Consider the following 69,707-nt stretch of genomic DNA (forward strand, 5'->3'; position numbering starts at 1 on the left):
GAATCAGAAGCTTTTCACTGTCATCTTCTTGCTATTTTCTCTTCAATCATTAACATTTTTTGCATATCACGCAACCTTCCTGCTATTTTCTCATGAAACAACTTTGTCCTCCAAAGCTTCACCAGTTTTTTACCATCTGCGCAGTTTCGACAAGCATGCACTTATACGATGGAGGAAGAGAAGACTTTGCAAGATGATCTGTTACAAGCAGTTCGATCACGGAAGAATTATTTTCCAACAACGGAAACAATAAGTCAAAGAAAAGAGTTGGTCTGTTGATCGTTTGCTTCGGAAGCCTTTTCCCGATAAGAAGATTTTTACATGAAATTGAATCTCGAGAAACCTACGACCATTTTCTAAACTGATTTAGACAAAACGAGAATATAATGATATTCGTGATTTCGAAAGCTGGTGGAGATTTAGATCCCTCTTATAAGAATTTGGCTTGACCGACTATCTAATGATCTGCTTAGCATTGAGAAGGAAGGAGGCTCGCTTTCCTTGTCTCCATGATCCAATAACCATATAAAGCCAGGAAGTAGGCTGATCAAGGTATAGAGCATGGTTAATGAGCTAGCCAGGGGCCAGACTAAGCCAGTGATCCTGCCAAAGCCCAAGCTAGCACAGGCAGAAAATTTCATGATACAATCAGTTTTGTCGCCAGAAATCTAGACCAAGATGGCACGGTAACTCGGGGCGGGAGGTGGGCAGGTGCTTAAGGGGCCGTTTGGTATTAGTAATACATTGTTACTATCTTAATTGCTTCAAAAAATAAGAAACACTTTCTCAAGTGTCGCATGAATCTGACCAATTTTTTGGGTCAGATGCATGAGACAATAACATACTGTTGCGGTTCCCAAACAACTCCTAAAAGCCACATGTAAGTCCAGTTCATTGGTGAGCAAATGTATCAATTTCCAAGACATACGTATCCAGCTAGCATTAAATATTTCGTGAAGGCACCATTGCAGATGTTCGCACCATGTACACAGAGGATTAAATTAACCTGCCGGTCCAAAACCAGATGGGTTCGGATCTTTGCCAGAAAATCTGTCACCAGATGTATCGTTGTCGGTTTGGGTTGGCAACTGATTTTACCTATTGCCTTATTTCCATCCGGAGCAGAACGTGGAATCGTGGACCTAGATGGAGTCCTTTTTGTGCTTGCTTGGTTTGCCCAATTCCCTTGGGGGGGCGTTTGGTACACCCAGAATCATGGAATTTTAGAATCAAAATGTTTTATTTTTTGATAAATTGAAATTTATTAAACAAATGACGTCTTTTCTTTCTGAAATTGAGAAACTAAAACCTGAAATTTTGATTCAGTTCTAGTTTGAGGAGGAATTATGGTTATGGAATTCCCATTCTTGAATTTTGTGGAGTATTTCGAGTCGGAGTCACCCAGCACGGAGATCATTAAGCATGACTTGTGAAGATCATGGTCAGATTCTCTGATTAAGTTAAGCTTGTGATTATTAGTTTTCTTCTTTCATCTGTTTTGATAGTGGAGAATTTGGCGCAAGAATGCCAGGTCTCGTAATTGGGTGCTTGGTAGGCCCAGGTCTATGTTTCGCTACACTTGAAGCTCTTAGATTTACTTGAGCAGAACAAGTTTCAGGACCCTTCTAAGTTTTCAGGATCATGTGTTGGATGCAAGTGGACTGACTGCCTATATCAGAAGTTGGTTTCATGGCCAAGTTGAAAAGATCATGTAAATCACGACACCATATTATATGTTGTCCTACTTCCTAAGAGATCGACCAAAGATCTTATAATCATTAATATGATCCTACAACATCAAACATAAACTACTTATATATGTATCTAGTTGCTCAAAACAAAGGCTCTATTTTTCATTGGGATGTTGAGGGGGCCCCATCCTTTTGGATGTAGTATAGATTTTGAATGAAGTAAACACGATGATCCAAGTTTGTGCTTTGTTTAGATCTTATCTAGATCTCCTTCAACTGAAAATTGCTCTGCACTGAATGTAATGATTTTGCGTTGTTAGGTTCCAAAATTTCATGAAACACAGTGGATCTATCTCTGCAAGTGTGTGTAGAAACTAATTGCATGCATTTTGCAACCAAAATCTAATTTGATTTGGGTCGATTTGATGATTTATTTCGAAACCCACATGGGCAATTTTGTTCCCCATCTTAATCTAAATCGAGTACAATGCAAAATCTTAGAAGATCCACCTGATGGTATTTAAATTAAGATATACATATTTTACTGGAGTATGCGTGTGCACTATCTAGGTAGTCCAGACTCAATAGGGTAGGCTTTATTCATTTAGATACAAATTAAACCAGACTGCCTGAATCAAATTTGATCAGACGGAATCTAATAATTAACCTGCATTTTCATCCAGTGCAATCTTGCCTGCATTGGCTTGCCATAGATTAATCTGGGCCCATTCCAATAATGTTAAATTTGTTTCACAAAAGCAACCTAAAACTTCTTTTCACGAGATCTGCTGTGAATTTGATTGGTCATTTAGCACCGGAAATAAAGTGTTTTGTTGATAAGTATGCCATTAATTAACCGCGAAAAAAATATACTTCATTGCGAATAATTAACATATTTTATTGCTGGTAAAAAGGAAGTCTATCCTCTTGGCTAAGAGCCTACCATACCATCTTTGTGTGCTTGAAAGGTCAAGAGTTCAATACCCAGGGCGTAGTGCTAAACTGGCATAATCTTTAACTTCAAACTTGTCTGTTGAAAGGATGTGAATAGTTGAACTCTGTCGACCTGTGTCTACGCCACAAAACCTAACTGCGACCATTCGAAGTAATTAACATTTTTTCTAGTAGTTTGTTCATCAAAGAGTAGAACAATTGAACAGGTGTTAGGGAAGTCCCCGATTCCGGTCGCCGAGAAGTTGGTATGGTTTGCATCGAGAAAGTCGATGCACGTTACTGTCAAGTGGACCAAAATCCAGCACCATTTCAAAAGGAAAACACTATTTCATGACAGTAACGTTTTTATTACTTCTAATACACGCTTTCGAATTGGCTGACCAGAAAACTTTGTGTTGTTTCCTTGAGAGGAACTCTCTTGGCACCAAGTTCCAAAGATTGATAGCTTAAGCACTCAATAAGAGCAGACCGTGGACTTGCTTTGTCTTCATTGAAGAACAGGGGACGTCCTAACCAACTCATAGAATGCTAAAGAAGACCAAGCACTGCCACTATTAATTACAGACCTTCCGTGGGCTGTACTACTTAAATTCATCCTTTGAAGAGCAGAGTTCTCACTACCTGCAACTGGCCGGGTGAAAATAAATTTCTTCAAAAGTTGGCCGGTGAGTCTCATCGTGTATTTAAGAGAGTGCAGAATGACTTGCATCCCATGGCTGGCGGATGCTGACCTTGAAGAAAAACTGGCTCTTCCAACCGTTCCTTTTCAGGGGACGGAACTGGCTGTTGACGTTTCGACCTCTGCCTGTTTTCCAAACTCCATATGGCGGATGTCTACATCACGGTCATTTGCTACAATCTCGAGCAAATGACCAAATATAAAAAAGGCAACTCTCGAGCAACAGGGCCAAACGTTAACAGTTAGCAAAACTAAACGTTAACAGTTAGCAAAACTGTCAGATAATAAATGGCCCAAGGTTAAGAACGAAGGAGAGCATTATTGATCAAAATATATCAAAAAAGGAATATATAAAAAAATGTTTTTACTGTTTACCTTCAAATTTTGATTACCTTTCTTTTTTTTTTTCCCCTGAGAACTGTGTTTGTTTACGTCTAACCAGACCACCTCGATCGTAAAGATTCCTCTTTTCTGTAACTTTTCTTTGGTCTTTACTTATCAGTAGTCAGAGACCCTTCTTTCTTTTCTCTGTTCTTTCAAAAAGACATGGACAGACCCATCAGTCCTCTGCATTCAATGAGCTGCCTGCCTTGCGGACCTCGTGTCTCGAGGACCACCAGTGACTGACTCTTTCTTTTTCTTTCCCTCACTTATTTTCTTCCCCAAAACAGAATTAATGGGATATATTTGATCGTAAAGTATACTTCAATGTGTTTATACTCTTAATCAAAATCCAATTTAAAGCCTGAGTTTAAATTGATTAAGATTCAACAATGGTATAACTATGATGATGTATAGAATGTCGGACACGTTATACAGTTTTTTTTTTTTTTTTGAGAAACAAAGAATAGAACATGATAATAATGTGAGCTGAATCCGGAACACACGGATCCGCTCCTTTCGTACCATGCTTCGGAATGAGGGTCGCACGCTAGGGAGTCGTTCCGGAGTACCAGACAGACCTGACAGCGGCAGTGTTTGCGGAGGCAGACGTGGTTGGTATTTTCAGATTCGCGTGACCAAACCATGATCGTGTCCACGGTGGGATTGGGTCTTTTAGTCAGGAACACCAAACACACGACTCGATGGCTTTGTTGTCGGGGACTTCCCATCTCTGATCAAGTTGCAGACGCTGTGAAAGCACGATCTCTATATATTATTAAACTACCAATGATTTTGATCATAAATCACTGTATAACTGCCTGTTTGAGCTATGTCCTTAAGACTTTTGCGCCGTTCTGGAAGACGAACCTTGTCTCAAGCTGAGATGAAGGAGTGTTGATAATGCAATTGTTTATCAGGCCACTAGTGTCAGCAATATGTTTTGGTTCCCAATATTATAAAACATTCTATCAGTGGCAAAGGAATATGAAAGGTGCTAATTCTTTTTCCTGTTTACTTGTTGCACATGTTGGCATTAAATTAATCAAGAAAACATGAAATCATGAAGTTTGTTCTAAACAAACTGCAGTTAGTTGTTGGCATGTTCCTTTAATAATGCAAATGCAAAAATTGTGCTGCATCTGTTCAAGAATTATTCCTCTCTCTTCCCATCGAGTTTCAGTTTTCTAGATCCACCATGAGCACTTAAACTTGTTTGCCTTGGACTCTACCGGTAGGACGTCTACAATTAGTTAAGATATAGAGGTTTGGCAATATTAGCGTTTCTGGATGCACCCAATTTCCAGCCTGATTCAGTTTCTAATGCAATTAAATGAACCAAGCTCATGAAGTTTACATCCCATCCATTTGATCATTATCTGGAAGCTATGGATCGATCAGGACATCAGAATGCTAACCTGATGAATGTTGGACGAACGTCTCTTCGTATTTCCATTTCTTTCGAACCATGAACTCGTTGCTTGGCAACTGGTCTTCATTTACATTAATAAAATTAAACCGTAGAAACTGTGCTCATCAAAGGGCATGCTTCCTTTTTATATCCCTCAACTTTCTTTTTTACACATCTTTCTTTTCTCAGAGTAGGTAACGGATCGCTGGGTAACGTTCCTGCAGTCATGCTCCATGCCATCGTCCTGCATCATTTATTATAAAATGCTTCTTTAAATCAAGAAACGACGGTCTACATCGAGCATTAATGTGCGGGAGAATTTGCTTTCTACTTTTGCATAAATTTCACCTCGATACCAAAATTTTATTTTCGATTTGTATATCCCCCCAAGCTTTTCTCCTTTTCAAATTACATGCCTAAACTTTTTCTCATTTCTAAATGACCACTTAGCCACATAAACTTTTATGTAAACGATCAAATTTATGTATTAAGAAGCATTTCTAAATACGGATCATGGTTTCTAAAACCTCTTCGACTCCCATAGTGGCAGCTCTTATTTGTCACTGATTTTACATGAAACGCGTGGAAGCCGGAGATTTTTGACCCTTGGACGACTTATCTCGATGGGTTTATTATAAACAGGTCGTGGGCGGACGAGCTTTTCTTGTCTTCAATTCTTCCTTCTTTTTTTATCGTTATCGCAGAAGGAAACGATCTCGGACCATTGTTTCCGCTTGCATTACGTATGCGATCAGCGAGTCTCACCTCCCTCCCTCCCCATTTTCAACTTTTTAAGAAAGACAGCAAAAAGTGTTCAAAAAAAGAGAAAAGATGCAAAATCCACACGTAATAAATTCTTCCTTCCCTTGCCTGGACTGGAATCCCCGCCATCCCTCTCTCTCCGCAACTTCCCGTCCCTTCTCCTCTTGAACAGCCCTTTGGTGCTCCGTCCATGTCTGCCTGCTGCTGCAACCCGACGAAGCCATGACACTACGCTAGAGCCATCGCCGGTCGACGCTAGAGATGCAGCGGTGGAAGGTGGCCCTCCTAATAGCCGTCCCCACGTGGACTTTCCTCGCCGTTTTCGCCCTCTTCCTCCGATTGTGCCTCTGCAAGCGCAGGAGGGACCGGAACGTCGCCGACGAGCCGGCGCCTGCGACGCTGGACCATCTCGGCCCCCGGTGGAGGCCCTTCGATTGGACCGACCACCCGCCGCTGGTCTCGGCCGCCGTCGAGAACGGATGGGCGGGCTTCGCCTTCACCGTCGTCTCCGACTCGGTTGCCAGGAGAGGGGCCGAGACGGGTTGGGAGATCGGACCCGGGTCGAAGGACCTGATGCAGAGAGTTAACTTTAACCCTGGGGTCAAGGACGGAGTTAGGTTACTGGTTTCCCTTCGGACGGTTTTGCCGCTGCCGGGCCCGGCTCTGGGCCCCCTCTCCTTCCCCCGGGAGGCTTATTGGGAGGTCACTGTCCTATCTCGCCGGAAAACGGAAGGTCGCCGGAGGGACGCGCCGATCGACGGGGAGAGGACGGGGCTTATGTACGAGGCAGGCGTGAAGAGCCGTTCGGACAACGGAGAGCGCATCGCGAAGCGGATGAACAGTCGCAGGCCTGGCGGGGATGACGATGACGACGGCGACGTGGTTTGGCTGGGCATGGCTGTAGGAAGCGCCCAGGGCTTCGGGTTTCCCGGCGGAATTGCTGGTTCGGTTGGGTTCAGTACCGCCGGCGCGGTCTACCTCGACGGTAACGTGCTTCTGTTGGTCTCAGGCTTTGACTTCGCATGCCCTAAATGGCGTCTTCATCTTTTGCCCCTTTTTTTTTTCCCTTCTATTTTGCAAACAAAGTTCACAAACCCTTGCTTTAGCAATTAAGGGACATGCGTGGCTAATCAACAAAAATGTCAGAAGCTGAGACAACCAACACCTTTACGAGCCCCTCATAAAAAGACTTGACTTGGTTGAATATGAGTTCCAGTTCGGTTAGTACAGTGATGCAGTTTGCAGATTGATAAATCCCTATCCACCACCCAGCTATTTGTTTGAGAGAAAAAGAAAATTGATTCCTACATGTTCATATCTTAATATAGACAAGCTGGGTTCTTGTGGAGACTAATTGTTTGTTTCAACTCCCAAGGTATGCATTAGAGTATTAAATTTAAGACATCGTTCAAGTTGGACGTCTTGACTCTAGCTTTTGTTGGTAATTGATGATGGGTTTCTTGAATAACTTCATAGGCTAAGAGTTGAGGCAATTAGTTAAATGGCAATTATGGGCTGGTGGGTGAGAAAGAAGCGCTTGGCTACTTGCAACTAGCCATATAGATATATGCAACTATGGGATGTTGAGCAAGTGAAATGTTGGAGGATGTTACCTAAGTTGTTAAAAAGACTTTTCTTTCAACTCAGGTTTTTGGAATCTTTGGCTTTCAACAAACTGGCCTCAAACTGGTTTGAGGAGAACCCAGTTTTGACGAAACTAGTTTTTGTAATAGGAAGTGGAAAACGTGATCCCTTCCATGTTATTCATAAAAATTGGATTTTAGTATGCCACCCAAACAAAGAAATCGTGTTTTTACAAAATTGGTTGGATGAGAGTGTCATCCAATTAATTTTTATGAGATGAGGATTTTATGTTAGATGTGAAATAAACTTGTTTTAGTTTCTCATCATTTTTATACGTGCGTGCGCTAGACATTCTCTGTGAAAATGATGGAGATTTTGGTAAAACGAAACAGATAGCTTTCTGGGTTGTGCAGGATAAGTGCTGCCTACGTCGCATTTTGTTGCAGGATCCACCAAAAATTCTGAATGGGTGTTGGCCGGGTTGGCGTGGTTGCCTCCTAGTGTGGTGGAGGTGAGCAGCCATTCTTGGTCATGTTTTTTCTTCGAAGCGTGTGCCCCGTATTAAAAGAGATTCCCTATATTTCAGTCTCATGTAGATCCAGATGGGGCCTTGGTTGGTAGCTATTTGTACAATTAGAGATGCCGTTTTCTTCTTCCTTTTTTAAGTTTGGTTAGTAGTTTAACCTTGGCTTGCGCTTCGAAGCAGGGAAATGGTAGAAAATGAAAAGCGGAGTTGAGAAAGAAAAGGTTCTTCTTCTGTGAGGGAGAGGCTATATATTTATGTCTGAAATGTGAAAAACCATCATGTGAAAGCTTGGCTTTGTATTTTGTTGTTCTGCCTACCTTCTCCAGTTGATGAAGTAGTATATGTCAAGTAAGCAAAAAACAATGTGATTGCAGAATGTCACATCTCTTTCATGAAATTCTCCAGGCTCTAATGAAACAAGGGGTGTGAGGCAGTAGTATTATTTGACGTATGGGTGCGGTAGGGTCGGGCTCTAGGTATGAGTTTTTTTTTTTTTTTTTTTTTTTGCTTTTCTTGGCGGCACAAGGTCCCATCACCTTTGTTTTCGATCCATCCCATTCACTCTATCCCCTCCTAATCTTGTTCAAATTAACTAATTAAGACCTGATTCTTGAAATATCTGACCTATCCCAGTCGGGCTGGTTTATCTCTCTTGCTAACAAACAACTCATTGAAGCTGGAAAGTTGGGGCGGGATGTATTCTCATCCCGGCTGCGTTTCAAAAGTGGATGAACTATGAAGTATGGAATGTTATAGAATCCCATTTTTAATATTCATTCTCGGTATAACTTTGTTGGTGTGCGCAGGAAAATTGTGCTGCGAGGATCGTGGGGAGAAGGTTTACCCGGATACATGCAAGAAACCCGTATGGGGAGAGCCGAACTCTGTGGTGGGCTGCGGGTTCGACCCGTCTCGGAGGCAGGTGTTCTTCACGGTAGACTCGGTTTTGATGAGAAACATCAATTGCGAATCGGACGTCTTCAGCAGCCCCCTCTACCCAACCATCGCCGCGAACTTCAACGCATCGCTCCTCGTCAATCTCGGTCAGAGTCCGTTCAAGTACGGGCCTGCCAATTCTAATAGGACGGCCGACCCGTGTTTCTACAGGCCCGGGGGAGGCGCTGCCGCCGGTTCTCAGGCTTCATCCATCGCGAGGGTCTCGCCGAACCCGGGGATCGAGGACAGCGGGGAACTCTTCTCGATGGGGCGAATCGACTCGGAGTGGATGATGATGAGCGGTAGGTTGAGGCGGGACGGGGAATCGGTCGGGTTTGGATCGGAGTGGGACGAATCGGAGTTGTTCGAGATAGTCCTGGATGGATACAGGAGGGATTGACGAGATTCGGCGTGGGGATCGACAAAAGGTCACGAATCCACCGGCCTCAGGGCAGGGAGGAGAGCTACCACGAACCACATCCGAGAAAGCAGGCTCCTTTCTCCACTTTTTCTAGGAAGCGGGGAGATCAATCTGAAGAAATTTTTTGCCCAAGTACACTGTAAAAGGGCAGGAACTTGAGAATGTTTCAGAGCCTGAGAAGAGACGCTTTTGTTTTGACCTGCCGGGAGATGAGAGGGGGGAAGAGAGGACCAAATTTTGACTCTGCCTCCACCACCCATCATGTGCGGGTGATCCAGGGCAGTTTGGTCATTTGAGGGCCCAGTAGCAAAATTCAAAGGAAGATGCAGGGCAACGTGTAGATAAACTCCTGACTTAAACAAGCCATATATGATATATCACTTGTGGAAATGAGAGGGAGTAATGTGCCTGATTCTGACGTGGGCATGACTAGCGGATGGTGATATTAAACGTACGTGTAGATTCTGGCATACACCAGCATCATCCCTAATGCTGCATCTTTTTGCTCCTCGTTGCGTGGCTGCAGAGCATTTCTTTCTTTATTATGTCATCAAGCTCTTCTTTGGCATGCCAATTGCCACTAGAGGACGACTCACCTCATTTGCCTCAAGCCTCTCTCCTCTCTGTCACACACTCACAAGGTTGATACTTCACCTGTGAATTCTTTCTGAATTCTTTCACCTTTCAAGACCCACGCAAATAAGCGATTACAATGGCAAAAAGTGTTGCAAGACATGAGGTTCAACATTCAAGTTGCACACGCGTGAGACAGAGAGAGGAACGCGACCCCCTTCCTGCAAGGCTTTTCTCTTTTTCTTTTTTGCTTTCCTTCCCCTGTTTGTCCATTTAAGCTGCAGGTAAGATTACCTACCATTCTGGCGTTGCGGCAAAGAACAGACAAGGCGTGTCAAACCTCAGACGCCTTTATCTCCGGACCACCTTTTTAGACAAAACCGAGACTTCCGACAAGGCGTGCAGAAAATTCAAAAGTGAAAAAAGAAACGGCACTATAAAGGTCGGCAAACAAGTGGAAACGACCCGTCTCCCTTTCTCAGCACCCTCCTGGGGTTAATAAGAGTACCAGAGCATTCCTGCACTCATAAGGAATCATTTCCACCGTTTACAGCGGCGCCTGGTGATAAAGACAAAGAGAACCAATACATGCCCGATACAGCATAGATATGATTCCAAGCCTTTCGTGCCCGGGAAAACAATAAAGTTCCTAAACCACCCGCAAGGAAAAAACCAAAATCTGTACAACCAAAGTCTCCAGACATGGAATTATGAATAAAACTGATGACGACAATCCAAGATTTTAGGATGCAATAGACAATCTCATGCAAGTATACAACAGAAAAGTGTTGTTAATAACTACTAAAACATTAACTTGCTGACGGTAAGGTATATGTGAAAGTTCATATCCTTTGTCTTTTTGGCAGGCCCATTCTGCTTTTCGCATATCTGCGGCTGGATTAAGGGACAACTCCGATTGTAGAAATATGAATACTTTAAAAAGCACGAAAATTTTGAAGTCCAAACAAAGAGAAATCTCATCTCAGCTTCACTTTCAAAGGATACTCCAATCGGATGCCCTCACCGTCTGAAGAGTACAGGACTGTGCCCTGCAGGCTCATAGCCTGACTTGAACAAGCAGTATCCTGTAGTAAATGGATCAAAAAAGAAGACTTGTCATTTCTGGGAATAACTTTAGCATCATATCTATCTAAACATGCATGAATTCACACATCTATCTATCTCTCCCTCTCTCTGCTGTGAGAGGATTGTGGATGGTCATGCGACCTACTTCCAATCGGGTTTCAAATCCAAGATCAGAGTTAAAATATTGTATCTCTAGCAATGTCACCGCTATATATTTTAAGGAAAGGCTTTCATCCGCATTACATGGGGAATCCACTTAATCCAGCATGCTCCACTTCCAGTGTAAAATTTTGTAACATTCTGGGGAAATAGTTCCCCTTGTTTGGAATGAGTTGCTAAAAACATTGAAAAGTGTTTTACCATAACGGAGTATTAAAAGTGAACAGCACCTGACACTCAACTATTCTCAAAATACAAAGACAGCGACCTCTAACAGTAAGCACCACTAACATTATTCAAGTGAACATCAATGTGCTCCAGTGACCATTTAGCTTACAAGCATGAAAGTCATGAAGTTCTTTCTTTTATCCATAAAATGCGTTTATGGTGGCAAGTGATACAAAGCACTACGAGAATGATAATAAAGTCAGACCACTTGGAAAAACACTACCACTTTAACTTGTTAATGTACACAAATGGCACAGATACAGGATTTTTCTTTTTCTTAATTATAAATCTGAAATATCGGGACATATAGAGTAACATCTTAAAGAATGATTGCTACGTGACATAAATTTCATACTAGAAGCAGGAATGATGAACCAACACAAGTCCTTTTGTGCAGTGAAAAGGACAAAGAGTTAGTGGACACACATAATGCACGGCAGGCACTATGTGGATCCTCTACTTGCATATGCACAAGGACAAGTACATTGTCGACCACTCTTTTCAACTTCTCAGCTTCCATATACCAAAAAGGAATCAAGGACGCACAATGAATAATTTTTTTTTCTTAATATTTTATATGATATCCAAAACCTTTTCAGTTGTCACCATATGACCGATCTCGTAAGATAACTTACGCAGATCCGTAATATTGAAATACCTGAAAGTCAACAAAAGCAACAGGGAGCCCACTCTTTCTTTGTATCTTCAACTTCAGAAATCCTGGAAACCTAAACAATCATAAGACAGAGGGTTACCGCTGTAGCTAAAAAAGGTAGGAGATGAGGAATAAACCATTAATTAGCTATGGCTAACCTCATAAATAATTGAGTCAGCTCCTCTTCAGTACAAGCTGGCCCCAGATTTGCAACAAAGAGGGTTGGGCAAGGGGGGTTATCAGCAGGTGCGTCAGGCACCGCAGATGGTATCTGCCACCAAAAGGATAAAATCTTAGCAAGTCCTGTATGGTGAAAGTGACGTGTTGGCTTTCACATATAACTCTAATAGCTCCATCAGAAAAAAAAAATATGGAAGGCAAGATATAGATATGAATTTCCAACATTATGAACTAGAAGATGAATAATACAAAATGTGTGTGTGCACAGAGGACTGAACCAGGGGTGGTTTTTTGAAAAATTATATTTCAGCGCCCCCAACAAAAAGTTCCTAGCTTCACCCCCAAGCGCACAAAGAGAGAGAGAGATGTTGGCTCGTCTAACTATGTCACATCCATTTGGTTCATCATTAAGTCAAACCTGGCATAGCTGAATTGAACAGTAAAAGTTACTCTCCCCAGAGTTTCATGCAATGGAACAGCTCCTAGATTTCTAGTACAGACAAACTATCCCCTTTTACGTCATGCACACCTGAAAGATGGATAATGGAAAAACAGCACAAAAGAAAGTGCATGTCGTTTAACTTACTGATGATTTTAGACCAACTGCAGACTGATTATCTCCACCCATACTGTTAACACCACCATGGTAAAGGAAGTTAGGTAAACCCTGAATAAATAGGAACAACTAAAAGCTAGCAGCATTCTACTTAGCAAAGCTGATCAGTAAAGATATACTAGGTTCTGCTGCAAAACAGTCCAGAACAAAATTTAGCAAAGAAAGTTACTTTTACTCCTCAGACTCAGTCAATAAAGTCACGAAAATACTGGTGCTTTTAAGAAGTGTGCATGACCTCTGTGCAGAAGGATAACCATTCATGATGTTGTGACCTGATGTGTCCAACCCAGCATTAATGCCGCCAATGCCTGTTAGCGTGCAATAGTGCAAACATGTGCAACATGAGCAGTTTGGGGAAAGCAGCTATGACACAATTCAATTTTTACAGGTTAGCATGGCCTCTAAAATTAGCCACCAGGTAGAAAAAGTTACATAAGCATGAACAAAGCCAGATGGCAGAATCCAAGCCCATTTGACTTCCAGCATCAAGTTGCATATGAAGCAAGATAACCTCATACTGTTTGGTGATAAACATGGTGAAATGGATTTCAGCATTTTGAACAGGATAACTTACCAGGTTCAGAACTTCTTGAGATTGCGGCAGCTCCTTTTACTCTCTTGTCCATAGGAGGACCCCCACTATCTGAAATTAGGAAACAAATTTTGTAACGAAATACTTGATTCACCTTATGGTATAAGCTATCACTTACAAGATGCTTCCCTCCATGTATCATACATGACATGTATATGCCACTTAAAATAACTACTTATGTATCCTCTATTAAACATCACTCTTACCAGTCCTCAAGCGCTTGGTTCTTGAATTGGATCTAGCCAGATCAATGTGCAGAGTTGATCCCTTATCAAGGTCAAACTCCATGCCCTATAGGAGGTAAAAATTTTGAAAAGGGAAACATATTATTCATAAAGAAAAGGAAGACCTATACAGAGATAGCTTATTCAGATTTGTTGGACCTCCAACAATAGTTCAAATATGCATACTTATACATGAGAGAGAGAGAGAGAGAGATATGATCTACTTATCAATTTATTTGATAAAATCATAATAAATCAAAACGTTTCACACAAACTAATGGACTGACAGTATAAATGATCAAGGAGCAATTTGACCCATTTTGGTTTCCTAGATAGGCCAACCAGAGTGTTGATGTCCCAGGTTAGCAAGAGCAGAGATCAGGAATCGCCTGTTAAAGACTAGGATAGAGGCCAAAATGTCAGCTAGTTCCACCGGACAAACTAGGCCACAGGCTTATACCATCTTTCGGAGGAAAAACAGGCTAGGCCTGCTGATATGTGAGGCTGTGTATCCAAAGGGAGGCCCAGACAGCAGGTAGCCTTCCAGCAATCTAAATAAATAGAGACCAGTAAATCCACCTGACTTTTCAGGAAATGACTAGTGTTCTCTTAACTGTTTGTGTTCTTATTGAAACTCACACAACATTTTGAGCTTCATACGAAACAGCAACTCCAATGTTGTTATGTAATTACCATATTTCATAATATTCTTATAACTAAACCAATAAGCAGCATGATATTTCAAAATAAGGAAGGTACAACTGAACGACTAAATAAACTTCAAGAATTCTAAAAACCTCCCAAAACTGAACTTCTAAAATCCCACAATAGACAAGCAGAATTCAGCAGAAAGGAAGAAGAAGAAAAACAAAATTAAAATCATAAATGCATCCACAAGTTAGAACAATCAGTCATCAGAAAGCACGACATAATAAATGAAAAGTTGAATAAGGAACTTTGTCTTAATGAACTTACATTAAGAGCGTGCATGGCTGAGATGGCAGACTGCTGATCAGAGAAGACAGCAAATGCAAAGGCCTAATTCAGACAACACTGGAACCAGTAAGGATAGGGCCTTTTCATCAAGCAAAGTGCTTCTCATAAAATAAACTTCAATATTAATGCAATAAAAAACAATTTCAATGAAAAAATGATGCTCAAGATGGCACCTTCCATTTTCCTTGTCTTCAATTCTAGGCATAAAACTTCCTATAAATAATTTCCAATGACTAATGGTAACAACAAGCAAGAACAGCAATGATGATAAAGATGATAATAATCTGTTCTGGAAATACATACATGTATACACACAGACACACAATCAATCATGCCTCCCGCTTTCATCTTACCTCCAGTCCCTACTGGCTGTCGAGCACTATGCTTATTATTTTTCACAAATCCACCAGGACAGAAAGATGGAGAATGTTGAAATTTATAGGATTGAAAAAGAAAATCATGAAATTCAAAGTTTATGAGAGGATGCTTGTTTACTGTTCCACAGGATTCCAGGAACTGGACATCCATTTACCCATGCCTGCAGAGCCGGATCGATAAACGCAGCCTCGAGGTCGATCATGTTTGTTTAATGTGGAATGGACACTCTTCCTGAGGTGGAGTTTATGTTCTGCATTGTTTGGAGAGTGTCCGTTACTTGAGATGTGGGATGTGCACATCTCGCATCCTATATTTTGCACAGCTTGGGAGGCATATTTGGGAGTCGTAATTTGAGTATGCTATTAATATTGCCATCATCATCACCATCTAGCCAAAATAAAAAGCAGGCAAAGCAGCTAGAAGTGCTTGCTTTGCATCTTCTGTTACCAGCCAAGTATCAGATTTCAGCAATTCAGTATTCTGAACTGAAGAGCCGAAAGGCCAGGGCAATTAAAAGCTCCGGCACGCTTGTTCCGATTTATTCATTGTGCATTTTCCATCATTTTATTTTTCAGGCTTCTCAAGCTTTTTCGATTTTGAAGACAATGTCTTCACGTTGAAGCTATTCTTTTATTTTGTTGTGGAACTGACAATTCTATTTGGGCACCAACAAAACTTTTGAATATATTCTTATTTATTATTATGAATATATTATGGCAAAATTATAGTTGCTATATGTGATGTTTGTGTTGTTCCCAAACACATGAACGCAAATTGCACTATTCTTTGAAACAGATTCTGATTCGAGTATTTAAAATGGCCTTTAAAAATATCAGTTTTAGGCTTTTAGCTACATCTAAGCATGCAATGCTCACATTAATAATACTTCTTTTGTGTCTGTGCCTCTAAGAAAATATAAAGAATGGAAAGAAGAAGTAATGAAAAAGCATGTTGACAGTAAAGATGCACAGAGTCACAGGCAACACTCAGTACAAATTACTATGAAAAAGAATAAAAGTAATTGAAGAATATCACGCTATTATCATGCAACCATGCAACTGTATTTCTTATTGAAATCTCCTTTCTCATCATTTAACTTAGCATCTGCGGCCAGTGGGACTTAGTATGCCTTCTTTTGGCTGCCAATTCAAGCCATTGATATAACTGACTATTGGTCTTGCAAAAGCATTGAGAAGTGCTTCCATAATTCCATTAACACAGCGGAATTCCATGCACCACATTGAGAACCACAATATAACATGTATTAACCAGGAGACAACTAAGACCAATCTCCCGTTACTGTATAGTTGTTCTCTGTAATTAAATTTCTTCACTTTAAATGTAATCATTTCTTCTAATCTAAGGAAGCATGAAGCTAGAATGATACACATAGGATACCCATCGTGTCCATTAAAAACACTTTTAAACCAAGGAAGCATGAAGCTAGAATGATACACATAGGGTACTCATCGTGACGGTCCATAAGATGGCTTGGTGGCTGCAAATGATAGATGAGTGTGTCTGTGTCTCTGTGTGGCATTTAAGAAACAACCAACCTTTCCTGTGCTTGCCTAGAAATTATCTTAAATCTAGTACAGCATAGGTAGTGGCAACGTAGATAGTGGTTTGAGCCTGGAAATTCTGCCTGCAAGTAAACTATAACAACCTTGTTCCATTCTTCACTCCATGTTAAGATTATTTAAAGAATGAGAAAATTTGCTTGATGGAGTGAAGTGTCACAGCACTTCAAAATAATATTCTGTGGATATTTTGGATTTTCTGGTATAACCCTAGGACCTTGAAAGATGTTCAAATATTTCTTTTTCTGCCTTAAATGCTTATCGATAACCTTTCAAACTATCTTGAGGAGCTGAATATCTTGTTGAGGAATACCAAAGGAAATTCAATATGTGCATTTCTGCGAAAGTTGATCAACCTACAATAGAGACGGATGAACAGGCAAAGAGTAAAACTTTCGTAATGAGGTATTAATTTAGCAGAGTAATGAGAATGGATGTAAACTCAGATGCTAGATATGTTAACGAAGAAAATTTTCTGGAAATTGGAAACGAGACATGAAGAGGGTTTGCCTTAAATATTGCACTTCGATTATCTATTTGACGTCCAACGCCGTTGAGTTTATGCTGGTAATATTCAGACTCAAAATCGAATTCTTATAACATTATTTCCCTATCTCAGGCTCTGATACTCTCTGAAATTAAAGGGTCGCTATACTCCTTTAGGTTCACGAAACCCCATCGCTCCACCCCCTCCCGAGAAGAAGCGACCAGAAGAAACCCTAGAGAGAAAGAGAAAAGAGTGAAGTGATACCTGAGAGGATTGGCCCGAATGCTTGATTTGATAGGTTTGAAAGCCATGGAGGTCGCGGAAGAGATTGAAGATCTCACGTGGCTTGACGTCTCCCGGTAGACCGGCGATGAAGAGTGTCCTGAGCTCATCGGCATAGCCCTGCATGGGTGGGAAAGACGGCGGGTAAGCCGCGTGAACGCCGGGCATTGCTGCTGCCGCTGGTGGCGGTGGTGGCTGCGCTTGCGGTTGTGGTTGGTGGAGGAGAAGGTGATGGTGCTGGGGATGGTGGTGAAGGTGGTGTAAGGAAGTTGGTGGCTGGGGAAGATATGGGTAATGAGGATTCTGAATGTTGGTCGTCGTCGTTGTCCCTCCGTAACCAGAAGCCATGGCGTCCATTTCCCTCTCCCTCTCTCTCTCGCGCTTTCTCGATGTGCAAAACAGGGAAACAGGGACCCCGTTCGGTGGAGATGGAGGGATCGGAGGGGTGGGCTCACTGGTCGGGTTCTTTTACTTGGGTTAGGTTGGGTCTTATACAACGACTTGGACCTGCGGTGTACTTTTTACGATCCAAATTCTGTGAGAACCCCTGACTACCTGTTTGGAATGACTTCGAGGAGGAAACCATATTCAGCTGTTTCGGTTGCCGGATAGAAAAACTCAGGAAGAATTAGAGTTGGGGAACAAGTATCTTGGCAACTTATTTGCAGAGGTAAGCCATCTCGGCCCTCAACATTCTTTCCCGTGCACCATGGTGCTCTTACATTGACGTTTGATGGCTTTGAATTTTGATTTAGAATTAAAATTCTAAAAACAAAATTCCATCTCAAATTGGAAATGACGCAAACTTCTTTGTTTGATGACATAGTACTCATTTCATAAACATGAAGTTTTTTTTAATTTCATCTAGCAAATCAATGTGTCCTATGTAGGGACCACAGAGAGACTATTAATCATCTCATTTTTTCATGTAAAACTACGAAAAGATCCATGGAATTGTTCTTACTGAAATTCGCAAAAATATGGAAGTATAAAAGGTTTACATATCATAAGGCATCAAGCAATAGCGGATCCAAAAAAAATTTCTAGAGGGGCACTGGTTTTCATACCTGGAGGGGAACACCATGTGTATAACACTGTCTTAATGTTCCTATCGCCGAGCATCCCCAAGGTGATCAACTGATACAAATGTTGGTCTGCTGAAAGTATGGTTCACGACTGCCATGCAAAATTGTGTGAAGTTTGGTACTAATCTTAGTTCTATCATGGTCCCCTAATGGCTTGTTGCACTTGGATAATTTTAGCTGCCTGGAAATTTTGAACATAAATATCTTGTTCTCTAGACATGTTTGAAGCATTTAGCTTGTTTGCATTTAAGCTGTCGTATTTTACTTTATTTGCCAAGTACCCCTCCATCCGATATAAAACTCATATGGCAGTTTCGTTCTAGTTACGTTTGTTTCTTCTTATTTTCTATCTAATAAAAGCTGTGAAAAATGTCCGATATGCATCTTCCATAAGGAGGTGGAATATGATGCGGATGCTTGCTTGTGCCGGCAATTTGTAAACGTCGTAAATTCCTCCGTTCCAGGCATAAATATCGCAAGATAGTATTGAAGTAAAAGTGCAGATACATATTACAGGTAGTAAGTAAATATCGCAGCTTTTTATTTAGTTAGGGCTCTAATAAAAGAAAACGACCCAAGGCAGTCGAGGCTCAAATGGTAGAAGTACAAAAAAGCAAGAAGCACCATAATTAAGTATCAATGGCTTCTGTGCAGTTTGCCTTTCTTTCTTTTCCTTTTTAAATGCTTGCACCAATACAAATGGCACGACACTTGTTAAAGAATCCGGACTCCTGCAGAGAACATGTGAGACCAAGAATATGCATTACCTAAGGTAATTGTGAGCGATATCCAGTAAATAAGAATTAAGTGCTTCCTCTCCTTCCAGGTTGATTAAACTTGCAGTGGTTGGACAGGGAGGGAAGCTTTGGAGATGGAAGAGGAGTCACCACCACCGGCTTCTTCAGTTCAAGTGGAAATGGCAGAAACCATGGTGATTATCAGAATCGATCATGCATAACGATGAGACCATCATGAAAGGCAGACCGCGACCGCTAGTTTTAAGCAATATGATGTGATGCCGTACCGTTCACCAATTTAATGTGCAGTTGTATGGATGTAAAATGCGGCAGCAAAATGTAGATGAAGAAATTGTAAGATGAATCTTCCTTTCATATAATTTATCTAACGAAACATGAAAGGGAAAGCAATCCTAACGCATAACAGTTAAAAACTTAAAACTAGGAACAAATAAGTGAAGATCGTTATCTTACTTAGGCAACTGCTTCGTTTTAAACATCATTTGCGGGGTTAGGATTTGATGCTTTCGTAGTTGTTTGGTTTTTTTTTTTTCTTTTAAGAAAATTGTCTTCCATTTATCTTACTATTCGTGCTTGCGTTCAACTGATGGGCTTCTTTTGCAGGATTGGGCCGTTGGGTGGTTTTGACAAAATTCCGATTCTCAGCTGGAGAATAAACTGCTCAGTTTTTTTTTTTTTTTTGTACTTATTGAAGCGTTTATAGAATTGGAAGCATTGTTCGAAAGACAGAACCTTATTATGATTTAAGATTTCTTGTGTGCAGCTAACTTTTTGTGATTCTCTCTCTTTCTTTCCCCCTCTCTGTCTTGCAGCATTTCTCTTATTTCTCTTATGGTGCTGCTGTTTTGTATATTTGTTTTGCTTTTGCACCTTGTTCTTGTATTTGAGAGACTTCTTATTCCCAAATTTAGTTATATATTCCCATTTTATAGTCTCTCTCTCACGTGTGCATGCACATACATGTGTCAAACATGAGGCAACAAAGATTAATAATTAGATGAACTGCACTGTAGATAAAGGTGACTCCACATTGCAAAATCCTTTACATGATTGTGAAAGTTCTGAAAGGATTCTGGTCTAAGTTTCTTTCCGTGACTAAAGACCCACGAAAACTAATCTTGTCTTTTCAAAGCCAATAGAATAAAAGAGCATATAATAACGCAGTTTTGCCTAGTGATTTATGGAACTGTCTTAGTTGCCTATGATTGTTTTGTTGATCATGGTCAGAGAAGAATGGCAAGCATATTTTTTTATTGGTCTAACATCTGTTATCGACATCACTCCCTATCCGAATGAACACGCCAATTTGTATGAAGGGTTAATGGCAAATTATTGGTTTCAGACATTACATCGGCTCTTTGCGGGTATGGTACAAGGTCGATGCACGTTTATATACAGGTCGATACACGCTGTGGATTCAGACTCAAACTCTGGCTTGGTTGGCTAAAACTCAATCTCAGTCTCACTAGTAAAAGCCAGTAATTACATGCAAGCTGTTTCGGATTTAATCAGATATATAGTTCGGTTTAAACTTAGTTATAGATGTAAAAGTGCATGGATTAATAGCTATCAACTGGGTTCTATTTTCCTAAACAAATCGGTTAATCTGAGATGTACCTCAGCCGGTTAACTGATAAGTCGTCTCCTCCGGTTTGCAGGAAAACGGACTTGAAGAAGCAAAAGGTAAAAAGGAGTTTCGAGAATCAGGGTACGAACGGCATATTGGGCCATATTTGGTCACAGGACGATTCGGTTCCCAGTTTCTAATAAATGGTCCGATTAATGGACACCGGCAAATGGTGAGGAGAAGGGGCGGAGAGAGGGGAACGTGCCAGAAGAAGCATCGACTCGATCGCGTCGCATTTGGGAGAAGTTACCCAAGAGAGGGAGTGATATGGAGATGGATCCTTCTGCCTCTTCTTCTTTTCCATATGTTCAGAACGGGGAAGCACCGGACTTGATGGGCTTGCTGGCGCTGGCTCGCGAATTCGTCCAGCAAGGGCAGCCTTCTCATGCTCTTCAAGCGGTACGCTGCGTATACACTTCAAGAACCTGCCTACAATCTCTGCAATTAGTTGCTAGATTTTCTTGTATTCTTAGTAGTGTATAAACCGAGATGACGTTTTCTTTTCTTTTGTTTGTTTGTTTCTTTCTTTCTTTTGTTCTCTCTCTCTCTCTCTCTCTCTCTCTCTCTCTTTGGGTGATCCATTAAACATCATTGTCTGTCTGGATGGTGATAGCAAGTTTTTATGATATAAATTGGTATGGAAGGTGAAACAGTATTGTAGAAAGCAATATTGACGATCTGAAAATCGCGCCTCTTTGGCTTGTGGAGGTTGCGGGTTGAGTTTTGGTAATCTGGTTGTTGAAAACTGAACCTTTCGGGCGAGAGAGGCTGGAACTACGGAGTCGGTAACGGTTGCTTTGAGAAGGCTGTGATACCCAGAAAGTGATAGAACATATTCTCTTGGGCAGTGTGTTACCTCCGACTTCTCTGTTTAGCAGGACGATTATGAGGACACATTTTAGAGCATTTTGTGAGAAACCATGTTTGGTGATTTAGCAAGGACTCAAAGAAGATGTGGTGTTCAACTCGACACCGTTTTCCATCTCTTGCGAAGGTGTTAAATATACAGCCGCTCGTCTGTAAAGCCAATGGAACATGTTGCAAAGAACTTGATGTACTTTCTTCGTGGAGAAGGCAAATGAACTGTTAGAAGAAAGGGAAGAAATAATAGTTTTTGCTGTTTTCCTGAATCATTATCTTCTTACCATTAAGGCCGACAAAACCCCAAGGGAACAAGTCATCTATATTCTATAGTATTCTTATATGAAAAGCAAAGCAATAGAAGATATCATAATGCAGTCAATCATGAGGTTCAACTAGTGCCATAAGGTAGTGGACAACAATAGGGCTAACGGATAGTTTGCCAGCTTTGATTAGGAGGTTCAATGACCTTTTTTTAATCTACACAGGCCCGTGCAAATGGGTCGAGAAGCGATGCTTATTTCTGCCTCTTTTAATGCCGCTTGGACCATTTGATTAGTAGATTCGAGCAGCTCTTACTGGGACCAACAAAATGCTGAGGATTGTGAAGTTTCCTTCTATAAGAGTAGGAAAATTTTCCGTCATTGGCACGACAAATTTCAAGGACCGCCAAGATGCTGATACCCTTTCTCAAACATTTTACAAAGGGACCAATGAAATTAAATACTGTCGCTCCTGAACTTGCTAGTTGTGATTTTGCAAGAATATGCTTTCTGATCACATTGAAATTTGGGGGGAAAAAAAAAGACATCGCTTCCTGATGGCTCATTTTCACAACTTGTCTGGGCCACTAATGTGAAAAAGAGGAATTAGTTCATGGCCAAGTGAGTGGTAACATAAGAAGTTTTAGCATAATTTTTTTCCAATCTAGAGGTTTGTTCTTAGCATATAGTCTGGAGACTGGACATATGTAGCATTGGGATTGAGGCATCAGAACAGAGATTCTTTGTCAAAAATTAACAATGTCCTGATGTTTGTCCAGGTTAATGACATCCACAAGTTGAGTGTGCTTTTGAGATACTGTGGAACTCCAGCTTGTCCAAGTCAGGAAGGGTGTAAGCAGCAAATTCAGAGCTCTGCTTAATGTAATTAATATTCTGCAAAATCATCCGTATATGTTCAGAAAAGAACATTAAGCTAAAAATATGGAATGGAATATGCTCTTCAGATATCTTTCAAGTTTGAGCTGATCAAATATTCTAGATGACCACAAACAGAAAACCTGGGATCAGGCCTTCTGTAAAACCATGAACCTATATTGAAAAATATTCATTGGGATGAGCCACTGATTTCTCTAAAACAGAACCTTGGTTGCAGAGATTTTTAATGAAGTAACTGAACAAGAGAGAGACAAGAAATCCTCCGCATTTGCTGTTGATGCAAGGCTGCTGGAATTTTATGGGACTGTGTCTGACCTATTTTAAGGTTTTGTCATTTTATCCTAGAGGATAATTTGTATTATAACTTCCAATGCAAGAGATGAATTAGGGAGGTAATATTTGGAATTTCGGACCCAGATAGATATCGGCATTCAGGAGATGCCTCATTCAAGTTTTGTGAAGCATTAGTTAATGCAGGTTAGAAATGACGAGTGGTAAAAGACTCAAGTAGTGGTAGGACAGGTAGAGACATACAAGTTGATTTGAAGTATGTATCCCAACTAAGGTACTCCAGTAATCTTCTTTTCATTTTTCTCCAAACTGGGTTTCTCGTATTTGGTGCATGTTTCGAGTGTCAAAAGAGCACTCGTGTACTTTCGTTGGTAGTTGGCATTCTCTAGACGGGAATCCATTACCTCTTGTATAGAAGGCAGTGATTGAAGCTTCTATAAATTTTTAAAGATAAGGGAAGCTTCTATATTGATTATTTTAAAGTTCCATGCTGACATTTGTTCATGATCACACCCGAAGTTTCCTTCTTTTTGTGAGGGTAAACTGTTCAATATGGAAATCTATTTCATTCAATATTTGTTACAAAGTTGTAATTTTGAATTCATGACTAATGTTGTATTATAATGTGTTCTAAACATGGTTGAATTCAATAAATAGTTCCTTCAGATAGATTTTTGATGTTGCTATCTTCTGTAAGACCACTAATATTGTGTTGTCTATTTATTTGCTATTCATGTTATAACATTATCAAGGGAGGTTCAACCTGCACATCTTATTTGTTATTTTTGTTATGCTAAGTTTTTCAAAACCATCCTGTTAGATATTTTATGCAATTTGCAAAATGCTGCAATTATCCTGGGAAATACTCTTCCTAAGGAGCTGAAGTTCATAGCTAACAAACAAGTAATTAGGAAGCACTCTCTTGGACATGGTATTGGCCGTAGGCCCTCTTCATTGTGCCTTGTTAAGATTTAACTCAAGAAACCATGTGTAATTTTATTATGAAACCTTTCTGATTTAGCATTCGTAAAGAGACATCCATTTGATCCATGAGAAGCTTCACCAAGTTCCAATCTTATCTTTTTGCCAATTCTCCCTTGCACATCGGAAATGATAATGGCCGGACAGCTGGTAGAGCATATTTTCTTAGTATCACTTTTCTCTTTCTTGCGTTAGCACCCATTTTTTTTAACTGCTTTCAACAATTAGTTCTAATTATAGGACAAGTAATTCTCCCACAACCATACGAAAATTAGCTTGCAATGCCGTCATTCATGTATGATATTCTTGCAAAATAGCCATCATAGGTTGTCCTCTATTGTTCACTAACCTTGAAATGCTTGGAACAGGTCGTTATGGCAGTGAAGTCCAGTGGTGGAGATGCTGCTGTTTCACAGACACTGGACAGAGCCCGTGAATTATATCGAAAGAAGATGCAGGTGAACGTTGTGGCAGATGAACTCGCTTCCTTGTTTGCTGAATGTGTGATTTCTGAAGCACAACCAATGCACCCTGCACCATTGCCGTTTGATACTGGAGGCCAAATGCTCACTCCAGATGCTGAAGGGAACTCAATCCTTGAAAAAACTGGAAGAAAACAGATAATGTTGGACGCCTTTGCAGATGGCAGCAGCTTTATTTGTCTGCAGTGCGGAGGCCTGGTTAGCAATCTGCGTAAAGACGAGCATTTCGCGTATTGGTGCTGTGCAATTTGATAGCAGATTTTGTGCTTGTCGCCTATGTGCTGTCCTCTGGTTTGTTACATGGTACTAGGTGTCAGTCCCGAGGTGTATCAGGTATACTGGAGTCTTGTGATGGAGTCGTATTCTGTATCTTATAAGCGCATAAGATGTTAGTATGATGATAAGATGTTAGTATGATGACGGGATGATTGTGGGATCATGAAATCAGTTCAACCATCATGAAAAGCAATAATGAACGTTAGCTTTTCATCTCCAACGAACATGGAGATTTTTATGTCAGTTATCTCTGTGAATCCCATGCTCTTAACTTGGAATCCATCTTAGTTACAGGTTGTATCGTGCTCTATCGTTCATCTGTTTATGCAGGCGTCCAGTGTTACTGTCTTAGATCCACATGGACTCAGACGGCGGTGAGGTTCGTAACCATGCGGCTTGCGCCGGAGAGTTACTCAGGGGAATAGCACCACCTGTTTTAGGCACGTGCTTTTGCTAAAAGAAAAATCCTTTTTTTCTATCTTAAAAATGTGGAAGTATTTAGATAACATGCTATTGCACTTTGATTATAACGAAAGTTACTAGATTATGTCAAGACGTTAGAAGCGACGATTACAATCTGTCGATAACATGGTTACCAACTTACCTTTTGGCCGCATAAGATTAATATATATTTTTTCCTGACCACCTTTTGTTTGACGGATCGCGCATATTACCAAGTGTCAGCAACGTCTTTTTTCACGAACTGATGTTTTTTAAAAGGTTTTTGTTGGAGACTAACAACCACTTTAGAAAGGATAGGACGTCTGGTATGAAGCAACGGAACCCTAAAGAGAAAGGGAAAATGTGAATAACAGCTAGCAGCATGAATTTAACAAATTGGTGCCATCCAAGTATTACGAGCAGGTTGGCCCATTGCATAAATCACGTACTTACTGGTTCCCTGAACCATATACATAGCTTATAATTCCGTATGATATACTCAGGCTTATAATTCCATATGATATACTCAGGCCTAGAGAAACTTAGGACGTTCACTTCCTCGGGGTTTGGACTTGGGGCTTGATTCAACACTGCCAGGTGGAAAGTCGATAACCCTGTACACCGTACACGGAGACATTTTGTTTCATGAAGATCGACAGATCCAACGCAGCGATTACCAGCAAGAGAGAGAGATGCCCACTTGAATTTTTGTCAAAAAAAAAAATTGCAAGATTTTCTGGATTTCTGTTTTTGTTGAATGGTAGAGAATAAGCAGATGTACGCTATAGAAACAAATGAAACTCCATGTGGCATTCACCAGATGGAGCATTTGACACCTCTAATACAATTATAGAATCCGAACAATGGGGCTTCCCCTCGTAACAAGGATTGCACCAGCCGGATAATGAATGACCAAAAAGAATGAACTTAGCCTGGAAGAATGAAACCTGAAGATCCAAACACCTACGCAAGCTTTTTGGCTCTCCCTTGAGAAACAGAATTATCTTCCTTCTTAGAAGTTGAGCATTCGGGTTTCTTTGCCCAAGCAGGAGCACGATCTGGTTCATAACGGTAATCATAGAATAACTCCTCCCCACCGCATATTCGCTCCTTGGCAAATATTCCCACTCTATGATCGCCTGCCACCATAATAACCTAGACATTTGAAGGAGGGACATTAATCACGAGCAACAAAAATGTGTGCGCCCGTGTGTGTGCGTGTGGGAGAGAGAGAGGAGAGCGAGTGAAACCTTTGCATAACAATTTGGATCTGGTGAGTGGTTAGCAAATTTTAACTTGTCACCTTTTCTGTAAGCATCCAGAACAAACTGTAGAATAATAACAAAAGTATAAAAAGTGAGACATGCTAAACTGAACCAACTTCCGGTCATAACCTTAGAAAAGTGTTAAAAGAAAAGGGGTTGCAAGCATGCTAGAGAGAGAGAAAGAGAGAAAAAGAGGTAGTACTTGATCATTTAGGTTGAAAAGGAATGATGAATTTTCCCTGTCGTATATCTTCCCACGCTTATCTGCTTCTCGGTGCGAAATCAATTCACCAGTATATTCCCCTAGATACTCATGTTTATTTACACTATTCTGGACAACCAATGAAGATTTAGCTCTATGCAACAAGATGAGGACGAAAAATGCACTTGGACAAAGACTACCTTCAAGAATGCACCCCAACCAGAAATATCTGATGGTCCAAGTAAAACCTGCAGACAGCACAGAATGCCAAATTGTATCCCGTAGTCAAAATCTAAAAATGCGAGTGGCACCGTAAGACGGACACCCCCACCACGCCCTCAAAACAGACGCGAATATTTTAATAACAAACTCATGGAGAAAGTCCTTTAGGATGTACAACAGCTTCGAGCCTAGGGAAGGCATTCACTCCTTGCAACCAATAACAGTTCAAACAGATTATGGTGATAGCAATCAACAGTTAACTTTTAACAACATTTGAAATTTTCATTCATGAATCCATTAAATTCAATTACAATCAGTTAAATTCATGTACAGATATAATGTGTCTGCCAAGGATATCATATCTGACAGTTCTGACCTCTCTTTCTCCGATACACATTTTTACTGTTAGTTTTGGTGAAAATATAAATTGTTAAACATTTATATAGGGATACTAGAGGATAGTTAGATAAGTTTCTCCAGTTAAATTCTTTTAGAAGGTGAAGAAAGATAAGAAGGTAAAAGCTTTTGTTTCAGTTCCAAGATTATTTCGGATGTGGGAGGGAGAATCTTTCCTGGAATGAACTACTGACAAAGGTATAATAGTTCGAAAAACCAAGATAATAAAGAAATCCTCTACACATACCCTTTGTTGCTGTTTGAGAAGCAGCTTCATGTTTCTGCATTCATAATTATCACCTCTCTGGGGAGGACCTCCAAGCATGCCATCACCACAACTGGCAGAAGCAAAACAAATATCACCACAAATTGCAGAGAGTTAGCTCCAGTACTAAAAATACTAAAAACAGCGGCAGATAAACCACAAAAGAAATTGTTAAAGTCTTCGAACCAATCAAACTGGAAACTACCTAGTGTCCCAGGCAATCTAATCAGAGAGAGAGAGACTAAGTGCCTATGTGTTCCCACATATAAGAGCCACCTATTCTAGTAGGACTCTTCACCTTGTGACAATAACTCATGGTTCTGGATCCATGAAGGTTATGTTCTTTGTCACCTTACATTTAGCAAAACATAGAATACCCAAAAGTCAAGAAGCGTGACCAACTCATTTCTGAGTCCAAACTTAAGGAACCAACTAACATTCGATGCTGGGAGAAAAAACAAGGGATTTTTGAGAGTCTTGAGACAGAAGATATTGAGATGGTAAATGCACATGAGTTCTGAACATTTTTTGAGATGAATAGTTATGATTTATGAATGGCCCCACAAAATAAGAAAATACAAAGTATTTAACTAGGAGATCAGTAATTAACAAATAAAGCTATCCCATGCAAAATAGCGGCTAATAACAGAAAATAAAGAGCAATAAAGAAACAGATCTCATATGAACTAATCAAATATATATATTACCCAACCCAACAATTCCTGCAAACGTCTGGATCACACTCCCGATCAGCAGCAAAGCATGGGCATTGGCGACTTCGACATTGGCTTTTTGCACAATGGCAACCTCTAAACCGGTTCTTGCAACTTTTTGGGCATCTAGAAAATGAAAGCAGTAATTTATCATTTCCAACATGAAACAGAGCATAAGCTACATTCATAAGGATGAGGGAGACAGCGCGAGGAAAAAAATTCACTACTAAATTCTAGGGAACTATTAACTGTTGCTTATTGAAGAATGGAAAAAGGGGGGAATTGATTTCAACGGAACATCTAACATCATGACAGCCTATATGATGATATACACGAGAAGAAAAATTTCTGCTACATCTCATCTACAGAAACAAGAGAAGGGAGAATATAAAAAAAAAATGAATTAGGAACTCAAATATCTCAGTTGAAGTGTCAACTATGAAGTAAATAATTTGATTGCACAAAAATAAACCTAGAATTTGTAATGTCTTAAAAAAAAGAAGAAACTTGTATGGGCTAAAGTTTAAGTGTCAAACTTGGATATGGATATCAACACCGCATGTTATTAACCACAAAGAGAAGTGTTGCAAAACTAACGAGAGAAATAGCCAATAATTCAATCAATAGAAGATCCAAAACATGAGACTAATTCAGCCAGCAGAACAGACCAGTGCAACAAAGAGGCAAAACCACAAGCTTAAGATCTACAATATACAGGAACTAACCCACAGTATTTTTCACAGCATGTTCCATTCCGAAGGCAGCTGCACTGCTTCCCACAGGCAGATTGACAGCTACATGGGGTATACTGCCTGCAAGGCTGGTCCTTTCTGTCAGTCATTCTTTTTCTTATTGAATGCAAACCAGCAGATTTCCAGGTGTACTTCAACCGGCGCACTCTGCCTCTTCTCCGCAGGAACCTCGACCTCCTCTGTGAATCAGTTCCCTAAAATATGCACCTTCTCATTTACATAAATGTACCAGATGCATATAAAGTAGACAAAAGAACACGTGGTTCTGACCATGGTATCGCTGCAGTCATCCTTGCCGTTGGCATCCGACAAAGAATTAGCACCATCTCCTGTTCTACATAAATGTTTATTTTGATTCCACATGATGTACTGAGCAACCTCCGCACATGTCTTGAGGCCATTCAAAACATTTCTAGCAATTAAACAGCTGTTCCAAGATTGAATATCTAAGTCAAGCCAACAGATCACATTCTCAAAGATAAATTACTCAAGTGTAGCAATCAAATAGACAAGAAAACTTAAAGAATATACAAGTGCTGAACATAAACAAAAAATGGACACTTATCCAGCAACCATCCAAGCGTCCAATTTGTTCAAGAAAGGATTGTTGGCAGTGGATTCTGTGATGTCATAGGAGGGTTTTGGGTGACGGCACAATGCTGCAACCATAGAGGAACATTCTGTCCGCTCACAGTGTGGCAACAATGAGGCAAGGGATACACCCCCCTCCCCAAATTTAGGTGAATCATGCAGTTGGAGAGAATGCGCAACAAGGGGCAAACATTAGCAGGGAAAATGAGGCCATGTGGCAAGTGGTCATTGCTAACAAGCAGCTGCATGGAGGAGATGGCTGCCTTTCATGCATGCAAAGGAGGTTAGTGAATGGGATGGCACAACAGGCCTTAACGAGTGAGAAGGTGCAGGAAATGGCTGTAGGTGATGGCTTTCTCTCGCATAATAAGAGCTCAATTTAGAAGGCCGTTTCCTGAACCCATTGGACAGGTGGTTGAGTTGGAAGGTCACACTCCATACTCATCAATGGCTCGGTTGGTGGTCGACTTGACTGACCATAGTTGCAGCACTCAAAAGGAAAACCAAAACACATCATCGTACATGCAGGAGCAAGCCACTGCTTGTGGACTGTGGTGGTAGAAGGGCACAATATGGTTGATGAAGCCATCATCTCAGATATACAGCCCAAGGAGGTCAATCATAGAAGGAGATTATTTGTCCTAAGACAGACCTACAAGCAAATAACAAGGGCATTTGACTTCACGGTAGACGTTGCACTGGGGGAAAATCTGGCCAAGATAAGTTTGACTGTGCTTGCACGTCAACTATTCAAAGAACCTATAGCACGAGGTTCCAACCTAAGATTCACTTCAGTTAGGAAAGGGATTTTCCTGATCAGGGTCTGACTAGAAGCAGAGGTCGCCTACATAATGAGTCTGAGCAGATAAAACGTTGTAAGTTGCTTATTGGTTGCTAACCAGTGGTATCCTAGAATGCCACTGAAAGTAGAAATCTCCAGCCCCCAATAGATTCAGGAATAACAAGGTATCTACAAACCTCACCGCCCTCAATAGAGCTAAATTTGTGGAGGCTGATTCCTTTATGAAGGATTGCTCAAGCTAGAATTCGTATAAAGTCAAAATTGAAGTACCATTAGATTTCCTCCTAATTGTTCGAGTGGAGCTAGAGCTAGAGGATGGGCAGGTGTTAGAACATGGTCTCAAAGCCACTGCTTCCAATATCCTTTGTACCTTGTGAGGATAAAGGTCAAAGAAAGGAAGGGAAATCTCAACTTGATGAAATGCAAAGGATACAAGCAAATGATCTTCAAGCAAAGAATCATGAATAGATTGGTGCCATTGGCATGGCCTTTACCTATCTTCCTACATCATGAAGATCTCTGACACATTCCCACTAGCATGGTGGATGTACATGGTTGCTGGTCACTCCTGCTGGTGGTCCCTCCCCTCAACAGGGGTTGAGAAAGGTTTTTGTTCTAGTTTATTTTTGGTGGGTCTGTTCTGGAATCCCTTGGCATTCTATTTGCAATGGTCCTATCCTAGTGTGGGATCCATTGCTCGTTCACATATTATAACATTTCTAATAATAAAAGCCAGGAGTCTATCCCCTAGCAGGCAGATATAGATATGACAAGTAGCAGCAAAAGCACAGGAAGAATCAGCGCAACACATAACAGGAACTTTGAATAATTTAAAGATAGAAAAAGGAAATGAATGATACAACTCACCTGTTCTTCCCAAATATTTCTACACCTTTAGCAAATAGGCTTTTCTCAATAGTCTTCCACACTTTATCTTCATAGGCTTCATGTTTACCAACTGTTTTAGCACAAGGATTACCTTTCCGCGACATGTTGTCACTACATGTAACCGCATGCTCTTTATCTATTTCATTCTGTGTTCTATTAACAACTTTAGAGTCAAGTAGTTTCTCGCCATCTAACATAGGTAATGTATTGCTTCTCAACTTTCTAAGATTTGCAGGTTTTTCCACCTTTCTTGGTGAATCAGGTGTGGTGTCACTGTTCTCCTTGCGTGATGTGGACCTAAGCTTCATATCTCTTGGCCATAAAACACCACTCACAACTGAGTCAGAATCAGAAGCCATCAATTTCTTTTGTCTCTTACGTAAGCAAATTAATGCCTTTTCAGCAGCCCGTTTGTTGCTTTTCTTATTAATAGTAGATTTTGCAGATTGTGCAATTTTTGAAGGTGACATTGCTTTACAAATTGAGCTGTCCTTCCGGGACCTTGTTTCTGATACACTGCTTTCAGATACAAGATTTGCAGTTGAAGAAGCACTTTCTGTCTGCTGAGATTTTGACCTTCTTCCACTAGATGAACCAGCCAATGCCCCCTTTTTTCTGGAGCTCATTTGACCTCCCGTACTGGTGGATGAAGGAGGTAATTGCTCTTCAAGTGCATCACGAGCAGGAGAACTGGCAGTTGCAGTACTTTCTGATTTCATTTCCTGATATGAACATCAAATACAAGATAGAGTAAATGACTTTGGAAGAAGACATAAGCTACATATTCTGTAGCCAGATTTCAAACAAAACAAATAGCACAAGCACAGCAATACATATGATAACATACCAAGAGATAGCAGTGGGTGCCACAAGGTGTTCCTGCATCATCAACTGGAACGCTCCATGGTAGCTGTTTCTCTGACTGAGGCGAAGAGTACAGCTAAGCAGTTTAGCATTGCACCAATAATATGTGAGTAAATAACTATAATGCTATTCACTAACCGGTAGGACAAGGTCTTGAGAACATCCGTGTAATCTGCAATCAAAAACCTGCCAGACATTGAGGAAACAACTGTTGCAGCGAAAGGTATGTGCAATCAAATACTTCCAAAGACTGAAAACATACTAATTTTGGTTCTGCAGAAACCAACAGAACTGGTCATACCAGGCAACGGCGACAGAAAAGGTTATCAAAAGAATCTAAAGCAGCTTCAAGATCTTTTTCAGCAAAGGACTCCTCGTGCCAAATTTCTGCATCTGTTTCTTCCTTTCCTGGTGATAACTTAATCCTCTCCTCATTCAAAAGGCTTTCATACCTTTCCTGCACGAAAAGTTTAATTCTGTATCATACCTCAGTAATGCCAGATCAGAACAAATAGGGAACAGCGAAAGAGGAATGCCATATACCAACATTGACAGCATCCAAAAAGAAAAAAGACAACAGTTTAAAACATTTGATGGCACTCCTACTGCTTTCATGCACATGCTGACACCAAAACAACAGAAAAACATGACGGAGGGAGAGAGAGGGAGAACCTTAATCTCAGAAGGCTTCCTTCCAAGCTGTTGGGCAAGTGATTCCAGCACGAGATCAGATAACCCAACTTCTTGAATAGTCATTCTGCGAGAACATTGAGAAAGATTATTTAGGGGCTGCCATCAAGTATTATGATAAATCTCTGATACAAGAAACACATTTGATATGCAAAATGGCAGTATGTCATTGCCAGTGTAAAACAACTGAAACAACGAAATTAAATCAAATTCACTATATCTAACATGCTATTAAGAACTGCAGGCAAATTTCTAAAAGAACATCGTGCTCTAACACAAGCAGCTTCATTGCAGTAAGCTAACCAGCCTAAATGGTGGACCCTTCAATGTACTGAATACAGAAGAAAATATGGTTGACTTATACCTATACCTACATATGTTCATCCATAGATTTACACTTTACTGCTTCCGCTACTTGCTTTCAGCACGCAGATAATCTTTTTTACATTTGTATAAGACTATAAGCTATTAAAGGACATCATGGGCACATCCTCAAACTTAGATTTGCAACCTCAAAGAAAGAAAAAAGTTCAGGTTTTCATCCAAAAAACTTAAGACCCTAAGAGTATTTTTGGGCATAAAAACTGTTCAATAAAAAAAACATGCAGAATGCCTGTGTGTGTGTGTGTGTGTGTGTGTGTGTGTGTGTGTGTGTGTGACAGTCCATTGTCACAAAAAACGTATATGGGTATTATACGGTGATGAATTTATTGGGTATAATACGGCACAGTTGTATATCTCAGGAATAAAAGTTATAAAACGGGAAAATCTCGGCAAATTTTTTAAAAATTTAAAACATTTAATAAATCCTAAAAATTATAAAAAATACAAAATACAAAAAAAACGCATATAATACGTGTTTTTTTTCACGTTTTTTATTTTCTGGTGTTTTTTAAAAAAGACGAGTTTTTTTCACGTTTAATACGGCTGACTCTGTTTTGGCGTATTATACGCGTCTTTTTCCAATAAGATGCATTTTTTCTGATGGTGATCTAAAGGTGAAAATAGGTGCCACTGAATCTGCTGAACTCAGCCTTGTGTTGGATTTATTTTGTTAGGCAGAGTGCACTTACTGATACAATGGACTTTTGTTTGTGATCCTTTCTCAATTCAGTGCTTGCCTTTTTCATGGCCTTACTGTTAATTGTGGACAAGGATTGCAATACAGCAGTGATACCCTGCTCTAGGAGTGATTCTGCTTCATAATGTTGTCATGCTCATAAAGGTTTCCACTTATAGGACAAAACTTTGTATTAGGAGAATGATCCTCCCATCATCACCGTATAATACCCATATACGTTTTTTGTGACAATGCTTTAGATAATATTCAGTGCCTGCCTAATTCATGCAGAAAACTTGTTTGCTTCAAATGAAGCTTATTGCTGATTTTTTTCTGGAGTCATAGTGAAAAAATTTGTTCCAAAAGAGAGAGAGAGAGAGCTGACAAATTTCTAAATTCTAAACATTTAAAAAGTACAATGACTCATAAAGAAAATAATGCAATTACGGGGACCGGTTGAATGGCTCAAATTTGAGATTGAGGAACCAGAAATGAAATCCTAGGGTATCAGATCCAACTGTCCATAATTAACTTTTAAGCTGACCACCTCCCATCTTTGTCTTATTAGAAGTGCGGGTCTCCAATCTAAGCTATACCTAAGCCCTGAAATCCATTTGCACCAGTGAGTGTTGTCTCGCTGATGCCACATGGAAGCCTCAAACATGAGATGCAATATTATCATATGCAACATAAGTAGCAATAGTAAAATGATTGACAAAGAGAAGCAGCTTAAGCTAAAAAAAACACTTGAGAACATAAAGGAGAGAAGCTGATTGCACAATGCCATTTAAAAAAAAAAATGCTATGAAGAAGAGTGCATCTCTGCAGACATGGATTGGAGATCAAGTGGCAGTTCACACAATACAACTGACCCATCTGGACGATGACTTCCCAAAATAAGTTCAAAAAGCAAAGCAAACAATTAATCCTTCAAACAGAATATGCAAGTTTATGATTTCCCAAATCAAGAATATGCAGAATAGAACAACCAACTAGAACAAAGAATGGTCAATTCGAAATCATCTCAACGAAGTATGGCACAAAAATTTGTAATCCCCAGAACAATATCAGGGTCAAATTTTCCATTATATTTCACAAATTTTAATAGGTTCATGGATTTTACCAACCGAAGAACATAATCTTCACAACCACGAAATTCTCTCTTCTCCTCTTCTTCTTCCACAACATCATCTTCACTGTCACTGCAGATAAGGGCTTCTCCACCATTTTGATCATAATAAATCCGCCTCCTTCCAACAACAGATTGATCCTCAGTCATCCGTTGATTCCTGAACACATTGTCATCAGAGAACGGCAGGCACAAAGAAATTTAAAGAATCAGAAAAATGAGAAGACAAACCATGAAATCAGCAGTGAAGAAAGGAAAGAAATTCACATTTTAGACAACGCAAAAGCAGCAAGTTGCAATAATGTCACAAGTTTCTTCCAATGTGATGCTATCATATCTAGAACACCCATCCCAAATGAATCACATTGAGATAAAACGTAGAATTTAGCAATACACAAATAAACAATAGTTAGTAGGTTCAGTTACTTGTGGATATGTATCACTAGGCAGGCAACTAATGCTGCATGAATGGAGATGAATGATAAGCTATTACAACAACATACATATGGTAGGATTACATTGAGGGCCTGAGGCTAGCCGTGAACTGTAGGATCAAGATGAGATTCCTTTTAACCATAAGTTAAGAGATTGGTAATTAACCAAGATTGAGTGCCATTAGGAAGAAGTGCATACACCAGTATGAGCTAAGGGAAAATGAAGGATTTGGTAAAGAGGCAAATCAAGGAGATACGAAAACTCAGTTCAGACTTTTTGTCTCAGACTAGACCTTGTCCATACTAAAATTGACAGTTTTTTGAATATATAATTTTCTTATGATAGCACATATAGTCATATACAAGAGACTATTAACTTTTATGGACCTTAAAGCCCAGTCATTGATCACTTACATAAAACAACATACTAGAAGCCAAGAAGCTAAGAGATTAGCATTTATTAAGTCATATTCGCCTGCGCATTGCAGAATGTCCACTCAAAACTAGCAGTTTGGGTACAAAATCTAGGATGAAAGAATATGATGTTTGCACATGCCACATGAAGAAACATCAAACCAGGTGCAGTTTTTGAAGTTTTGAATGTCAAAATTGACAAAATTTTCTTGCATTTAAATGGTAAACAGTAAACTATTAAGAAGTCAAAATGAGAACAGGTTCAGGCACAAGCGAGCAACAACAATCCAAGTTTGTTTCATCCAAAAAGAAAATGATTGAACAATTTTTCAGTAAGCAGCTAGAATCCCACTGACTGGTATTACATCAAGAACATGACCAAGAAGAGCGACCTTAGAGCAAATCTATCTATAACATATTAAAAAAATAAATTCATAAAACTTAAAATCCAAAAAACATATGATTTACAACAGATGAATCCACGTGCATTACTTGATAGAATATCAAACCACAATACCTATCTAAAAAAATCCATGTAGTGTAAGGAGGCAATTTTTGCACTTCTGGCAACTTGACAGGGCGCACGGTACTTCGTCCTCCAAGGTTATTTGCCAAAGCAGTTGTTGTGGAAGCATTTGATACATCCTCAAGACAGCAAATATTTTGTTTTCCACATCCAGTATGATCAAGGCTGCTTGATGTACAAGATGCATCTTCCCGATTCTTCGCTAACAAGTCAACTGGTTTACCACCACTAATTTTTGTAGAAGACCTCATCATTGACAAATTATATAAATGATCTGTAAAGCTTCCTAGTTTTTTGTTGTTCTCTTCAATTTTGTGCTGAAGAAACGCATTTATCAGTAGAGCTCTAAAATCAAACTGTGAAAACTTTACAAAGTACTGAGTCAGGAAATAAACATGAAAACTTAAATACCTTTACAGCCATGACACGGTCAGCTGCAACTTGCATTTTCAGGGATTCAATAACCGATAAGATCTTATCAATAGCTGCAATGTCTTGTGAACCATCAATCTGAAAGTGATAAGTAATAGGCTGATTAAACTCACTGACACAAATATATACATGCATGCTTGTGGTTGCACAAACACAATGAGTACATGCATCTCTGCACTTGCACACCCAATAAAAAGGCAAAATTTCTAATCAAGAATCCAATAATTTGTTCAGCAGAAAGAAAGCAAAAGCCACGGTCCCAATAAAGAAAAAAACACAACAATTTTGACTTGTGCTTCCAGAAAGGATTTGAAATTTAAACCAGACAAAGTGACACGTGCCCTGGTATCTAGAGAATCAAAAAATATTTGAAATTCATAGATTTGATGTGGATCTGACTTGGCATGCTTTTGCTAATGTGGAAAAAGATCTCCAGCAGAATCCACTGTTGCTGACATATATAATTAAACTGCATCACCTGGCATGCAGCTACAAGATAACACTGCCACCACTAATCAAAATTTCTTTTTCAAGTGATTTTGTTCACAAAAGCTTTCCTTTGAAGGATGAAAGATTTTTTCAGAATAAGTGAAAAAAAACAACCACAAAATCATGAAACTTTCTCTTGGAAGGTATAGCATTTAAAACATTCTGCGGAGCTAAAAGATAAAGGACTCTTGTTCTCAATAGTCCAACCAAATGAAATTTTTATAAACAATTGATTATTGAGCAATGCAGAAATTGAATGCCAACAGTCTGATTATTTCCAATGGCTTGGTTTTCCTACAGAAAAGGGAAAATTGGTGTATGGGTATAGAAGTGTAGATATTTGCAATAATCAACATGTAAAAGAAAAAGTTAGAGAAGACACCATAGAATAGAACAGCCTGATTACAATAAAGTCATAGCTATGTAAATATCAGCAACCTATAAAAAGCATAGCACCACACGGTAGCATTATGTTTTAAATAGAATGACAGCACATGAAAGATATTTCATTTAAATTGAACTATGTCATTCTAAAATGTAGTGAATCAGTTAATGGTTTCAAACGTTCAAAGCCAACAGTAAGTACTTTCAAATTTCTACCAATAATCTTATTCTTATGATAATCTGAAACAAATCCAATATATATAAGAAAATGGACTAAAATTTTGGATAGGCGCATTTTACGGTTGGCTAACCTCAAAAAAACGACAAGTCAGCATAGCATGGAATAGTGCAGTCTCAATTAAAGTACAAACATCACCATCTTACTTCAAGCCACGTTCTGTCTAAGCATCCTCTCCTGCCTACCGCCTTACTCACCCCCATTTTCTCTTTTTCTTTTTCTTTTTCTTTTTCTTTTTCTTTTCTTTCTTCCCCTTGCTTACTGGACCTGAAGAAAAGTGGCGCCGGGCTTTTTCACTTAATGCTTTCTTCGAGTTTGATGTCAAGTAGGCAGTATTTGCCACTCAAATCCATTTTGGCATTGCGCTTAAGGTTTGGGTCCTGTTTTGAAATTGAGAACCATCGTACTCACGGTATAGAAGGATCAATAAACGGCAGTGTTACGCCCCTAGAATTTAAGTTTCGGTTTCTTTAATATGTTCAAGAAATAGCATATCCAGCTGCATCAACGAACGGATATTGGAACGCATTTCGTTGCTTCTGAAATGCTAGAACGCGATCGTCCGAAGGAGTGAAGGGCGTTATATAGAATAAACTGGAAATAAGAAGCGATAGCATCATTTAGAGCATAAGACATCGCATGCACACCGTGCAAGCACAGAACCTCAAGTGATTGTTCTAGGATAACGAACAATATTCCTCGAAAATGTAGTCCAGAAAAATTATGCGGCTCTTGGCGTCCAACCAATTACCCACTCGGATACAACAACTAATGCAGCAGTGCATCCACTCGGAAATGCGCAAAAAGAAAGCAAGCGCAACCTTCAAAAGTTAGAAGCCTCACTAGCATATTAAGAACCGCCACGAATCAATCGTAGGATCAAGACCCACGTTATCAGAAAATGACAGCAAAGTCAACGATAATGATATTTTCCAGTGGAAAGCCACTGGGGCTTCAAAGACGCTTCGATGAATCGTGCACCCACATAAAATGTCAGTCCACTAATCCGCTTGGACATCTTCAACCCCGTGAAAAGATAAAATAACGATTAGAACAATCAAACGTGAAACGTAACGAGAAATTTACAGAATTCCCCCCCGTTAAAAACGGGAGAGAGGAGGACAAATCTCAAAGCGGCCCATGATGCAAAAGAACGGACACACAGCAGCCAAAAGCAAAACATGACACTCCGAAGAAGAAATAATATGGCAACCTGCGCATCCTTGGCGTCGAGTTTGGTTGGAACCCTCGATCCGGAGGCCGAGCTCGTGGATTTTGACGTCATACCGGCAGCTAGGACGGTAAGAATAAGCGGAACAGCAAATGCGAGAGGAAATAATGGCGGGGAGACGGCCGTTTCCCGACGATGGATTCGCTGGAACCCTAGCTCGCCTCCGCCGTGACCCGACGACGGAGACCCAAAAAGGAGAAAAGAATGAAAGGGGATTAAATTGGTGGGAAGCCAATCTTTTGAAATCGTCACTCCCCGTTATCGGCTGGAGCCCTGGGTCCACCATTTATACCCGGTCTTTTCCCGTTCCCATTGGCTCTGTGGGCCCCACCGGCCGCCCTCTTCTACCCTTCTTTTTACTTTTGCATTATTTATAATTAGCGTGACTTGGCGAGCTTGAATATTAATATTTTCTGTAGAGTGGGCGGGGTGGTGGTTTGGTGAGAGAATAAAAAAAACAGGAGAACGTATGTTTATACTCGAAATATATGAGTTGAAAAAATAAATATTAATATCTTGCGAAAATTGATTTGCTCACTGAATTTTCATATTGTGTGCATATATGTCAATATCTTGCTAATTTCACGTCCATCTAATATATTAAATTTATAAACATCATCTAGAAAAATGGCTGAACGGACCATGGGGGCAAAGGCCGCTATTTTACATAACTATAAAAGCTATTTATTTATTTTAATTTCGTTGACGCTTACCAGCCAACCCGACCTTACTACTGCAACCTGCCGATGGACCGTCCTTCAAATTTATCGCACTGGGATGGACCGTCGATGGCACGGTAGCCTGCGTGTCGGCCATGGCTTGACCAAATGGATTGATGATGGTCCCCGGTGGCGTCGCATTCACGTTACCTCCGGTCCCGCTCCCGCCCTCATCGCCGGCCAACCGTGGCCGGTGATCTAATGCACGTGCTCCGCCTGATCAATAGATTTCCACCGGAATTTCGAACGCCGGAGGTTGCATCCCATAAATTTTGATTGAAAACTCTAAAGGTATGGATTAATGTTATAGATATCACTTGGCATAAGAGTGTCTGTATCATATTTGCCTATGAACAACTTAATGCGAATGTTATAAAATTGTTAATAAATTAATGACTTAACGCAAGGCAACAGGAAAAGGATAGCCGCGCTTTCGGGCCGTAATCATGAATTGATTGAGCCACATGGGCCGTGAGTTCGCTTTTGTTTGCGAACTTGTCCTATTAGAGCTCGTTGGATTGGCCCAACGCTTCGTCAGATGGCTGGACCCACAGAGGCGGTACAGCGTCATGCGTGTCAATTCCCAGGAACGCCTACAGTGCTGCCAAAGCCTAATCGCGTCGGGTAGTTGACGTGATATGTTAGGGCTAATACATGTCGACTACACCATGCTCCTATCTATTTGTAGTTTTGTACCGAACTATTTAGTAGCCCTGCCCCACGACGAGGTACTGAGTCGAGGCGGTACATATATCGCGAAATAAAGGCTTTCGTGGCGCAGTTCCATTAACACGCTTCTAGCGGCGAAATTCGAGGTACATGTATAGCAGCGATTATTTAATGCTTGTCCGGTCTTTTGTGAACCAGCTTCTAAGAGGTGTTTGAATGGCTGGATGGCTTCCTTTTTTATTTTATGGATGATAGGAACGGTTATCCTCATCTCTGCTCTGGATTCAGGACTTGGGTTTGAATAAAGTGTCTAGTCAAGTTTAATGGCCTGTTTGGGTGACGCATCCGATCATAATTTCAAAGCCAAGGCCACGTTTAGGCCCCATACCGCTATTTAGTTTGTGTTTGAGTGACTGGAAAGTCAGGTTTTTGCATAACGTTTGCTTTATTTTGTTCGTGAAAACCTAGTTTTTCCTTGTATTCCAAGCACACCAACCCGGTTTCAAGAAACTGTTTAAAAACCGAGTTTTCACTGTTGACAAAACCGTGTTTTCACAAAACCAATGTATTTGAGAGTGTCATCCAAATGCTATTTAAGCTGCAGCCCAAAGTCGGTTGACGTGAATGTTGGTTATTTTGAGTAAAGCAAAATTTGATAGAATTAGCTTGACTAGCGTCGGTTAAGTTGTGTCAGGTTTGGGCCTTGGTCGGCTAAGTTAGGTCGAGTTTGAGCTAAATTATTCGTGTTGAAGTCGAGGAATGCAAGTTTGGAGATGTGCCTTAGACTCAGCTTGAACTTAGTTCATATAGCCGAAACTTCAGCTCAGCCGAGTAATATCTTGGCTGAAGAGTTTGAGCTTCACTCAAGTTTGTCCCAATGCATTGAAGGGGGTGGCCAGCTTGATCGATCATGTATCTGGCGTTGTTGAGTTAAACTGTCACAGGCTAACTTTGCCAAGTCTTATTTGGCCCGTGCGGCATTGAGGGTTTCCGAAACCTTTAGTCAGTCTTAACTCTATCTTAATGTAGTGGAACCTTTCATCAATCTTTTGGTATCGTGAATTAAATTATAAGTGTTAAACACTCGGCGCACCATCACCAAATATTATCTCATAATAGACAATTCATAAGTCGTGGTCATGAGGCTTTGTCAGAACACTATCATTCATCCAAGCTCATGTATGCTTTCATACAAAACTTGGGTAGGAAAAATTTCAATTGGGAGGAAGTCTACAGTCAAAACCAGTTGCTGACTATATATCGTTAAGCAACGCAGCTGAACTATCGCCTAACTTGACGATAAACTTTCACTTGTTTGCCTTTGCGTAACTTTATGTGGTTGTGAACGCAACATATGTGTTCACTGAAGGAATTAGCCCTAACCTACATGCACCTCTGTGTGCATCCAAACACTATGCATGAAAAACTTACCAACTGACTTACACATTTTGAATGGACTGATGACTATGATGCACTTATACATTTTGTCTTTACACCACCGCAACTAGATCTCACTTGCTTCCCAAACAATGCCCAAACTGACAAAGCAACATCCCCATTCTGCTAGCTTAGTTGGGCCAGACATAATCAGGTAGTGAAAATTGAGTCACGATTTAAAGGCTTTCAAAAGTCGAGTCCAACGATGGCTTGGCTCAAACTTCAAAAGTCGAGTCCAACGATGGCTTGGCTCAAACTCAGATACTGTGCTTCCGGACCTAGGAGTGTAGGTTGAAGAGAGAGATAGAGAGAGAGAGAGGGGAAAAATTTGTTAAGAAAAAGCTCGGCATACCCATTTTTTTAGTTACAGTTAATTTAAAATCATTAGTTTTTCACCAACTAATATTAAAATAAATTTTTGCGGCCAACGATTCACAAATATTTGGTTGAGTGTCCCGTTTAAGATGCCAACGATTCACAAATAAGTACATATTTGATATTTGACAAGATTGGTCGCGATGATTTATTGGTTGAACACTCGAGAAAGAATTGCGGAGCCCCCACCAAACAACTGGAGTGGCAGACTTAGGAACAAACATTTGGTAAGAATTTGTGTAATATCAGACAAAATGACCAATCTAATTTCACGGCACGCGTCGTCCAACCCTAAAATGTCTACCGGCGGTTTGAATAACTTTGCACGCAAAGTTCGCGTGTGACGAGGACCGTCGGCAACAACTCTGAAGTTGCACAGGATCACATCCGATCCGTTTTCATTTCCACAAAAGGAACGCAGTGATAACTGATAAGCCTGCGAGCAAGCCCCGGGAAGAAGCCATGGCAAGCAGGCTCAGCCTGATCGGCTCCTCGTTGCAGAAGAGTTTTGTGGCCAAATCGCACACCCAAATTCTTACTTCGGGTTGGTTTCCTTCGTCGAGGAGTTGGTATTCTTCATCGGCCGAGGGACTGCCGAAACTCCATAAAGTGGAGCCCCAAAAGGAAGACGTCCTTAAGAAAGCAGAGATGGAGACGGAGAAGAAGAAAGAAGTAGACGCGGAAGAAGAAGAAGACGGAGTTTTCGTAAACAAAGAGACAGGCGAGGTCGGAGGGCCTAGAGGTCCCGAGCCCACGAGGTATGGCGACTGGGAGCGCGGCGGCCGTTGCTCTGATTTTTGACCGGTCGTGCTTATAGTCTCCATCTACAGTTTTTTTCTCTCTTGGCTTAGTTGCAAGAAATTTCCCCCTTTTCTTGTGGGGCAAATAGGGTTTTGTCCACTTGTAATTTGTATCTGCTCTTGCTTGTCTTTTGATCTGCAAAAAAAAAAAAAAGAACTAGCAATGAACGAACGCTTTTGTGACAACGGTCTAATTGGGTGTTTATGCTAAGTGTTCATTGATTCACTGATATGATGCGCGCAAAAGTGTGATAAAATTGCTTGTAAGGTGGAATCCATGAAAGGATGCAAAAACTGGATTAATGGACGCGGATAGATCTAGGGGATGTAATTGTAGATTTTTGTTTTCTTCCTTTGTTATCGCTTTTTTATTATAGCAAGCGAAGAGATGAGTCAGACGACGATAACTTGAGAGCGCCGGAGCTTTTGTGGTAACCCGTCGGACTTTGGGAACCTTAGACCTGAGACTTCTTTAAGTTTGAGTTGGGGGACCTTCTTTGGTAGGATTCCAGGTCATTCACTGTATCTCACTTGGGAAAGGAGGCGTGAATTCATTGACCCCTTGAGTCCTCCTTTTCAAGTTCTTGCCAACATAACATCGTTCATTGTATATATGGTGGGAACGGAAAGAATTACGAGGCCGTCAACCACAGTCATTGGGCAGTGAATTTCCGAGAAAAAGGACGAGTTGGAACTTAATCATGAATGTCTAGATCTCATCAACTCTCAGTTGTTGCTTGATATATTTCTGGCGACAGGTTGTAGGTTTTTACGAGTGACATCTAATGTTGCACTTTCGTTTTTCAGCCTGTTGTTCTTATATCTCAAGGGATTTTAAGCTGCTTGGACTTGAGTGGCTAAATTGAGAGAGCAAATCCCCGAGGCGAAGTTGTATTTGAGTTTGCCTTTCTTATCTGGAACTTTACATCGTTGAACTTGCACACAACTATGCAATGTTCGCAAATTATGTGTAGTCATCTTCAGTTGAAACTTGAAACTTAGTTTAGCCAAACCATATCTCCATGTCGGCAAGGAAGTGAGAAAAGTTTATTGGTGCGCAAAGTATCGTTTGTGGGATGCTTGTAGAGTTACTGCGCTGAAAAATTCCAATCAATTTAAAATCTAAAAGCATGAACGTTTTTTGTATCTATCTTGCAACTTACATTCATGCACAGTGATTCTGGGGCATAGCCCGATTGTAGTTCATACGACTTGGATGAATTTGCAGGAAGCAAAGTGCACTCGGCCAACAGATGTTTGTCCCTTTTAGACTTTGTTATGCCTCTTTGTATTAAATATTGTGATATTCAGAAAGCTCAATTGTTATATATATATATATATATATATATATATATATATATATATATATATATATATATATATATGAAGCGGTGCGGAAGCTTGCTGAAAATCTAGCTTGATCTTGTATTCATCTTCTGCAGTCTTGGAATACCTTATTTTCTGCAATTCTAGGATATGGTAGGCGTTTGCTTACCCTGACTTGATCCTTTGCATACAATTATCCAACATAAAGGCAAATTTATTGTGTGGGCCAGTTCTGCTGGATGCTGGATCATCCACTGCACAAAGACTGGTAGTTATGCATATTGTGCAGACAACTGCATAACATTGTAAATGCTAGTTGCCAAGCATCCTCTTTCCTTTCCAGCTTGGGGAAACAAATTTCCTTTCCCCTTGCCTAATCAGATTAAAATGACCTTTGAGCGCTCATGATGTTCATGTATCGGGTTTGCTTCAAGTTACTGCAATTGATATGAGGGAAGCATGAAGAGGAATATGTGATTTCTGTTTGGAATTCTGTGATATCTAATTTTGGTCATTAGCAGATCCTGCTTGAGTTATTACACTTTGCAAAGCTTTGGTGAAGATAGGAACCTATTGATGAACTCTCTATAGTAAAGCACAAAGCAAATCATACAGGTGTCATTGATCGTGCAATATGCCTTCCCATTTGCACTTGGCAAACGGTTCCAAACTGGAGTGGCAAACACATTTGGGCAACTTTCACAGCCCATCAATATGATACATTCTTTAGTTCAAGCCGCCTTTTGACTCTGATCATGTAGGCGGCTGATGAAGGCTTCTGCTTCTGTCACGTACAGTGTCCATAGAATGCTAGCAGCAATTATATTAGTTCATCTGCATCGCATGGTTTTGTTGGTCTGCCGTGATGTAAGAGGTTTTATCATTGGTTGATGTCAAAGTATTGGAGGCATTTTGCTGTTCCGTGAAACTTTGACTTCATTATTCCCACATCATTGGTAGTTTCACTCGTTGCCTATTCCATGACTATTGCTAATCTGGCCATAATTTTTGTCCACCGTGTTGATTTCACGAGTGCCTCGGCCATGACTTTTGTCCACTGTTGATTTCACGAGCGCCTCTCAGCAAGGTATCTGAAAATCTTGCCTCATATTACAACTGCTGGCTCATTTTTAGTTGTGTTAGTCTTTGGCATAAGATATCTCATACGTGTAACCTCTTGAGTCTAACCAGATAAAGGATGAGCTTCCTTTGGAATATCCTGTTGTATTACTGTATAACATGCTTGCCAAGTATGTGCTGCTTGTTGCACGAACGGAGGAAAAGCAGGAAAGGTGCTTCATGCATGCAAGTGAACAGGTAGAGTTCAGATTGGAGTGTCACCTTTTCCTTGTCGAGTTGCCTGAACCGCGGCCAGCTGGTGTGGGTCGTGTTCGTTCATTCACTTGTATTTTCAAGATAAAAATTTGTACATGAAGTTCGAAAAACTACTTGATGACAAAAAATATTGATCACGTCTGTTGCTATGGCCACAATGGTATTCCAACTGGTGGGTCTTCAAGTCCGCTGCCACCATTGGAAAAGAAAAGCAGAAAGAAAAGGTGGTGTGCTGCATTGCTCATTCCTGTGGATGCACCCCAGCAGCTGCTACTAATGTCAGTGGCACCAGACCTAATTGGAGGGCGCCGGGTGCCATTCGGTTTCACTTTTAATGGCAGGCTTTGCGGTGGCCATTGGTTCTTGAGATTTTTTCCAGATCCTGCGGAGACAGATCAACATCACAGGACCTTCAGATGATTGATGAAACATGAGAAATGCTGCTTGTAGATATAATAAATGTTATTTATGCTTATCCTTCACCCAAGAAATAATGTTTGGTTTGTAGATCAGGGGGTTGAACCTATGCTTTTGGGATTCGCGAGATGCAATTATCTCAGTCTCCCGATCATGTTTGGCATTTGCTTCAATTTCCGTGAATTGGACAGATTTGACAGTTGTAAATCGTTAGAGAATCTCTTTCACTGAGGGCAGAGAAGAAGTATACAAAGTCTGTTTCCCTTGAATTGGAAATGTTGGGCTTGTATCTGCACGTAGAAAACTGGGAGTTTTAATTTCCTCTTCCCATTTTCATCCAAGATGAAATGGCTTGGCATTTGCTTCTGCTCGGCGGTGAAATTTGTGCCGCTGCACGGGACTACCATTAATTAGGAAACTAAAGGATGTTACTTACATTCTTCAAGAAAGGAAAGAAATCCACGGCTGCTCTTCTATAGCCGCCACTAACACCAACCCCGTCTCAGATAGCTCAAAGGCGCTGTAATTCAAATGCAAAGCAGATTTTCTGTCCAATATGGCGAGCTGCGAAGGATCCCTGCCAAAGTTTGCGGTGGAAAGGCGAGCAAAGGACGACTCTGAGGACATGGCTGCTGACTGGTATGGCTCGTGATGAAAGGCAGTCAGCGAATAAAGAGTAAGTTTGTGCAGATTGTCCACTGCGAACAGCAGAGCAGGATCATAGTGATTGCCGCTTGGGGAGTTTTGTTTTGAGCAGTTTTAAATCGATGCCGGCCGAAGCTGTTTCAGGGGTCGATGAAGCAGAAATGGGCTTGCTGTATAGCTGGTTGGCTCCCATGGAAGAGATTGATGGTAGTTTTCGGAGTTATCTCAAACAATGAAGGTTGGAAGCGTCGACTGAGGGGAATGCTACAAGGGAGGAGAATAATAAATCAGAGATGGATGCACATCAGACTACAGGGTTATCGCATAAGAGTGCTTAATGTGTTTCCCTCGATTGAAGCTGGGGACCGCAGGTTTCGGGAGAGGGATGGGAAGACGATGGAGCCTAATTATTTAAGCTCTGCTGTGTCCGTTATTTTTGTTGCTTTGTTAGCTTGACTACACCTTAGTCTCTTTTATTTTGTGTTTGGGCCACAGGGTTGTGCGTGCCGGTTTTGCTGCTTTTTCTTTGTTGTGATGCACAACATTTTGTGATCCTCTTTTGCCTGTAGATATCATATTGTTGAAACATAAGGGAGGGGAGCCTAACTCTCAGCAGCCGTTCATTGGCAATTTCAACTCAAGCTGTTATTGTTTCCCACACTGTTGCTTGATCAAATATCGCTTGTATGCATTGTCCTAATTGCAGCAGTTAGGATACTCAGTGCATGGGAGTTTCAGGCTTGCATGGAAAACTGCCTTAATATTTTTCTGTTTGAAAAAGAGATAGAAATTGACACAAAAGAAGGTAGAGATGAATAGATAAAAGGAAAACATCAACATCCTCACTATAATGTAATTAAATATAGCCGATTCAGTTGTCCCTGCTTTATTGTCGTCTTAATTTTAGTATTCATGATTAAGTCAAGGTGATGAGTGAATACTGTGAAAATATTAAATATGCACCATATTTCTCTCCTTCGTTTGCCACTTTTGCCTTCGCACTGTTGTACACTGCACCATGTCCATATTCCTTAGATTGAAATGGTAGAACTTTTTTTTTTTTTCGTGACAACCATATTCATGCTCCTTCAGCTTGTGATGATATGGTGTTTCTTCCTTTTTTTGACAAAGGGATGAGTTTTTTCTTGATTACCAAGGCTCAGTCAACAACAGCATGACAGTGCAACTCTGCAACGTGAAGCATGAGAAAGCCGAAATTTGTGCCACAGTAGGCTAAATCCTCTCTGCCATCAGCTCCCCTCGGTTGCTGAATTCTGTTTGTAAATATCTTCTGCTGAATAAAAAGGTTAGGGGCCCTTCTCCCCGCAGGGTTGTTGCCGCCTCTCTCTACATCTCTCAGTTCCCTTTTACGTGGATCCATCCTTTCTCCAATCATCATGTCCAAATTGTTGGAGACAAGGAGGTGGGGATGCCAAAGGCACATTTTGTTTTAGCAGAAGGCAGATGTCTATAGCAACAACGAAGCTAATCAAGTAGCACGGAAGAACAAAAACAATGCGAAAAAGCATCTTATTGGAGCAAGTAATCTTAGTTCTTCAACATCAAATGGGTTCAACATAAACTCTTCAAACCAGATTAGTTTTGCAGCTTTTGACAAATTAAGTCCCCGAAGGTGTGGTGAACTGAGTAGGCCCAGCTGTTAACAGGCGGCTAATCATTGATTCAGGTACCAAATGTGCCTACTGTTTTTGCGAAAGAGAAAGCCTATGCATGTTTGCTGTGGAACTTAGATTTGCGGCAACGTGAGATAACTAGGATATCAGATCTATCTAGAACCCTCTTATTATATTTCTAAACTCATACAATTTTTTTTATATGTAATGTGAATTTAAGATACAGGCTTCTGATATCATTGTTTGTCTTCACACGAGATCTTACACGACACATCTTTTAAAGCAGCATGACTATAAGATCCGAAGCTATCAAATATACTTTTGGAAAGTGTTTGAGAATTTGAGATTATTGGAAATCTCAAATTCATGGATTTAAACCAGACCCCTCCCATCTAATATCAAGTTTGAGGGTTTAATCATAAACTGAAGTGAGGATTTCGAATGCTTTTTCTCACGTAGTAGTAAAATCCATTGTCAATTTACACAGTCGGAGTTTCTCTCCCGTTTCAAATCCAGTTTCTGTTTTCCGTTTAATTAATCCGGGTTGTCGTGCTAAGCCAACCCAGGTTAGACGCAGGTACGCAGTTCCGTCTCAGTGACACGTGGCAGTAGGTTGACAATGTTTTGATTTCCATATTCAACACGAATGGAAGGACCATTTTCTCTGAGGCGAAAAGGCGGTGGAGTTTCCTAACCCAACCAAAGCGTCTGATCTTCAGCAGACGCAAACCCCCGGGTATTTATTGGGAAATTGAAAAACGGAGAAAGAGGAAGGGAGTAAAGGGGGGAAGGAGGAAGGAGGAACAGGGGAGCTCTGATCAGGACATCCTTACCCTGTAGAATCCCCCCTCTCTCTCTCGCTTTCTCTTGGTTCGGCGAGAATTGCCGTCTCTTTTTCCCTCTATCGAGACCGTAGGGTTTCGATTAAGTTTCTGTCGGCAAGAAGATGGCCTCGATGGTGGAAGAGCGGGTCAGCGTGCCGGAGAGTTTCAGGGATCTGAAGGAGGAAGAAGAAGGGGAAGAGGAGGATGAGGAGGAAGACGTCTGCCGGATCTGCCGAAACCCCGGCGACGCCGACAACCCTCTGCGGTACCCTTGCGCCTGTAGCGGCAGCATCAAGTACGTACACCAAGAATGCCTCCTCCAGTGGCTCAACCACAGCAACGCCCGGCAGTGCGAGGTGGGTTTCGTTTTTTTTTTTGGTTTATAATTGATTTTTTTTTTTGTGTTGATTGTCTGTCAAAATCGGTTTTGAAGAGGTAAGTCCCTGTTTCTATGATTCCGTATCGTTTGCTAGGGTTTACGCTGTCTTTTTAAGTTTATTTCCGTCATTGTGATTCATCATTCGAGTGCTTTACAAATATAACCAGTTGAAGACCCTAGGGATGATGTTACAACTGGTTAGTTTATAACTTGCTTAGTTGTTCTACCAGCTTCGTTTTTGTTTGCGTACGGCGTTGATTGCTGGTCTGATTGTTTGTGAAGATGCTTGATTTCGGCGAATTTCGGGCTATAGTCGTCTTACTTTGGGTCGTGCGTTCGAGAAAGAGGGTGATCCCACTTGAGTATTTTTCTGAAAAATGCTTTTCGCAAATGTACTGCTGTACACGGCAATATAACAAGCTTAAAGATTTTGTATTAATCTGTTTCCCTTATTTTTCAATATGCTATTGAAAAGACGTATTTCCAGGCATACTTGTATTCCAACTTCTAGAATCAATGCTGATTATACTTTTAAGCTTCCAACATATAATATTTGTTTCTGACCTGGGTTTGGTGTTTTCCTTTTGTAGTAGCAGCTCTTTTTTTTTTTTTTTCCAAAAACAAAAAATATGTTATTGATCAATAGTTCTGCGATTTTCCGTAGCGTGTAGGTTGTTATGCACAGCAAGGGTCTGAAAGGAACTGGGCTAATTTGATTTTCTTTTGACATGGTATAGTAACACATTGGGGAGGCAGGAAGATGTTTGTCTCGAGATGTTAGTATTCCTCACTCCTTTGAATCTGGGGGAACATTATTATTTGATTCTCAATCTGTGTAATTGTGAATTTCTTGGGTATGCATTACTATGTCAAAAAGTCAAGTTGTGGATTTTTTGATGGCGCGTTATTGATGATGTTAAAAGCAGGTGCATGATTAACTGTTTATATGTAGATTGATGATGCCATCTATTTGTCTTTACAGGTATGCAAACATGCATTTTCCTTCTCCCCAGTTTATGCGGACAATGCTCCCTCAAGGCTTCCTTTTCAGGAATTTCTAGTTGGCATTGCTATGAAAGCATGCCATGTTCTTCAATTTTTTCTACGCCTCTCTTTTGTGCTCTCAGTGTGGCTTCTTATCATTCCCTTCATAACTTTCTGGCTTTGGAGATTGGCCTTTGTGAGGAGCCTAGGTGAAGCACGGAAGTTATTCTTGAGCCGGATTTCTGCTGCCTTGATCCTTACAGATTGTCTGCATGGATTTCTACTTTCTGCTAGCATTGTATTTATATTTCTTGGGGCCACATCATTGAGGGACTACTTTAGGCATCTACGAGAACTTGGAGGGCAAGATGCTGATAGAGAAGATGATGCCGATAGGCAAGGTGCTCGTGCAGTAAGGAGGCCAGGCCCTGGAAACAGGATTCAGGCTGGAGCTGGAAATGTTGATGATGCTCCAGGGGGGCAAGGAATTGCTGGTGCAGGTCAAATCATTATGAGGAATGCAGAAAATGTTGCCGCACAGTTGGAATTGCAGGCAGCTCGTCTTGAAGCTCGTGTTGAGCAAATGTTTGATGGTCTTGATGATGCAGATGGTGCTGAAGATGTGCCTTTCGATGAGCTTGTTGGCATGCAAGGACCTGTTTTCCATTTGGTTGAAAATGCAATAACAGTGAGTTCATGCTTGTTTCTGATAATCTTTTTCTTTTTTTCAGTTATTTGCTAGGTACAGGAGAAAATATGTTACTGGTGAATTGTTCTGCATCCCTTATGCTTGCATAAGTCTGGCAGAAGCATTACTCTAAATCCTGTTTTTAATTCTGGTTAAGGTTCGGCTAGTGTTTTTTCTCCTTTGTTAATTTCAGTTCTTAAGCTTGTCATTTTCCATCTTATTTGGTGCTGAGCAAAACGTTAGATTTCATATTGGAACTCGCGTTGTGGCTCTTATGGTATAGTAGATAACTAAAAGTAAGGGTACATACATTGGCATCCATCTCTTTGAAGTTTTCATGGCTAGAAATATACACACCTGAATAAGTATGAGTTTTAGGTCCTATCGATGCTATCTTTAGTTTTTTCTTCTGTTCCATTGTTTAGTTGGTTCTTCTAGCATCTCTTTTGTTAGATTTTCCAGGTCTTAGGGTTCTGCTTTTGCCTTTTTTTTTGGTTTTTGGCTTGTTTTCTATTTTAATTTTAATGAATTTTCTACTGAATGCATTGTGCTGAGAATATCAAGTTGCTAATCACTAAAGAAAATCCTGCTCTAAGGAAGGTAATGACTGCATTTATTTTTCCTCTCTTCTCAGGTTCTGGCAAGCAACGCAATATTTCTTGGTGTTGTCATCTTTCTTCCTTTTTCAGTTGGACGGCTGCTAGTTTTCTATGCTTCTCGGATTCTTTCCACAACCTCTGGGACACTCCGCTCAAATTTCATGCCTGTTATGGAGTCAGCCCTTGCCTTGGCAAACACAACAGTGAACAATCCTATTAGCTATGTCGCCAATATATCTGAAGATGGTGGTGGTACTATTTTGGCTGGTCAGCTTGCCAGCTCTTTAAATATGACCAGTTTAGGAGATGCTGCAGGCAGTAGTAGTGGATTGGGAACAAATATTTTCAAGGGGATGCCCACAACATTTCACCTTTCTGATGTCGCAACTCTTGCTATTGGATATATGTTCATATTCTGTGTGGTGATCTTTTACCTGTCTCTATTGGCCTTGATTCGCTACTGCAAGGGTGAACCTTTGGCTATGGGTAGGCTTTATGGAATTGCCTCAGCAGCAGAGGCAATTCCCTCTATAATGAGGCAGTTTTTAGCTGGAATGAGGCACCTAATAACTATGGTTAAAGTTGCATTTCTCTTGGTGATTGAGCTTGGGGTGTTTCCTTTAATGTGTGGCTGGTGGTTGGATATTTGTACAATTAAGATGCTTGGAACTACAGTTGCACAGCGAGTTGAGTTCTTCTCTGTGTCACCTCTGGCGAGCTCCTTGATCCACTGGGCCGTGGGAATCGTATATATGCTGCAAATAAGCATTTTTGTTAGCCTTCTACGAGGGGTATCTTCATATTTGCTTATTCATTAGCTACCACAGTTTTTAGTTTTTAGTGATATTTAAATTGTAGAGCATGCATAGTTTTGCTATACATTACTGATCTTATAAAGGATTGTAGGTATTGCGCAATGGTGTTCTGTATTTTCTTCGAGATCCTGCAGATCCTAATTACAATCCCTTCCGTGATCTAATTGATGATCCTGTGCACAAGCATGCCCGACGTGTTCTTCTATCAGTTGCTGTTTATGGTAGTTTAATTGTCATGCTGGTGTTCTTACCAGTCAAGCTGGCAATGTGGATGGCTCCATCAATTTTTCCTTTGGACGTTGGGCAAGTTCACTATACTGCATTCATTTTTTGTATTGACTGGTTTCTTAGAGTTTTCTAATTTTTTACTTGTATGTATTCTCAATTTTTCTATAATTTGCAGTCTCTCTGATCCATTCACTGAGATTCCAGCAGACATGCTTCTTTTCCAAATTTGTCTGCCATTTGCTATGGAGCATTTCAAGCCCCGAATAACAATTAAAGCAGTTCTTCGAAGGTGGTTTACTGTAGTTGGTTGGGCTCTTGGATTGACTGAGTTTCTGCTGCCAAAACCTGAGGATAATGGTGGACAGGAAAATGGAAATGCTGGCCAAGCAAGGCAGGAAAGAGTGGGTGTTGTCCATCGACCTGGTGCTGAACTCCATGAGAGAGCTTTGGTAGCTCAAGCAGCTGTGAGGGACACTGATAGATTTATTCAAGGGGCCAGAAACCTACATGCTGCTGAAGGATCAGATAGTGACGAACAAGCTGGCACTGAAGAGTGAGTTCCAGGGTTTCTTTTCCTTGGTTTGTGGGGTGGGGGGGTGGGTGGTGTGTGTTTGTGTGACAAAGTTTTCTTCAGACAAACCTTTAGGAACAATGAGTATATTTTAACCATAAAAAAACCTCTCTCGTTGCATAAAATGCAACTTTAGTAGCTTTGCATGTTTGGGTCTATATGTCACGTTTGAGCCAACACATAATCTCTTTCCTTTTTTCTGAAATTATAAGTTCCTTTTCTGCCTTGTGCATCTAAACTTTTCTAGCATGTTTATATTTTATTTCTTTAATGAGTTCTTTATTCAAGAATATCATGGCCACATGCCTACCTCTTTCATGATTGTCTGCAAGGTTTTTTTTATAGTGATATAATATACTCCATTTTTAGAAATATTGGGTTGTTTCGATGTTGATAGTAACTGAAGTCCTTTCCCTGAGCATACCTGATATTCTCTAAATATCTCATATAAAAGCGGGTGTTGGGGGGTGGGAGGGGGGGAGAGAGAGTGGCAGGTTGGTGGAGTAGGAACTGTTGATTCTGTTCATCATTAGACTAGTTGGTTGTCTGTTAAAGACTGGCATTCTGTTAAAGCATGCAGTCGTTTTGGGTTCAAATGTTTCATGTGTGTTGGAGGAATTACTGGAAATGAGTACGTGGAGAATTTTGTTATTTTTTCTAAAAGATGATGAGTGTTAGGAGGAAATTGCATTCAATGGTTTCTTCGTTATCTGATTCAGTCAACTGCTGCTAATCTATCTATAAAGAGATTAGTGTTGAATAAGCAGTTTGTAAATGTATATATTTGTGTATCGTGCATGTATTTCTTGGGGAAGACCTTTTCCTGTGGTAACAGTGTGATTGAAAATGGTTGGACAGTTAATTCAGAACATGAGTGCAGGATATCTATTTCTTTTCTACGTCTATTTTTCACAAACTACTAATCGGTAGAAATTTTTGTGGTTTGTCTCTTTGCCATAAGTGGTGTATCTTCTCTTTCCTGTGCACAAGGTGGATACAAAAAACATGCTGCGTCCTGATCTGCCAGAGGTTTATACCATAGATTAGCTATTACGGGGATTCGCTGCCGCAGATGATTATGCTGTTTTACATCTTCCATTTAAAGCTACTAATGTTACAAATAGTTTATTTTCTAGAATTTTGTAAACCTATGAAATAGCATAATCTTGTGTTTCATTAGTAGTGTGCATGAAGCCATGAACTGATGGGCCACTATTTTTGTTTGCAGCAACACTGTTATTTATTGTGGCCTTTGTCTATTTGTATTCGTATTTCCTGTCTCTTTGCGATATAGTTACTATTGTGAAATGTTTGGTTTGGCAGGTATGGGTTTGTTGTTCGAATTGTGTTGTTGTTGCTATTAGCATGGGTAACGCTGCTTCTCTTTAATTCAACCTTGATAGTTGTGCCCATATACTTGGGACGTGTGGTCTTTGGTGCCATTCCCCGCCTGCCAATTACTCATGGCATCAAGTGCAATGGTAAGAACTTAAAATTTGGCTTTATTTTAGTCTTATTCCAAGTTAATTCTTTTATTTAATGCCTTCATGGAAAACTAACTGAACTTCCTTTGCTACTGTAGATATTTATGCGTTCAATATTGGGTGTCATCTTCTCGGGGCTTCTATTGCTGGGATTAGATATTCTTTGGGGTATCTTAGAACCCAGAGAATGGAATTTCTTGTGCAGGTTCTGAAATGGTGCTCTGTCTTGCTTAAGAGTGCTGCTCTCTTGTCCATATGGGTGAGTAGCTGGCTGTTCTGATCTCTAATCCTGTTTTAGTTACAATTCGGGATTAACACGTTTTTTGTACAGATTTTCGTCATCCCAGTATTGATTGGTCTGCTGTTTGAGCTGTTAGTGATAGTTCCACTGCGGGTGCCTGTGGATGAGAGCCCTGTTTTCCTTCTGTATCAAGATTGGGCATTGGGGCTAGTATTTCTCAAGATCTGGACAAGATTGGTAACTGCTTTTACGATTTGTTTGTTCTGAACGTCCATGCAAACTTTTAGCTACACTTCATAACTAGCTTGTGGACTTTAGCTACACTTCATAACTAGCTTGTGGACTATGTCAAATTGTGTAATCCACATGCTCTTCTTTGTCATGAATTAGGGTCGTCATCCTTGCCATTCAGGTCTCATCAAAGAATGTTGCCTTATGGCAGCCATCATTTGCACCACTATAATAGTCGCTACATTGTTCTTGTTGTTGACTTGTTTTTTAAGCTACTTAATCCTGAACATGTAACCATTGTCACGCCATCATCATCATTACGTTGCCTGTCTGCCGTGTATGCGACCAGCCTCTGAAATGTATATCTTGCATGAGTCCCTATGCACTGCGCCTACTCTGTAAGGGTCTTGCACCATAACATCAAACTGCAGTCAATATTTGAGCTCTTCATAGGATGAGTGCAATTATATGATATGGGGTACTTGTTTCAGCATTCGTTTATATTCTCTAGTGTGTGCAATGTGTACGTCTACCATCTTCCTGAGCGTGTCAAAGATCATATTTATGTATGTATTTACGTAAATATATGTTGCATGTGTAAATTAATGATATTATTTGTAAATGAAATTGTTTGTATATGTTGAACATGTTTAGATATCTGGGTCGTTGTTGGAAATGTAAAATTGTCTAATTCCAATAATATGTGCACGTCTAGAAGGTGTTCTATGATATTGCATGATTCTGTGGTCTCTTACACCTGCTCAGGCAGAGATCATACATGGGAGGGATCTGTAGTTTATCAATTTATCTGGCAGACTTTGTACCTTATGCATTGATTTACAGTTTATACCTTTATGCGAACAGGTTATGCTGGATCAAATGGCGCCCCTTGTTGATGAGAGTTGGCGGATGAAGTTTGAGCGGGTGAGAGCAGATGGATTCTCAGGGCTGCGTGGTTCGTGGGTCTTTTGTGAGATTGTTGCTCCAATTCTCTTGAAGCTTTTGACTGCACTATGCGTACCATATGTGTTTGCAAGAGGAGTATTTCCAGTGCTGGGCTATCCACTGATTGTGAACTCTGCGGTGTATCGGTTTGCATGGCTTGGTTGCCTTCTCTTTTCTTTCTTGTGGTTCTGTGTTAAGAGGTTCCATGTTTGGTTCACCAATCTGCACAACTCAATTAGAGATGACCGTTACTTAATTGGAAGGAGGCTGCACAATTTTGGGGAAGATGTCATGCAAGCTAAGGATACAAATGTAATTCGGGAGCAGCGTTTTGGCGGTACAAGCATACCTGGTTCAGGCCAGCAGCAACAAGAAGAAGATGCTGGTTTAAGGTTCCGACCCCGTCGACATGAGCACCTGATGGCCTGAGGGAGCTGGGGAAGGGGATGCTGGATGAAAAGACATTGTTTGATGCATTTCTGAGGTAGAACAGAATTCCCAAAGGGGGGGCTTCCAGCTGGTGTGGATTCCTCGTTTAGTCATGTGGGTTGCTCTCTTCTGTATGATTATGAAAGTGTGATTTAGAGGATAAAATGACCATTTTGGAGGTATCAAAGGTACGTCCGCAGGCTTTTGTACGAACATCAAATAGCGAAAGTAAAACTTGGCCTTTGTGCATATTGTCCGACATATCTCTCCGACGGCCTCCAATTTTACGTCGAACAAATCTGAAACGATGTGCCCCATGCTGTTTTGCACCTGGTTCTTGCGTTGCCTGGATCGGTCTCACTTGTTGATGTTGTCGGTTGGGTCGGAGACGCAAGTGTTGATTGATTTGCATTCATTTTTGCGAGCTGGAGAGGAGGGTTTGTTATATTTCTCAAAATGGATTACTAATTTTTATGATGGTGCGGGAGATGTTTTTTATGCTCGTCTGTGGCGGGTTTACCAAATCGTGTTACAATACCAATTTTAGGAGCTACCGGAGGTTGGGTAATTCCGCTGGCTGCAATTTTTAATTTTTTTAGGAAACCTTATCTTTGTAGGTGCGGTAGGTTTTGTGTTTTGACAATCTTGGGAGTTAGCTCACCGACCTTGGGGTTTTGCCTGCATTGCCTTTTGGTAGGGCATCCATCTAGAAAATTAAAGCAGTCTCCTCTTGCCAATAATCGGGCTTTAGCATAGAGATGGGACACGCCGGCTTCCCTGTCACCTGCTTCGGCAGCACAAGGCAGCGAGGCCTACACTCCCACTTGGCCGAAACGTCTCCAAACATCATCACTTCTTTCGGGGCGGCATCTTTAATTGGATACCGAAAAATACTAAATTCGAAACAATTAAGTTATAATAAGCTTGTTCTAACCAGTCAAATATAAAAAAAATGATGAAGAATGGCCCTATGTTAAAAGAGCGTGTGTACTTGTATTCGTGAGGCAAAGTTTCTTTTGATGATGATTGAGATATGAAAACGAACTCGTAGAATGCAATTTTCTTTTTAAATCATAAGAATTATTTTTTTTCATGAAAATGTGGCGGGGAGAGAGAGAGCGGAACATCAATACTCGACGTTGCAAAAAATTCCACTTTTAACCGGAAGCTAAAGGTAAAGGGAGGACCACGCGAAGAATCCGGAATACAGAAAACTTCAACACCCAGCAGAACAGAAAATCAAAAACCAAAGTCCACCCAACCATTGGGGTTTACAAAAAAACGAAGATCCCAACCAAAAGGAACGGCATGACGTGAAACCCCGATTACCGAGAAAAAACACAGAAGATACCGCAAAGAGGCAGAATATATAAACCCCGGTCCTTAACTGTGTTCGAAAAGGAAGAACGAGCCTACGGTTGTGATAGAATGAATGTACATGTGAAACGTTTTCCACTACCATTCACGTTTGCCTGGATCCTGCTACTTTGCAATTGTCGCTTTCGGGTAGCGCTGTCCTTGTAAGGCATGATCATGGGGCTCAGTTGGAGTCTTTCTATTCAATGAGCGAATCCATTAATTTGCGTGGGCCTTGCAATGTTTCTAGGCGTCGAAAGATGAATAAAGAAGGACAAAGCATGACGCTGGGCTAAACTGAGTCGTCTAACCATATCTATATGAAGTTGAAGAAACTGCACAGCCATCCTCATCCGTCGTGTCTTCGAGGGTGTGTGCCCATTTTAGAACCGTCTCTTTGGTGTCGTCTTCTCCATTTCGCAAAGGGTTGGAAACTGCACGCAAAATGAGGCGGTGATCCAATGTACAATCTCTGTGGATCCAGACGACCAACGTTGGCAGCTGTCTTATTTCATTCAGATCATGCTCTTATGAGCAAGTCGCGTGCAACAGCAAGTTAGGCAGCATGGCACTTGGAATTTGTGCTCGAGGAGATTCTTGTGTTTCAGATATTCCTGTCTATCCTTACTCTCATGGACGTTTTCAATCAATTATCATGATACAACTGGATGAGAAAACAAAGCCTTTGCATATAAATGTTCGTTTCATGACTCACTGACTTGGCTTATCTAAGAATTTCTGAACGATGCCGGCGAATATTCTCTCACTCCCCACACTTTCTCTCTCTATGCTCGCAACAAATATTGTGGGACTGTCCAAATTTCGCTTTCTTATTTGTCAGCAGTAAGATAAACTTATTGCCAACGGAATCGAAGCTGCCACCTTTATAAAAAAAGAATTGCTTGGGGTTGTTCTGGTTCCAGTGATTTACAGTCGCACATTTGGAGACGAAAGTTCTAACGGCTTCTCCGCTGAGTTTCATTATACGGTTTCTTCGTTTTCCCCTTTCGGAGAAGACATAACATGGAATTAAGATCGAGACACCCACTGTTCACAGAATCCAAGTCCGAGTAGGACCAATGCTCATTTTCTTTTATCAGATCCATCTAAACGGATCCAGGATCTTCCAACATCCGTACTCAATGGGATTTGTTTAAATTTTCAACTGAAGGACGTTCTTCTTTTCTCTCTAATTGAAGAATTATAATGTAAGGTCAACTTTCCCAATAAAATCCAAATCGAGCCAATGTCTGATCGAGTCTTGTAGCGACAAGGATCAGTTTTCTGACGTGTGTATTTGTCAGCCGACCGAAGGGTTGACGGTGACTTAGCAGGGTGGAAGCATGCGGCGCCATGGAAGAAAGCATCGTTGAATACATAAATGGGGACAACTGACTCGATGAATTGATAAACTAAGACAATTATGATTTCAGCCTGATATCATTAAATTAGAAGTTTAAGTCAAATAAACCCGTGAAATCTATGTTACCTTACGTTCCCTTTGATCCATTATAACTTAAAGGAAGTAATATCAAATAGAGATTCTTACTAAGACTTCTCCTAGTTCAGAACCGTACATTTTTGACATTTGACATGGTGGCCAAGCCATACATTTACTATTTGTAGGTACTAATATGTAAGTTTATAGTTCAGCCCCTCCTACGACCCACGAGCCTCGTCCATTCCTTTGGCTCTCTCTCTCTCTCTCTCTCTCTCTATATATATATATATATATATATATATATATATATATAACAATCTTTTAAAGTAGAGGGACCAAGTGTGGGTTCGACGGATAATCGACACCTTTGCTGCAAATACCAGTTTCTTATAGGACCCTGCCTGCAATGAGCAAGGGAGACAGCTCAGGCGTGGCTCATCTGCCCATATCAGTCCACCAATAAATAAAAAAAAATTATTTAGAAAATTAATTTAAAGGTTTAAGCTGACAAGGAACAGTGCTTTATCATTTTTTTTTACGACGCAACACAGAAAACGAATTTTGGGTTGATGGGATGTGACTTGATAAGGTTCGGATCAGCTCATTTGGGCATAAGATATTCTAAAACCCGAAATGAAGATCCAAAAAAGCGTCCACTTTTTATTATAATGTGACAAAGATTAAAAATGATCGGACCGGTCTTGTAACAGAACTGGCTGAGCTGTTGCCTTTTATATATAAAAATAGTCGATCAACCGGCGGCGGGATTGGAGACAAAAGTAGAAATATCGGACAAAGAAATTAGAGAAACAAGTGGGCATATCGTATATACTCGTTTTTCCATTGATAAATGATTAATGTGTTTATGTGTGTGTATATATATATATATATATGGATGAGTAGGGAGTTTGGCTTTTGTCAAAGTTAGCTGCCGGGTTGAAGAATTGGCCGTCGATGGCGCAATGCAGCCGAGTTTTATGTTGTTCAGTGGAAGCACCAAATTCTGCGGTGTGTATCAAAACAAAAGGAACAGCTGCATATTTTTGGCCTTTTCTGGAGGGAGATGCTTTGAGGCGGAGAAAGGACACCGGCGAAGGCGTCCGGACATGGACAAGGGACCTGGAAAAGGAAAGAGATAAAAAGTTCACGCGCTTCCGAGAAGGCTACCTGTGCTCTGTCACACCATCCGGTGCTCAAATTTTGCAAATATTTGATACGGTCAAGTTTGAGCTTCTCGTGCTATGTGTAGTCCGTCCGCGGTTCACTTTCCTTAGACCGTAAGTTTTACGTGCCACCTCTTCTTTGAGTGACATTGCCGTTCATAAAGCGTCGATCAGAAAGCCACACAGAAGCTCATAATTAGAGATGTCAATATATGCGATTAAGATTGGATATCCAACCGAATCATTTTAAAAAAATCACATATATATATATATATTAATGACTGATTAAGAAACCAAATGGAATTCAGATCTAATCAATGGTATTTGATCGAGTTAAGATTCAGATTCATACTCGGATGTACATAAACATTGAACAGATTCATGTTTAAATCAGATTCAGTTCTAAATAAATATCAATACTCAATGCCCTTATATTTTGAAAGTCAGCTAGATTCAGTGTAAATTTTGGATTTGGATTTACATTTTTCAGATGTGAATTCCACATATTCGGCTTGATTCGCATTCAAATCCGAATATGTGAATATCCAAAATTAAGAGTGCATCCGATTCGAAACCAATCAGTTGGCAACCCTAAGCTTAATACTAATAATGAAAACAAAGCAGATGGTATGGGACTAAGCTCACTTCTGCATGTTACTCTACTGTAATTGGTAGAAAAAGAACCAAGATATGTATAACGGCGTCTTGTTTAGTGGCGTTTTACTTTACATTGATAGCATAGCATACATCAGCGGCTGAGTCGATCTGCAATTGATGTTGGCCGTGGGTAATGTGCTCATGTGCAAACACCTTTACTTGTGCAGCCTCCTACATGAGTGCCAGTTCACATTGATTATAATATACAAATTGTTCCTCACTTTAGCCCATTATTTTTTGCTGCAAAGGAAGAGATTGAAAAGCGCCGGGGAACGGTACGACGGCCAAAGTGCAGTGGCGCAGATGTAACGGTACTCTTTACGCCCACAAAACATGTCACGCCAGAGAAAGTTAGGTAAACTATTCTTTTTTTGGTAGGCGGATTTCGTTATCGTTGGATTTTTAAAAACCGAAAGAGCTCAATAATTCAATGTCACCGCTCAGCATGTCTGATCTGTGTGCATATATATATATATATATATATATTTGTATACAGTGGTACATGAAACGTCTCCCAAAGAGAGGGGCCTTTTTTAACTTCAAATATGATGAAACGAAATATTTTACGAAATAAAAAAGGAAGATATTCTTACTTTTTTTTTTTTTTGCAAGGAAAAATTCACAGAGTTCGTTTTTACACATTGAACTAACTTTAACTACTGGTTGCACGAGATAAAACAAATAAAGAGCACAAATAAATATCCACCAATAAACCAAGAGCCATAGATTTGTCAAGATGAAAAGAGGGATGCCAATAAAGTTACAGAGGGGATGATGGAGAAGGACGTGAAAGAGGGGAAGCTTCCTCCTCCACATGCATGGCAAAGAATGCAGATCATTGGGTCACTCCATTTTTTTATCCGCTCATCTTCCCCGTCTCTCGCCTTTTCAAACAAATCCCACCGATTTGGCAACAAGCATTCAGATAATTAAAAAAAAAAAAAAAAGAGTTCTGGACTACTGTAGTGTTTGCTTTGAACGGAAGATAAATGGATCGGCCATAAGCAGCACGCGTTCCCCAATAAAGCAGCATTGACCGAAAAGAACGAATGAGTTTAAGTGCCGCACGTTGATGGCGCGACCGGCGCTTATGAAGTAGCAAAACCGCGTCCGGTCAATTATCGGCCATTGAGAAGGCTTCTTCACACGGTAGGTCATGGGTGCCTTGATTTGGCCTGGTCAACCACCCTTGAATCCAGTGGCCTGCCACTTGAGCGCCAACTGATTTTACATTAACTTATGAAACTTATAAGAAAAAACATTTTTACATTAAAACATTAAATATATACAGTTAACAAATTTTGAATTGACCATGAACCAATGACTCAGATCTCGAGAGATTAACCTATATAACTGGACCCAACCCGACCCCACCTGCCTCCCCCTTAATCAGACAACATCTCTGAATCAGCACACTTATTTACGTGCAATTATAATTTTATAATCAACAACTTAAGTTAATTCCCACAAAAGAACTAACTTCTAGACACAATCTAGAACTCTGGAAATTGTATAAAATTCCATCAAAATGTCCAAATGCATTAAAAATAGTTGAAAGCAGATCGGTTACCAACGTTCGAGCCATCACACTTGTACCGGCACAATTTTGGAAGAGAAAAAAGAAAAAAAAAAACTGAACAGGTGATATAATGCTTCTAGCTAGGAATTGAATGCGATTATGCTGGGTGCAACCCTGACCCAAGCGATCATCTTGTTCATGGAGGACTCCCCACCAGCAAGGTACTGACAGTCGGACCATATTCTTCTCTGGATGAGTCTTATCCCAATGACTTGTTTAACACCACACACGCTCCTTGTAGATTGTGGAATAGTCATGGTTGTAAAGTTAAGCGCACGTAATATGAATGCCATTCACTTGGCTGTCGATCATTTATGTGGCTACCAACCGGAAATATCTTGAAGACTTGAACCATTATATTATCTAGCAAAACGACACATACATTATTTTCAATACATAGTAAAAGGAACATGGTTGTCTTGGGTGGTATTTCGCAATCGTATAGATATAATGTGCAAAAAAAGTAATGGCGGTGGTTTCATATAGAAAGAAGGAAATCCAAGGATATAACTGCAAGTGTTTCTCGTTTTAGTTTTGTCTAAATGAATTAAAGGATTCAAATGAATAGAATCTTGAGCACTTCAACACACGAAAACGAGATCAAAATTTCTTCAATAAGATGAAGCTGAGCTCTGATCACGTCTAGTTAAGCCTTGTCAACAATCGTTTGAGAAACGAAACTCGACCAACATAATCGGCATGATGAGACTTTGATTTGGGGCCCCAACCTAACACCAATTCACACGCCCTTCTTACCATCTAATCTAAAATTATGCTCAAACTTGGTGAAACCAAAGTTTTTACGCTTCTCAACCTTAACGCTCTCATGTGAACGACGTACAGCAGAAGTATACTTTCTAATTAAACAAGAAAATCAATATGGCACCATTTTTTTTTCGGCATCGCATCAAAATGAACCTAGTGTTCCGCGAATTTTTAAGAAGACACCAGGATTGTGTTCCAGCATAATATGTAGTTTAAAAGATGAACCGCAGCTTTTGTTGCAGCAAATATAGTTTAAAATGAACTGCAGTTACTGCAAAAAAATTTCTTGCGTTTATTATTACCGCACAAGTCAAGTCTTGAAATTTGAATTTCTTATTCGTCCTGATCCCAAATGTAAATCTGTTTACGTATAGGAGAACACGATGCTCGGCGACACTTCAAATTGGTAGATTTTTGTCGGACAATAAAGGAGCTGTCTGTTCAAGAGAAAAGAAATTAAGAATCAGAATTTCGAAGGACGATAGGGAAAAGGGTGACGGGTAAATTTTTGAAGGCCGCATGGTGATTTTGCTCCAAAAATCGCATTTTCGATTTTGGAGATGTACTTGAAGCTACTTAAAATCTAAGGTTCCAAAAAAGGTAACTAGAAAAGCTAAAAAAGTAAAACGCATCGATAGTTGAATTATTTGACCAACAGATCATCTCCTTCTCCCTCCCTCTCTCACTTCTGTGGTTTTTGTAATTAATTTCGTATTTGTTAAGCATAAACGAATTGTCCCGTTCCTCATCTCCTCTATAAATATATTCTTTTATGTAACGTTTCATCTGTCTCTCCCTCTCTCTCAAGTTTTATTTGATTTTGAGTTATTTCTGCTCTCTGTTTCCGAGTTGTCTACTCTGCGGAGTTTCTCTCCGTTAATTTTATGCCTAGTTGTTAGCTGCTGCTGCTGTCGTGCCTCCGTCTTTCTTTCTGGCGCTTCTCATTTGTTCTTTCTTTCTCTAAAATTTTCCTCGCACACGCTTCTGAAGACAAACGCCCTTCTCCCCAATACGATGAGCACGACGACGATCCATCCCCTGCATCGCCGTTGACGGCTCCAGCCAGCGAAGAAACATGCGGAATCCCGGCGTGCTTTTGCTCTGGACGGCCGTCGCCGCACTTACCCTGTGCTGTCTCCCCGATGGCGCAGCTCCGGCGCCGGAGAAGCATAAGAACGCCTACGCTACGATGATGTATATGGGAACGCCCAGGGACTATGAGTTCTACATCGGCCTGCGTGTCCTGCTTCGCTCCCTCGCCCACCTGAAGGTCGACGCCGACCTCGTAGTTCTGGCTTCCAAGGACGTTCCGGCCAAGTGGGTCGCTGCCATGTATGTTCTTCCCCTGCCGCCACCTTCCCCTTTTGCTCTTTGCTTCCATTTTCGTCCTTTTTCGTTTTGGTGGTGATGAAGTTAATTTTGGTGCCGCGTAATTGAAACGCAGGCAGAATGAAGACGGGGCGAAGGTCGTGAGGGTGGACAACGTGAAGAACCCCTACGTCCCCGAACATTCCGATTACAGGTTCAAACACACCCTCAACAAGCTCTATGCTTGGAAATTGGTGGAATATGAGAGGGTGGTGATGCTCGACACTGACAACCTGTTCCTGCACAACACGGATGAATTGTTCCAGTGTGGTCAATTCTGTGCCGTCTTCATAAATCCCTGCATTTTTCACACAGGGCTTTTTGTTCTGCAGGTTGGTGCCTTTTCCTTTTGAATTTATGTTCTTGCCGCTGTAGTTCTTCTTGTTTCTAGGATGTTCTGGTACGGTGGGTGTCGACTGATGGTATTTAATATTAAGGGCAGTTCTATTATTGGGTAACAGTTATTTTGGGGGATTCTGAGATTTGGTATTTGGTGGCAGCCATCAGAGGAGGTGTTCAACAGGATGATGCAGCAGCTGATAGATGGGAGGCCGAATCCGGACGGTGCTGATCAGGGGTTCTTGGTTGGCTGGTTTGATGATCTTCTCGGGCGCCCCATGTTCAATCCCCCCGCAAATGGCACAAGACTCGATGGTTACTTCAGACTGCCCCTTGGTTACCAGATGGATGCTTCTTATTTCTGTAAGTTCTCAGTCGTTTCCCGGATTCAACCGTTCCATTTCTCCTTGCCTTCTCCATCGCTTTTGTTTTGTCTCCTTTTAACAAACGAGAAAGGGGTTTAACCAAAATTACCTCGTTCTCAATAATCGGGAAATGCAGAATCTGTTCTTCTTTTTAGCCCTCCCAAGTTGCGAAAGCTAAAGAGCGAGGGAAGGCTTCCGTTGGTTGCCAGATGTTCAGTTACAATAATTTGCATCATATTTGTGTGAAACTTTATGTAGACAACAGACGTGATTCCATGGATGACATCCACTTGCAAAAACATAACTTTCATATAATATCAATCTGTCGTTTCATTATATGGCTGGCAGAGGGAATAAAGGTGCAACTTCTGGTATATTCCCCTGTAAATTTTACTACCACTAAGCCCATTTGTTTCTAATTGCAATGTCTGCGTAAATGTTAGCTTTAACGCTCGTAACTTATGAGATCTCTTTAATGGCAGATTTAAAGCTAAGATGGAACGTACCCTGCGGCCCTAACAGCGTTATCACATTCCCTAGTGCGCCCTTGTTTAAGCCATGGTACTGGTGGTCCTGGCCTGTCCTCCCTCTCGGCTTAGCTTGGCACGAGCAGCGTCGCAACTTGTTGGGCTATGCGGATGACGTCCCTTACTGCGCTGCCCACACTGCCGTCTTCCTCCTCCTCCTGGCCGCGCTCCGCCTCTGTTTGTCTCGCATCTGCAACTTCCGCGCCACCGACAGGACTAATGCGACGGCAGCCACGACTTCACTCTATCCAACTTTCATGAAGTGTGCCCTTCTTCTGCTGATCGTGGGTAGCTACAGTATGCCGTTCTATTTGATACACCGGACAGTGCACCCTGTCGTGGGCTGGACTCTGTATCTGGCAGGCTCATCTTCACTCATGTTGGTGGTGGCCAATGCTTTCTCCCTGCCCTTGCTCTCTGCACTCACGCCCTCTTTGGGGATTGCCGGGGCCTTGTTCGTGATGGCGTACCCTGCATATCACGACGGCGTTGTCAGAGCTCTCTCTATATGGGCCTACTCATTCGTGTGCGCGCCATTTTTGTGGAGCTCCATCTCTAGATTGTTGAATCAGGTTGAGGCCTTGGTTCCAAATAAAAACGGAGAATTGCCATTACCGCAATTCATGAAGGTCTATTGAAAATTGATGATCTTAGCAACCATGTATTTAGAATGTCGATGAAAGATCTGAGCGTTGTTCTTCTCCCAATTCCAAACGGGCATTGAAGGACAGAGGAGACGGTTGTTTGGATAGTTGGAGAACGATGGAGTCGAGTGGCACAATGTATATTTATATTGTTTTTTTTTTGGTTGATTTCGTTTGTTTTCCATTTGAAGACAAAGGCATGTAGCGGGAGGCCGTTTGTCGCTGCTCAATTTTTTCTGAATCTGGCATGCTTCATCTTGCCAACTGGCTGCGAAACGCTGATCCATTCTTGATTGATCACACATTGATAAGATCGACAGTTTATATAGATTATTCAGTTACGAAGGACAAAAGGAGCCGCTTTTTTGAGGCAGCCATCGTTTTCTTTCTGTTTTCTGTCTTGAACGGACTATTTCTGATCGAATGATTGCAAGAATGGCAGCGAGGGCCGGAAATGTGGACTACCAGGGGCGGTCTTTTAAGAACAACCGCTGCGGTCAACTCCCCCGCTATCTTTGGATGACTTGCCTACCCAATCCGAACGACATTAATGCTTGATATCGATGGGAAAAGTTCTAGCTTCAAAGTTATGAAGATCGATCAACCCACCCGAATAAGATTTAAATCATGTTTAAGATAAAATTTTTGCTAGATATCTGGTGAGTTTGGCTCACATATACGCAATATGTATGCAAGATCTTCAAAGTTCTAATGCACCTCCCTTGCTTTGTTCAAGACATGTCGTCGGTTCAAACCTCCTTTGCGTCACTTTGATTTCTAGCTGAGTTTTTTTACACTCAGCACCGCTTGATTACCCGAGCCTTATGCTTTTAGCTTTAGCTCAGTTAAGCCAAGCTGGAGCTGTCTTAGTCTCGGCCAAAGGTGAGCTCGAAGTTCCAGTTGGGCCTTTTAAGGGTTGAGCCAAGCTCAAGCAGAGTTGGTAGGATCGTGAAGGCCACTGGCAAGAATTGTCTAACGATTTGTGTAAAGTGATGTGTTTACGTGCGTTGGCTATGTAGGGGTTTAACTGAATGCCCACTTCCAGATAGAGATGTCAATGTATCTGATTGTATCTGATTTGGATTGGATTTCGGCTGCTTTAAAATCAAATTGGTTGCATCAGTCATTTAATATTTTTTAAAACAATATGAGAAATTTCGCATTTTAGTAATTTATATATATATATATATATATATATATATGTTTTTTTATTTTTTAGAACTAGTTTTAAAATAACTGACCAACCAATGAATCAGTGGGTTGGCCAACTGAATTCCAAAAACAATTTTGTAGAATTGACTTTGAAAGCATAATGAGGACACTAAACTATGTCAAATCCATACTTTGCTCGAACAATCAATCTAAATAAGACGCTCCCATCTAAGATCCAGATTCATCAAACGTTCACACACTAAAGGTGACAAAAAATATGGCAGCCGGTCTGTATTAAGAAAAAAGACATCAATGCTATAAGCGCAGTCATTATCTTTGTTTAGAACACAGAGAAGGACTATTTTGGAAGCTGGACTATATAAAAAAGAGCCATATGTGGTAGTTTTTCCACAAAATCCAACTGTGCAAAAATAATTTCCTTTGAAGATTTTGAGAGTCCACGTTTAGTTCAAAAAACCTTACATTTGAAAAGAGCACAACATTTATGATGTTTATAGATCGTATACATTTATCAATTTGACCTTGAATATACTTAGTAGCATCATCTAAAGGATCTAGACCCAGTAAATGATTAAATGCGAATTCAGTACTCAGTTTCGTCACCCAACTTGAATTCAAATACTATATCCGACTACATCCAACAAAAACTTGACCTCACTACATGTAAATGTGGACCTTTTGTTTAAACTCAGCTCTAAAAGCAAGAGCTGGGTTCACATTTAAATCCAGGTCTATATAGACTTGGATCAAGTCAAATTCGGTAGAGATTGAACCTGAGCCCACTGCAACGTCTTTTTTCATCGGTATTAATTGGTTTGTTTTTTGGGCATGAAGCCCACATTTACACAATTAATTTAAGGAAAAAAACTGGCTGTATGATGCAGTTAAGGGTAAAATTGTTTTCTCACCTTGTAAAAAACCAAGCTTACCTTTTAAGTCTTTAACCTTTATCTGAATAGTGGCGTGGCTGCAGATATCAATATCTTTGGGGTCTTTTAGCAATAGGAACAATAATATACATTGTTCCATGTAGCTTTTCCAAAATAAGCATGATACAGTTAATCCGTCTCTTGGAGCATGATTCGGATGCTTTAGGATATGCTGTCAACGACGAGACATTAACATGTCCCAATTCTTTTGTCTGCACTTGAGAGGCAATAACAAATAACAATCGATCAATTATTGACCTACTAAAAATTAATTTGATTTACATGCTTTGATCTGA

The 69,707-nt window shown here is 40.6% G+C and overlaps 6 protein-coding genes across 7 annotated transcripts; 4 read left to right on the plus strand and 2 right to left on the minus strand.

Moving 5' to 3' along the window:
• Positions 1-5,871: 5,871 nt before the first annotated feature.
• On the plus strand, positions 5,872-9,760 carry LOC116250210 (uncharacterized). The gene is made up of 2 exons (XM_031623720.2): positions 5,872-6,863; positions 8,795-9,760. The coding sequence occupies exons 1-2, from the start codon at positions 6,140-6,142 to the stop codon at positions 9,322-9,324; spliced, it is 1,254 nt and encodes a 417-aa protein (XP_031479580.1). The 5' UTR covers positions 5,872-6,139; the 3' UTR covers positions 9,325-9,760.
• An 840-nt stretch (positions 9,761-10,600) lies between these two features.
• On the minus strand, positions 10,601-17,854 carry LOC116250211 (RNA-binding protein L). The gene is made up of 10 exons (XM_031623721.2): positions 17,364-17,854; positions 14,634-14,696; positions 13,641-13,725; positions 13,417-13,485; positions 13,078-13,150; positions 12,813-12,855; positions 12,205-12,317; positions 12,050-12,119; positions 10,924-11,003; positions 10,601-10,806 (listed from the first exon to the last, which is right to left on the minus strand). Exons 1-10 carry the CDS (start codon positions 17,736-17,738, stop codon positions 10,761-10,763), a joined length of 1,017 nt encoding a protein of 338 aa, XP_031479581.1. The 5' UTR covers positions 17,739-17,854; the 3' UTR covers positions 10,601-10,760.
• Positions 17,855-20,910: 3,056 nt separating this feature from the next.
• Positions 20,911-25,145, plus strand: LOC116250840 (uncharacterized). Its single transcript, XM_031624790.2, has 2 exons — positions 20,911-21,250; positions 24,513-25,145. Exons 1-2 carry the CDS (start codon positions 21,119-21,121, stop codon positions 24,876-24,878), a joined length of 498 nt encoding a protein of 165 aa, XP_031480650.1. The 5' UTR covers positions 20,911-21,118; the 3' UTR covers positions 24,879-25,145.
• Positions 25,146-26,016: 871 nt separating this feature from the next.
• LOC116251396 (histone-lysine N-methyltransferase CLF) lies at positions 26,017-39,574 on the minus strand. 2 transcript variants are annotated; one of them, XM_031625648.2, is made up of 17 exons: positions 39,313-39,574; positions 36,968-37,066; positions 36,548-36,873; positions 35,181-35,342; positions 32,976-33,060; positions 32,605-32,760; positions 32,442-32,489; positions 32,287-32,361; positions 31,419-32,161; positions 29,429-29,585; positions 29,132-29,337; positions 28,401-28,532; positions 27,676-27,766; positions 27,011-27,058; positions 26,811-26,939; positions 26,594-26,671; positions 26,017-26,498 (listed from the first exon to the last, which is right to left on the minus strand). In XM_031625648.2, the coding sequence occupies exons 1-17, from the start codon at positions 39,382-39,384 to the stop codon at positions 26,307-26,309; spliced, it is 2,799 nt and encodes a 932-aa protein (XP_031481508.1). In that variant the 5' UTR covers positions 39,385-39,574; the 3' UTR covers positions 26,017-26,306. The 2 variants fall into 2 exon arrangements, with proteins under 2 accessions (XP_031481508.1, XP_031481507.1); XM_031625647.2 differs by having other exon boundaries at positions 29,132-29,352.
• Positions 39,575-49,367: 9,793 nt separating this feature from the next.
• On the plus strand, positions 49,368-57,364 carry LOC116250128 (probable E3 ubiquitin ligase SUD1). The gene is made up of 9 exons (XM_031623557.2): positions 49,368-49,867; positions 50,873-51,562; positions 52,197-52,952; positions 53,068-53,279; positions 53,380-53,757; positions 55,099-55,256; positions 55,358-55,518; positions 55,591-55,737; positions 56,596-57,364. The coding sequence occupies exons 1-9, from the start codon at positions 49,634-49,636 to the stop codon at positions 57,103-57,105; spliced, it is 3,246 nt and encodes a 1,081-aa protein (XP_031479417.1). The 5' UTR covers positions 49,368-49,633; the 3' UTR covers positions 57,106-57,364.
• A 7,478-nt stretch (positions 57,365-64,842) lies between these two features.
• Positions 64,843-67,574, plus strand: LOC116251656 (putative glucuronosyltransferase PGSIP7). The gene is made up of 4 exons (XM_031626040.2): positions 64,843-65,398; positions 65,511-65,766; positions 65,935-66,136; positions 66,621-67,574. The coding sequence occupies exons 1-4, from the start codon at positions 65,142-65,144 to the stop codon at positions 67,301-67,303; spliced, it is 1,398 nt and encodes a 465-aa protein (XP_031481900.1). The 5' UTR covers positions 64,843-65,141; the 3' UTR covers positions 67,304-67,574.
• Positions 67,575-69,707: the final 2,133 nt, after the last annotated feature.

The sequence above is a fragment of the Nymphaea colorata genome, chromosome 3 (assembly GCF_008831285.2).
Source record: "Nymphaea colorata isolate Beijing-Zhang1983 chromosome 3, ASM883128v2, whole genome shotgun sequence".
Lineage (NCBI taxonomy): Eukaryota > Viridiplantae > Streptophyta > Magnoliopsida > Nymphaeales > Nymphaeaceae > Nymphaea > Nymphaea colorata.

What these genes read in the sequence shown, in the direction of transcription:
- LOC116250210 (XM_031623720.2), top strand. Translation starts at nt 6,140, where the DNA reads ATGCAGCGGTGGAAGGTGGCCCTCCTAATAGCCGTCCCCACGTGGACT. An exon ending in CGGCGCGGTCTACCTCGACG is followed by an intron (nt 6,864 to 8,794) that starts GTAACGTGCTTC and finishes TGGTGTGCGCAG; the next exon opens with GAAAATTGTGCTGCGAGGAT.
- LOC116250211 (XM_031623721.2), bottom strand. Translation starts at nt 17,738, where the DNA reads ATGGACGCCATGGCTTCTGGTTACGGAGGGACAACGACGACGACCAAC. An exon ending in AACCAAGCGCTTGAGGACTG is followed by an intron (nt 13,486 to 13,640) that starts GTAAGAGTGATG and finishes TCCTAATTTCAG; the next exon opens with ATAGTGGGGGTCCTCCTATG. An exon ending in CTCAAGAAGTTCTGAACCTG is followed by an intron (nt 13,151 to 13,416) that starts GTAAGTTATCCT and finishes GCACGCTAACAG; the next exon opens with GCATTGGCGGCATTAATGCT.
- LOC116250840 (XM_031624790.2), top strand. Translation starts at nt 21,119, where the DNA reads ATGGAGATGGATCCTTCTGCCTCTTCTTCTTTTCCATATGTTCAGAAC. An exon ending in CTTCTCATGCTCTTCAAGCG is followed by an intron (nt 21,251 to 24,512) that starts GTACGCTGCGTA and finishes TGCTTGGAACAG; the next exon opens with GTCGTTATGGCAGTGAAGTC.
- LOC116251396 (XM_031625647.2), bottom strand. Translation starts at nt 39,384, where the DNA reads ATGACGTCAAAATCCACGAGCTCGGCCTCCGGATCGAGGGTTCCAACC. An exon ending in ACATGGATTTTTTTAGATAG is followed by an intron (nt 35,343 to 36,547) that starts GTATTGTGGTTT and finishes CAATGTGTTCAG; the next exon opens with GAATCAACGGATGACTGAGG. An exon ending in TGCAGGAATTGTTGGGTTGG is followed by an intron (nt 27,767 to 28,400) that starts GTAATATATATA and finishes TGCTTCTGCCAG; the next exon opens with TTGTGGTGATGGCATGCTTG.
- LOC116250128 (XM_031623557.2), top strand. Translation starts at nt 49,634, where the DNA reads ATGGCCTCGATGGTGGAAGAGCGGGTCAGCGTGCCGGAGAGTTTCAGG. An exon ending in GCAACGCCCGGCAGTGCGAG is followed by an intron (nt 49,868 to 50,872) that starts GTGGGTTTCGTT and finishes TTGTCTTTACAG; the next exon opens with GTATGCAAACATGCATTTTC. An exon ending in TTGTTAGCCTTCTACGAGGG is followed by an intron (nt 52,953 to 53,067) that starts GTATCTTCATAT and finishes AAAGGATTGTAG; the next exon opens with GTATTGCGCAATGGTGTTCT.
- LOC116251656 (XM_031626040.2), top strand. Translation starts at nt 65,142, where the DNA reads ATGCGGAATCCCGGCGTGCTTTTGCTCTGGACGGCCGTCGCCGCACTT. An exon ending in GCCAAGTGGGTCGCTGCCAT is followed by an intron (nt 65,399 to 65,510) that starts GTATGTTCTTCC and finishes ATTGAAACGCAG; the next exon opens with GCAGAATGAAGACGGGGCGA. An exon ending in GATGGATGCTTCTTATTTCT is followed by an intron (nt 66,137 to 66,620) that starts GTAAGTTCTCAG and finishes CTTTAATGGCAG; the next exon opens with ATTTAAAGCTAAGATGGAAC.